This window comes from Pantherophis guttatus, chromosome 1 (genome assembly GCF_059756535.1).
Source record: "Pantherophis guttatus breed Tessera chromosome 1, ASM5975653v1, whole genome shotgun sequence".
In the NCBI taxonomy this organism is placed as follows: domain Eukaryota; kingdom Metazoa; phylum Chordata; class Lepidosauria; order Squamata; family Colubridae; genus Pantherophis; species Pantherophis guttatus.
The window spans coordinates 116,914,202-116,967,916 of record NC_142063.1 but is presented as its reverse complement, the minus strand read 5'-3'; the positions used below and the strand labels follow the sequence as shown (position 1 = coordinate 116,967,916).

At 39.3% G+C, this 53,715-nt stretch overlaps 2 protein-coding genes and 1 long non-coding RNA gene across 4 annotated transcripts; 1 reads left to right on the top strand and 2 right to left on the bottom strand.

The window, feature by feature from the left end:
• Positions 1–7,932: 7,932 nt before the first annotated feature.
• Positions 7,933–30,800, bottom strand: MAX (MYC associated transcriptional regulator X). Of its 2 annotated transcripts, none has more exons than XM_034433852.3 (4): positions 30,516–30,800; positions 18,278–18,385; positions 11,168–11,291; positions 7,933–9,178 (listed from the first exon to the last, which is right to left on the bottom strand). In XM_034433852.3, the coding sequence occupies exons 1-4, from the start codon at positions 30,549–30,551 to the stop codon at positions 8,991–8,993; spliced, it is 456 nt and encodes a 151-aa protein (XP_034289743.1). In that variant the 5' UTR covers positions 30,552–30,800; the 3' UTR covers positions 7,933–8,990. The 2 variants fall into 2 exon arrangements, with proteins under 2 accessions (XP_034289743.1, XP_060543822.1); XM_060687839.2 differs by having other exon boundaries at positions 11,168–11,298; positions 18,279–18,385; positions 30,516–30,762.
• Positions 30,801–34,706: 3,906 nt separating this feature from the next.
• On the top strand, positions 34,707–42,147 carry LOC117675326 (uncharacterized). Its single transcript, XR_004594178.3, has 3 exons — positions 34,707–34,760; positions 36,227–36,409; positions 42,106–42,147. It is a non-coding gene; the product is annotated as an uncharacterized LOC117675326 (long non-coding RNA).
• UNC93B1 (unc-93B1 regulator of TLR signaling) lies at positions 34,776–46,884 on the bottom strand. The gene is made up of 12 exons (XM_034433853.3): positions 46,625–46,884; positions 46,071–46,174; positions 43,700–43,841; positions 41,992–42,145; positions 41,690–41,851; positions 41,218–41,347; positions 40,920–41,013; positions 38,913–39,037; positions 37,695–37,877; positions 37,338–37,611; positions 36,259–36,377; positions 34,776–35,845 (listed from the first exon to the last, which is right to left on the bottom strand). The coding sequence occupies exons 1-12, from the start codon at positions 46,632–46,634 to the stop codon at positions 35,528–35,530; spliced, it is 1,815 nt and encodes a 604-aa protein (XP_034289744.1). The 5' UTR covers positions 46,635–46,884; the 3' UTR covers positions 34,776–35,527.
• Between the last annotated feature and the right edge of the window lie 6,831 nt (positions 46,885–53,715).

Sequence of the window (53,715 nt, the reverse complement as noted above, 5' to 3'; positions counted from 1 at the left end):
TAGAAAACTTTCATATGCTGCTTGATGGCTAGATTAAGAGTTTTGGTTGGTTTGGTAGAATTCTGCTTCTCAAGAAGAGTCCTACACCACAAACAGTTTTGCCTGGCACTTGCATAAATGTAACATGAAGACTGATGTGAAGGAGCTGAAGCAGGAAAAATTGTATTCTGCAACAACCAGTAGAAACCACATAAAACTGTCTTCTGTTTGGGTGTTTGTCAGGTATAGACTGTACACGTCAATTCATGGCGTTCTGTGCAATGGATGTGCATGCTAGAAATTTTAAAAATTCATCTCTACATCTAGAAGGCACTTAGGTGAGGGAAGATTGATCTACATTTGGATGAACTTTTTTTTGGACAGAATCCTATGGTTTCTCTAATGTTGGAAGGGCAATAAATGAGAAGTGAAAAAGGTAGGTGCCTTTGAAAGGCAGGAAACATTGTTGATCTGGAATGGAACAAAATGTGAGGCATCATTTATTTTCCCATTTATTAGGAGCATAAAGTAGAAAACTGCAAACATTTCTGATTTAACAGCATACGACAATGCGGGGGGGGGGGGGAGAGGAGAAAATAGATTTAACAATGTGAAAATGTTGACTTTTTAAATCTCTCAAATTACTATCTCCTATACCTGTAAGAATATGCTTGAATATGCTGCTTGGTGAAATCTCCAAAGGTAAGCAAATTTTGGGCATCAAGAAAGGGCAAGTTTGAAGCAATCAGTAAATATATCCCTCTTCATAACTGGGAAAAGTAATTGATTCTAAACAACTGCATGCTGTCTATCTCTACATGCAGGTTTTCTTTATTTGTATAATCCAGGATGCAGGAATTCAGCTTTTTGGGTACCAACTTAAATTTTGAGTGGTTTACAGTATAATGTATCATCTTGAGTACTGTATACCATCTTGAGTATACCTCCCTCAGTAAATTCTATAAGCTTAAAAGTAGGAGTAAGGAGGTGGGCTTAATAGCACTTATAGTACTCCTATAAGTAGTTTCCATGCAGCCACATAAAATACTTAAGATTTTGGACAGCAAATAGAAGCTCCCATGCAGCCATGAAAAGGCTATTTAACTGATGGTTGTAAAAAAATAGCAGGCAGCATTTTTTTTTACTACTTATGGGAGTAAAGTGCTGCAAGGATGCTAATTCACATAGCGTATACTGTAGTAAGCTATGCTTTGTATTAAAGAACCATTAAACAATGAGCACCAATGAATGGTGTCTTTCATGTAAAATGTCAGAAATGTTAGATTTCAGGAAGTGCTAAAAAAAGTGTGTGCAGGGCAGGGGGAGGAGATGGAACAATTGCCCTCTGATTAGGTTGCCACTGTGTTTTGCAGAGTCCTAGTTACTGTACGGTTAGTGTGATTTTACTGATTGTTCACGTTAGAAAGTTAATATATATTGTGTAGATAGTTTAGAGTGACAAGTGCTTAACAAGCTCCAGCTGGAGTGTTCATTTACTTTTTGAAACCGAGTTCAGAGCTATTAAACTATAGCTCAGACTCATCACTGAAAGACTGCTTGTTAAAAAAAAGGGTGGGGACCTTGTTATATGTGCATAAGGAACTCCATTCCCTTGAGGTATTATCAGGGCTACATGCCAAGAGAAAAACAGATTAATATTGCCAGTATTGCTGCTTAGTTGTATTTTTAATTGAAGTTATGCAAAGGACCACACATAGCCGATTGCAAAATGTTTTTATTAAAGTCACTTGATGTTGCTTACCTAAAACACAATTAACATAAATTTAGGATGAGAAGATTACTATAGATTTACTATAGCTTTGTGGTGATCTGAAAAAGAAAATGCAACTTCCCTGTCAGATATTGCCTGCATATGATGCACCAGAGACTAGAAGGGGTTAAGTCTTTACAGACATCACATGTGACTATATCAGCCAATGAACTCTATTATTGGACTCTTACCTAGAAACCACTTGGACATCTTCCCTTTTCTCTCTCTCTCTCTCTCTCTCTCTCTCTCTCTCTCTCTCTCTCTCTCTCTCTCTCTCTCTCATCTATCTCTCAGCGAGACAACACGTGGACTTCTCTCTCCTCTCAACATCTGAGTCATACAGTTAGGGTAAAAATGTAACAGGACATCCTGTTCATTATCATATGCATGTAAATATTTGTAAATAATAAAAACAACTTTTTGAACCTGAAGCTGTATTGACCAAATAACTTTCTCATAGAACCAAATGAGCACGACCATCAATATATATCTGATATTCCCTGCTGAAATTGATATTCTTAACAAGCATAGAAAGAATGGACCTATTGAAAACACCAGGCTAAGCCATTGTTTCTGTGCAAAGCAATACTGATTTTTAAGGTGTTGGGGTGGGATGGGTAGAAATATTCCTATAATATAAAAGTTAATGCATAGCATCTCTGACACATGTATCTATCTCCGCATGTACTTCCTGTGCAGAATTCTTATAGGAGAAGGCAAATTTCCAGCTGCTGACAATCAGGTTAGGAGAGGAAATGATTGATGAGTCTTTTTGTTTATAAATTGTCCCAACGGATGAGAGATGTTACTGTACTCTCTGGGGCTTCACTGAACTATGCTAACGCTGTAATTCCTGATTGTCTACTTTTCACAAACTTAGCATGGCTTCTACAGCTTTAGAACACAAGGAATGTTAAGCCAGTAGTAGGTAGAGCTGCTAGGAGAAAAAGTTGCACGGAATTGAAAGTCATTCATTATAGTTAATAACTCTATAAGGCTAATTACTCATCTGTAAAAGTGAAAAACAAAACTCAAATGTTACAACTGGACAGATTGTCATATAACTAGATCTTATTAAAAGGCTGCTGCTTCTACTTTCCACACATTGTATAAATATACCAAAATTTGAGCACAATCCTGGAGGTGCCCCTTTTTTCCTGTGCTTGTGAGGTTATAGCCAGGGAATCTGCAAACATAATATTCTAGGAAAACAGAAGGCCGGGGACAGCTACAATCTGTAACATTAAAATTGGGAATCTATGCCATTTCCTGTTACATATGAGGCAGCAATCATTTTGCTTGCTTCAATATTTTGTTAGCATCCTACTGAGATGTTGCTAAGAGGGTATCTGCTTTCATGGCACTAGGACCCATGCCAACCTATGTGGTTCCTACAGGACACATTAGTTGTACACGTCAGGCATGTAAATAAAGCAGTGGCCCAAATAGCTGTCTAAACAACTTCTGAAAATATTCAAACATTTTCATCTAATTTCTTCTGTACAGTACCTATACAGCGATCTGACTGGCTTAGCTGGAAAATGTAGTGACAATTATGATTTCCCTCTAGATAAATCCAGATGCTTTGCTAGATTGCAAACTGGGATTCGCATCTGCTGTCATGCTTGCTCCTTTTTGAACAGAAAATGCCCATCTTTTCATTATTGCAACATGCTTGAACCAGGAATGTACTTTGGATTCTCTGCATGTTCTTTTTTTGTCTAAATAGCAAATTGTTTGAAATGTCAGTTTCCACTAGAACCAAGAATGCCGCAACAACAGCTTTGGGCTCTGGAGGATACTTGTGTAACTTGCTTTGCCCCAAGCGGAATAAAGAAAAGCAATTCATTAATTAAAGCCCAATGATCATAAGAAATCTTGATACCTTCCAGAAGTATAGCTACAGGGGCTGGGGAACACAAATTAAAACTTAACCTTCAATAATATAGCAGGCACCCTATTAGGAAAAATTGAGCTAGAGCAAGGGCCAGACTTCAAACCTTGGCCTTTCTTGTGTCCTCCAATCCTTTTTGCCAAATATGAGAAGCAACTATGAGTTAAAATCATTTTGGTCTCATAAGCGCTAAAATATGGTTAAAGTGTGACCACTTTATTTATAAAAAAAAAACAGTCACCAATAATTCAGTCGCCCAGTCACCAATAATTCAGGAGAAAATTGAAAATTCTATCCCTCGACACATGACTCATTTTATTGTTTATTTTACTTTATTACCACCAGTATCCCAAATATTTTGTATAGTCTCTGGGCAGTAAACATGCATTGTACAGAAATACTACAGTCAGTTGAATTATTTATTCCGTTTTGGGAAGAGACATATTTTAGAGCAATTCAGGAAGAAACATATGTTTTATATTTGCCACCCAGAGCCATTTGTTTGACATGGGCAGTTATAGAAATTAATTAAATAAGTAAATATTAAAAAAAAAACATTTTGGAGCAATACTTGTGAAGACTTGTCATTAAGAACTGCTTTGTTCCCAAAGATAAAGTACATTAATGGATGGTGCAGAATTTAGGACTGGCAAATGCTCTACATAGAACTAAGCAATGGCAACCTAATTCTTGAGCTAATATAACATCATATAATGATCCCATGTTATAATCTTGGAAATATAATTTAAAGCATAAACATCTGGGGAGGGGCGGTAACATATCTGAATGTTTGCCATGTTGTAGATGCTTCAACAAAACGGCTGCCATTATCAGCCAGATTTGTATTAAAATAATTGTTTACCACAAGGCAAATGAGCATGCTGGCTTCCTACCATCCCCTCAAGTTCCTATGCAATCCCATTTTTGTTTGTACAGAATTTTTGGTCCAAGAAATACACTTATACAAACCAGAGCTACAACCACTCAATTTTTTTTATTTTTGAAGATGCTAATGGAGCCCATTTTTTAAATTTATCAGACTGGTGGGAAACCTGAAGTGAAAGAGAAGTGCTACGGCCACTAGTACTTCATTTTGAATGCTCTGAAATATAGCGTAATGTGTGAAAACACAACTTTTCATTCCTAAGTGAGACCCATTTCTTCTTCATATCAGGTAAAAAATCTCAGGTAGGGGCTACTTCGCTAGACGTTTAGCATTGTTACAACCCAAAGCTTGTTGGTATGCTTTATAAGCTCTAACTCTTTCAGTTACTCCAAGGATGCAACATTCAGACAGAATTCAAGGATGTTGGATTCTGTCTGAATGATGAGAAAAAGTTTGAAAAATGGCCTTAGGGACCCCCCCCTCTTAAGAGACCATGTCCCTAATTTAGGGCCACCTTAACTGCTCTTGTGGAAGACTACTTATATCACTGCCCATCTCACTCATAGAGAGGCTCTGGGCAGTATACAAATTAGTCAATATAATAAAACATTAAAAACTGAATAATTTAAGATTAAAACATTCTTTTAAAGTGTAAAAGAAAATTTAAAAAAATTGAGAGTTCCAAGGTGGAAAAACTAGGAGTTTGTAATACAAGGCCAGGGTGTGTGTGTGTTCTCCTGAGGCCAGCCAACCCAATGATACAGTCACAAGGTTACAGTCAGGTTTTGACCCCTTTGCGGAAGGCCGAGAGATTGGGAGCTTTCCTTAACTCTGAGGGGAAGATATTCCTACAAAGCAGGGGCAGCGGCAGAGAAGGCCCTCTTCCTTGGCTGGTTGAAATTCTTTGACTGATGGGGTATGTAGCATGCCTTCCCTGCTTGAACAAGTGGGATAGGCTGATGTGATGGGGTAGGGGTAGGGGTAGCCTAGCCCTATGCCATAGAGGGCATTATAGGTAATAACCAACACCTTGAATTGGACCCGGAGGTAAACTGGCACCCAATCCAGTTCGTGAACCAGAGGTGTTATGCTCTGTTATGTTATGTTGCCCTTCTCTGAGCTCTCAGTGTAGCTCGCGCAGGCACATTTTGCATCAGTTGAAGCTTCTGGATACTTTTCAAGGGTTGCCCCATGTAAAGCGCATTGCAATAATTCTATCAGGAGATGATCAGGGCCAGTGCTGGGATTCAAGCAACTTAACAACCGGTTCTCTGCCCTAATGATTTCTTCCAACAACCAATTTGCCAAACTGCTCAAAAAGTTAACAACCAGTTCTCCCGAAGTGGTGCGAACTGGCTGAATCCCACCACTGATCAGGGTATGAGTGACGGAGAGGAGGGGGCCCCTGTCCAGGAAGGGGTGTAACTGGCACATAACGTGAAGTTGGGAAAAGGCCCTCCTGGCCATGGCTGCCACCTGCTCTTTAAGCAGGAGCTGTGAGTCCAAGACCAAGTTATTCACTGAGTCTGTCTGAGTCTGTGATCCTATCCAAGACCAAAGATGATAAACTCCTGGACACAGAGGGGCCCACCCACAGCCATTCCATTTTACTAGGGTTCAGTTGAAGTCTGTTCCCCATTGGGACCCCCCACAGCCTCCAGGCATCGTGAAAGGATGTCTACTGCATCACTCACTTCACCTGGGACAGAGGTAGATAGATGGGTATATTAGTGATACTTTGTCCTGTAGTGACAGATGATCTTGCAGCAGTTTCATGTAGATGTTAAAGAAGATCAGAGAGAATACCAAGCCCTGTGGTACCCCACAAAGGAAGGGCCATTGATTCAGTAGACTTTTTTATCTTGTTTCTAATAAAAAGTTAAGATTAATGAAGCCATACTATGCTTTCAGGGCTAGCCAAAATGGGATATATTGGCACAAAATAATAAATATAGGATGTTTAGGAGCAATGTGGCTCCTAAAAGTGTAAAACAAAAGTGTAGCAACTGAAATGAAATTAGTTTTCTAAATAACTGTAAAAGCACTACAGGACCTATATACAACCTCAAAAAATCTGAATGTATTAATTCTAAGGATGACATTGTACTGATCTGACCTAATAGTAGCATCACATGAACCTGGCCAGTTTTGCAATATATTTTACACGGATGCACACACACACGTATGCATGTATGTATACATATCCCACCTTCATTATTTTTAGAAATAAACTCAAGACGGTGATCATATCTCTTCCTTCTATTTTCCCCACAACAATTTCCCTTGTGTGGTAGGCTGGGCTGAGACTGGCCCAAAGTCACCCAGCTGGCTTTCATGCCTTAGGCAGGACCAGAACTCAGAGTCTCCTGGTTGCTAGCCTGATGCCTTAACCGCTAGACCAAACTGGCTCTAGACCAGTGGTGGGTTGCTACTGGTTCAGGCGAACCGGTAGCAGCAGTGGCAGGAGGCTCCGCCCACCCGCCCAGACATCATGAAATATGATTTGCGTATGCGCAGAAGTGGTGCACGTGCAAACTGGTAGCAAAGGTAAGTGAAACCCACCACTGTTCTAGACCAAACTCTCTGGAGTCGCAATCTAGCAATCTAGAATTGCAATCTAGCAACATTTATTTGGGGATCAAGTCTTGCAGATCTCACAAGGGCTGATAATATAAATTTGTAAAATTCCAGTCATAAATCTGCAAACTCCTAAAGTTTTTTAAAAATGTTATCAAGTTCTCAGTTATCCTATATCTGATCTAATGCCGAATAATCCAGTGAAATACATGGAGAAAGCAAAATTTCTCTAATCATAAGAAAACCATAGGGAATATGGCTAATGACTTTGTGAGTTACCTGTGGAGAAATGAAATATATGAAGCCTGGATTATCTCTCTCTCTCTCACACACACACTCTCTTTTTGGTAATGGTTGTTTCTTGCAAACTAAGAAATCTTAAGACATGTTGCATCTTCTTAAACCTCCCCCACAAAATAAAAAAAGCTTTGATCCTTATCTATGTGTGTGTCTGCAGGGTGTCTGCAAGAGGACTGGTGAGTCCAGGCAATCTCCAGATAGGCAAAGATGATGAAATTTAGAGTCCAGCCCTTTTTATAAACTATTGGACACCTACTCCTGGTGACACTGAACTGAATTTTTATTTACTGAATTGTACTGTATGTGCATTGACTATATTTGGTGAATATTGTGAACCATTTTGAGAAATAGCCCAGTTAAAAAGTGAGAAAAATATTAAGTAAATGAGAACCAATACCTATTTTCTCCAAAAGATCATTTTGGATTTAGCTTCTGTGTTTTGGAATCTGTAAAGTATCATCCATCTTAATACTGGAGAAAACAAGAGAATTGCAACCATTACATAAAGACACCAGTACCACTCAAAAGGATAAAATATTTTTTATTTATAGTCTTATAGTAAAGGGAAGCCTTAACTTGCAAGACAATTCTTGGGCAGTATGTACAACATACTTCAGTTCCATGGAATAGACTCACACCTGGACAGAGACCAAGCTACATTTGTACACGCTAAATTCAGAAAACGTCACAAACAAGTGTGGAAAGAAGACAAAAAAATATCACACATACCACACACACATGCATGTGCATATCCATGCATATGTGTGTACACACACACACCTACGCGCAAAGAGGCCTTTGCTTGCTTACAGCTTAGGCCTCTTTAATTCACATGGGAAACTGGCCCATTTGCCAGAGAGCAGGTCCACACTTTAAATGCATTTATTAGTACCAAGTAACAAAGCTTGTGTGTATTTACATTAAAAAAGCTGGCTCTGTTTCTGAGAAATTCAAAACAGAAAAGGGAAGAATTTAGCATGGTTTGAATCTGTAGCTTCACATTACCAATGTCCGTAGCAGGAGGAGGAATCTGGCCAGACAGAGATTCCTTTGGAGGAAATAAATACCAATTCGTCATTTGCCAAAATACAAAAAGGAAATGAATCTCTATGCCTCTCTGTGAATCTTGCATCATCCCTTCAGGCAAGAAGGATCATCCATACATGCTTCTGCATGCTTCTTTCCTTTACCAAGATTCTTCTGGGGCTATCTGGATTTATTATTATAAATAGCAATATTTTGATAAAAGCAACAGAGGCTGGTGAAGTTCTAGTGGAAGCATGGAGAGTTCACTATCCCCACACATGCCAGGCAATCTCAGAGACATCAGTTTAATCAACTGGTCTGGGCTTTCCTGGTAACTAGAACCCGGCAGCCGCAGGGCAGAATTGCATTCTGCTCTAAGCTATGGCTGGTGTCATCCATACGGTAATCTACCAAGCCACAGAGTCGGGTTAACTTTAAAAGGGCCAGAAAGGGATAAGGAATAGAGGAAGCTGCAGTCCGAGAGCCTCTACTAAAGAAAAAGGAAAGTCCTTAATCAGCCAGCAAGTGTCTAATGGCAGCGGAAACCAAGTCTTCTTCTAGCTGGCCTCCATACGAAGTTTCTTCCGACTCTGAGGCTCTTCCAGCTCAGACTCCGAACTGGAATCAGAGCCACCATCAAAGGCGGAGATGGTGCTGCCTTTGGGATTGGTGTAGAGGCTGTTGTCTGAAGAGGAATAGTTGGCCTGCAACTGAGCACTTGACCTTGCCTTCTCCAGTGCACGAACTAAAAGGTAAGATCAAGAATATGGAAATGGATGTGAGAAAGGCAAGCGAAGTGTACGAGGTAAACAATATGGAGGCAACCACTTGACCTCTTTATTGCCATTAATTTAAGTACTTAAAGCTGTTTTTCAAAGCAAGCAATTTCCACAAAGCAGCTTACCTCCAATAGGGTTAACAGTGCTAATTTGAGTCTAGTTGAATTCTCAATCAATATCATGGATCCTGGAATATACTGGAGGCTATAGTAGCCTTTTTTTTTTTTAGGTCATAGGGCTCTGCCTCCCCCCACCCCAAATAAAGTCTTATTTCCAGTGAGTTGTTGGCTTCCTCTTAAACTGTTTCTTATGACCCTTCCTTTAGATTTCTCCCTCCACCAACTTCTGAAATCCTATATAACTGAAATCTTTCCTCAGAATGAATTTTAATTATGATTGATTTGAGAAACCACCTCTCATATTTTTGTTGTGTCAATTTAAATTTTATTTCTTATTACTATGAATTATTTTAATAACAATACTTCTTTCTTCCAATCTATAGTGCTGACATTTTCTTCCCTAGCCAATTACAACAATTTGCTCATTCATAAGTTGTTGAAGTTTGGGAACTTCAAACACAAAGCAGCAGCTTGCCACTTTATTTCTAATACTAAATATATATTACTTACTTGAATAAAAAAGTAATAGTATATATATTTGTATTCCATATATAAAATACCACAACTTTTTACGCTAAGTTGATCTTAGTATGTCATACTATTACAATGGTAAATAAAAACATAAATTTTAAAGTCCATTAGATCTATTCTAGTTTCCCTCAAATATTGTTTTTTGCCCTGAAAGAAAAATCATCTTCTCTTGTTACAAACTACTTGAAAAGAAGCTTGTCTCTCTTGCAGAAAGAAGAATTCAGGAGTGGTGTGGAGAATTTTTTGTACATTATTACAATCAATACATTGCTCCCAAAGTTTCATTGTATTGCTTTCATTGTTCATTTGAGTTCAGTTTGGTGTTTGTATTTTTAAGGAAGGTGTGTACACTAAAGTGAGGTGTGTTGAGGGTTTAGGAATCCCTGCTTTAGGTTTTCCAGGAAGCAATGAAACAGAAGCTTTGTGTGTGAATGGGAAATATCAATCCAATTGAGAATATGGAATGCTACATTAATGGATCCATCTTGGGGATATGAAACGGGTTAATTTGGCATAAGCATTGAATAATTAATTTCACATTCTACTGAAGGCCAAGAGTAGTAGAAATTATAGCAATAGAAATAATTGCGCACAATAGTGAGTAATAGTTGATTTACTTTACTCTGCCTATTCTCAAGCTTTAGATAGGTAAACAGCCCCAGTATGCTGGGGAAGTCTCTGCATTTTATATTTTTTTAACAAAATGTTTTTTTTTTGAGGACTGAAACAATCTCAGCCTACTTGAGAATGGTGCTAAAAGCAACAAATACAATCTGTATGGAGACAAAATGGAAGCTGCTTCTGCAGTGGCATGTGAAATGCAGAATGATGCCTGGGGTTTTCTCCCACAATATATCTATATATATATTTCTATATAAGCACTCTACCATCCACTGTTTTTTTTTAAATATCCATTATGCATAGTTATAGTTTTTGTTATATGTTTTTAGACTTGAATTGTAAGTTATTACAAGTGCTTCAAATTAGCCACTTCAGGGCACAGTTAGATTTGAAATACTTATATGTGTGCACTACTGAACTCTTAGGACCTGTCTAGTGGTAAATTATTGGTCTGCTTCAATCTTGTATAAAGGATCCTTCCAGGGAAGGAAGACCAAGTGACTGCATGAAAACTGATACATGCCACCAACACCTAAAACCTTTAAGCTTTTTAAACACCACCACAGTTTTATTCAACACAGGTAATTAGATGTTGATCCATAAACCCTCTATAGAGGGCTTTGTTGTGAGATAGCATAACCTTTAGATCCATGAATATGAAGACCCCAGCTCAGGCATACTGACCTTGTTGTTCCAGCAAGGCATTCTGGCGCCTTAAGTCATCAATATCCTGCTGGTGTGTGTGGTTTTTCCGGCGCATGTACTGGATGTATTCTGTGGCTTTATCTAGGATTTGGGCCCGGGATGCCTGTTGCAATAGTTGTGGAAAAAAAACACCAAATAAAGTCCTAGTTCTGATATATAAAATATAATTCTGACAGATGGCTACATAGATATATTACTATATTTGATAATAAATATATTATTAAAATAATCCAATTTGATTAAATCACAAACTTAGTATTAACATTCTTAATTAGATATCAGGATATCATCTGTTTTCCAACTTCATACTCACTTCCTATTTCTATAGGAACTCTGTTAATAGTTGCTGATTATAGCATTAAGCAACTATTCTAAAGGGAGCTCTATCATGATCATTCCCTGTATTGTCAACTACTCTGTAGGTGAGCCCTCCTGCATTCAAAAGAACTTCTGCAGCAAAGCAGAAAAAACTCTCAACTGTTGTACAGCAGCTTCCTTGCAAGAGATCAAGTTGCCAGTCATAGCTTCATTCAACAAACGGAACTATCCAATAAACCCCGCAGCAATATGTTTGCAAATTGTACATCTCTTCTTGTAAGGCACTCATGATTGTAAAATATCTTACCTATAGTCTTTCAAGCCTACAGTCCTTGACATCTATGCATTCATATATTTCAGTACCTGCATGTTGTACTGAACGTTTACATTTTGGAGTGTGATATGGAAAGTAAAATACTGTCCTGTTGATTGTGAAAAGGACAAATTGGAATAATTTTGCTCCCATTTTCCTTTTTTGTAAATGAATGACAGAATTCTGTTCTGAGTTTCTCATTGTCTTTGAGCACAATATACTTACAAAGTGTTTTGGAACAGCCCACTGAGCGCACAAAACTTTTATTTTCCTCCAAGTGGTCCCTGCAGAGCAAAATGAAGTTCTCTGAACTAAACCATTATGGCGCTATGCCTGGTGCTCGCTGAGCTTGGTTGTTTGTTTGCAAATGCTCTTTGACTAGGTAGCATCATCAGTGCTATCTGATTATGGGGTTTGCTTTCTGTGTATATACTGTAGCGTGTTCTACCAGTATTTGTAGGGGTGTGGTTTTCACCTTGTAGTACACTGATTAGAGTATTGTTTTCCTACTAGATTGTTTATCTGGTGTAATCCTTACTCATCTGGGTGTTGGTTGCTAGAGAGAATGTGTTCTGGTCTTTTGGTTTCCTTCTTAGCTTTTTTTATTATCTCTTTTAAATAGTGTGTAAATGTGGTTTATCTCTATGTATCTATTATGACTGATCTGTCTGAATGCCAAGTTTCAGTGAATTCCTTAGCAGGTTTTTTTGGGTTTAGCATGATTTAGGATGCTCACAAACTGTCAGATGGATTATTTTTTGGTTAATGTTTTTTGGTTTACTTAAAAATATAAGGTCCTCCAAAACACCCTAACTAAATCAAAAGACCCAGTAGTTCAAGAAGAAAAAAAAACCAAGATTCATACATCACATAAAGTATAAGGATTGTAACAGCCACCATGTAGGAGAGTCAGGCAGAAGATTAGCAGAGAGCATCTATGAATACCAATTAGTAGTCTGAAGACACAAAGAAAACACCTTAATATTCCAACATATGGACAGACTCAGTCATAGTTTCAACTGGGAAACTGGGAACATCCAAGACCAAGCTAAATCCAAAAATTCTAAAATTCTAAGTATTATAAACACTGCTTACTTTTATTCATCACAAGAGTATTTATTTAAATAATAAACAAATAATAATAAATAATTGAAAATAATTGGTAATAAATTAAATTAATTATTGGCCCTAATGCTACAGGCTTTCAGAAAGTACTCAAGATTTGGCTTTTTCCTTAGGTCTTTGGATCAGGATGAGCAGAGAATATTTTGGTCACTATATTTTTTTAGTTATTTTGTAATATTGGAACCGAATGGGTGATATAAATGCTCTAAATAAATAAATAAGCACAAAACAGATGCAAATATAACTCTGAATATTGTGACTACATAGACAGTCTTTTAACAGGATATTAGTTCTGATACACTAATGAGATCAATCTATTCCTGATTTCTAAATACATCTATCTAAACCAGTTAAAACTATTTTTCTAGACTGCTAATTCAGCTGAGAATGACTATCAAGAAAAACATTTGTAATTATTTTAGATTAATGTGATTTTAACTAAAAATCTTATTTTATAGAATTAGAACTTATGTTTGATAGTTGTAAACTAAAACCTCACATATTCACAATGCAAATTGCTTCTGCATATTTATTTTACTGGGAGCATTTGCATACCATTGGAGAATTCTAAGACAATGAAGAGGAGCTCACTGTGAGCAATAGACAAGTGCGCATTCATTTCAATGGATCCAAGTAGTGGCCTGGGAGCTGGCTCACTGGGAGTAATTGCATACCACAAGAGGATTCTGGGAGAGTGATCAGCTCACTGTAAATAAAAGATAATGGGGACCATCTCACTGTATCGAACTAGTGGCCTACATGCTAAATCTTACATCTAAATCAGGAAATCTACAAGGGAAATATCTATTTGGATATGCACAATTGTTAAAAGTAATAAAGTCATGGAGAAAGAGGCGCTGTGGTGACCTGCAAAATGTGTGCTGTGTTTGTATTCCTGCCTGAGAACTTCAATTATACGTGCACCAAGTGCAAACTGATCAAATTGCTGGAGGAAAACGTGGAAGGTCTAGAGCAGAGGTGGGGAAGTATGGTCCTTTATGACTTGTGGACTTCCAGAATTCCTGAGCCAGCCATTCTGGCTCAAGAATTCTGGGATTTGAAGTCCACAGATCTAGAGGAACATATATCCATTCTGAGACTCATCCATGAAAATGAGCAGTTTCTGGGAAAAGCAGAAGTCTCTAGAAACTTATCATAGTAAGGAAGAAACAACTACCATAAAAAAATGGAGATGAAGAAAAGGATGGCCACATTTCAAACATCCCACTCTCCCAAAAAAACTATCCTTGTCACTGGAGCTTAACAATCCATTTCATTTTCTCTCCTTGGAAAAAGACACACAGACATCTGGAGAAGGATTTTCATCAAGTGTTCCAGTAACAGGAAGAAAAGTAGCTCAGACTGTTACAGGGAAGAGAAATCTCTGGATGTCCTAAAGAGGAAAGACATGTGGTGGATTGATGACTCCCTTCTCACAGGAACAGAATCAACAAACTGCAGACCAGGTTCAAAGATCAAGGATGTGAGGACATTTATTCAAGTAATGAATTATCCTTTTCTCCTCTTTCATGCTGGGACAAAGGAGCCTGAAAAAAATCAAGGGACTATAAGAAACTAGGCAAGAAGGCAAAAGACTCAGGTGCACAAGTGGTGCTTTCATCCATATTTGCAATGAAAGTCAACATCCAAAGAGGGAATGGAGGATTTCAGAGGTATACTGATGACTCAAGGGATGGTTTCATCAAGAAAACTTTAGATTTCTGGACCATGAGCTACACCACCTACATGATAGGCTCCGGGCAAGAGACAGACTCTATCTCACAAGGACTGGGGGAAATGTGTTTGGAAAACAGCTTGAGTCATCCGAAGGATTTCAACTAAATCTGGAGAAGGAAGGAAGCCAATTTCTAGAAACAGTCCCAAAGCATAAGCCCCAAAATAATGAATTCAACAATGAGGAAGAAGTGGTAAAAAGGAAGGGCACTTCAATATAAAATAGAAAGTGTAGCTAAGGTTTGTTAAGAACAGATCATGTCAATCAACTCTTATTGCCTTCTTTGATAAAGTGACTAAATTAGCAGAGCAAGGAAATGTGATATAGTACACTTAGATTTTAATAAGGCATTCAATAAAGTAGACCGGAGCCTATTTCTTGCTAAGATAAGAACAATGTGGGATAGACAGTACCACTACCAGATGGATGGATCTGCAGTTGACTGACCAACGGCACTCAGTGCGTAGTCTTTAATGGAGCTATACTTATGTGGAGGGAAGAATGCAGTAGGGTTCCTCAAGGTCCTGTCTTGGGCCCAGTGCTCTTCAATATCCTCATAATTAACATAGATGAGGGGATTGAAGAGAAGTTCATCAAATCTGCAGATGCCACAAATCTGGAGAAAATTTCTAACACTTTGGAAGACACATTCAAAATTCAGAAGGATCTTGACCAGCTTTAGAATTGGGCCCAACAAGATGCAGTTCAGTAGCGAGAAAGGTAAGGTCCTATACCTAGACAGGATAAACCAGATACACAGGTACAAGACAGACAGTACTTGATTCAACAATAGTGCCTGTGAGATGGATCTAGGTGTCCTGATGGACCATCACTTAAGTATGAGTCAGCAGTATGCTGCAGCTACCAAAAAACAACACCACAATCCTGGGCTGCATCAATAGAAGAATACTATCAAAATGAAGGGAAGTAGTACTCCCCTATACTACACTGGTGAGGCCTCCTTTGAGAATGGAATTTCTTGAGACTCTTTCAATTTGAGGTCACAGTAAAACTTTTTGCTTAATTCATAATTTAAATTGCTAATGTAATCATTATTTTCAATTGTAACCAATTAGCATAGCAAACTATTAGCATCTTGAGCAAACTTTACTCATAATTATATACACATATCTCTTATGAGTCATTGCACTAAAACAGTGGTTCTCAACCTGTGGTCCACAGACCCCTGGGGGGCAATGTCAACTTAGGGGGTTTATGAAGACTTGAAGAAATGTTATGATTTAAATCTTAAGTTAAGTCTTGGTGGTCTGGGGCCATGGTCTGGGGCCACAAAAGGTATTTAAAGGGAGTTTGTGATGAAGAAACTGTTGAGAATCACTGCATTAGAATATGCAGTCAACCAATAAAACTAGGAATATTATCTTGTTTAATGTGCATGCATGTTATATAAATACACATACAAACACAAATATAAATATATGCTGAGGTTGCCCAACCATGTGTATGTGCATCAAGAATAACAATTCTTTGGTTGCTCAAGTTCCTAATTCAATCTTTCCAGCAAGAAAATGTCCAGCATACAGTAATTATTTATACCCATATGTCCTGTTCTGTATCAGAAAAGGCCAGAATCAGGAGGGATTTTTCCTGTTCAATCTTATGTGAATGGTTTTTCCTGATTCAGCAAAAGGCTGAAGCCTATATATAATGCTACCAACAATTTATGGAACATGATTGTCAAACTCATTCGTTCTTACCAAAATTGCCATAAACCTTTCAGCAGTGTCTTGTAAAATTCCAGTGTTAAGCATATAGCAGCTTGCATTCATCTTGGAGAGGAATAAAAAAGCAGAAAGTCTGCCCACATATTTTAGTTAACAAGTTATGTAGGTATCAGATCTCAGTCTTGAAAACTTTTCCTGTACAGCATGATTAATACATGGGTGTGCCTTGACAATGTCTACGACACAGAGTCATTAGAGGTGACTACACATAAAAATGCTGTCTACCAAGTGAACTATCTTATAATAAGCTTCTGCAGTCAACTCAGAAGGGATTTTAATTTATGATGATTAACAGGATACCTGTTCCTCGTTCTTTCTGGGACAGCTTTTTTAGCCATATCAAAAGTTATTTGCTAACATTATGTCAAACAAAGAGAAAGAAAAATAACTCATGTTTTAAACACTACTCATGTTTGCACCCATTAGGAAGCCAGAAATTTTCAGCAACTACCATTCTCTCCGTGACGTGAAAACAAGTAACTTTTACACTTTTCTCAATAAATCATAGCCAGAAGCCATAGTTTCTTCCTGCCTTCTGACTTCAAAGAGAAACAAGATAAAATTCTTGGATTACAAATCATCCAGAGGAGCTATCCATAGAGAGAAGCCATCCAGATTTCTTAGCTGTGCTTACTGGAAGGAGTTGCCAAATGAAGAACTGAACAACATGTACCAGTCTGGTATTTATCCTAGGTACTTCACAATTCTTTAAAAAAAAAATGTCTCACTATTACATGGAAAGCACTTACTCTCTAAAATCTTGGGATTAAGTCAAATAATGAGTTTACTTAAGTATTAAGAGCCTTGGTAGTACAGTGGTCTAAGGCACCCTGTTATTAAGCTGGTTATTAAGACCAGCTGCCTGCAATTACTGCAGGTTCGAATCTCGCCAAGGCTCAAGGTTGACTCAGCCTTCCATCCTTTCTAAGGTAGGTAAATTGAGGACCCAGTTGTGGGGGCAATAAGCTGACTTTGTATAAATATACAAAAGGATGAAGGCTATTGCTGAGCACATTGTAAGCCGCCCTGAGCCTCCGGAGAAGGGCGGCATATAAATAAAATTTAAAAAAAAATAAAAAAAATTATCCTATCCAAATTGAAGGCTGCTAAGCCACAAATTTAAATGCTAGTTTAATTATTTTAAATACAGTTAAACTGTAGCTTGCATTCAGAGTAAACAATGTAAAGAACACAATACAACAAATTAAACAATAACAATTGTTCATAGACAAGACAAAACTTGAAATGACTGTGCACACTAAACTCCATCAGCGGGGGAAAGGAGAGTTATAGAACTCCCTGGGTTAAGGGGAAAAAAGCTGAGGACTCATTGCAAGGCCCTCTTTTACTTCTTCTTTTTGTTCAGCCATGTTATAAATTCTCTCATTTGCAATTCATTTTTATAGCTTCAAACTTTAAACTAAATAAATCTTTCCTAGGGCAAAAAATGAATAACCTGCAATAACTTTTAACCACGTCATAAAATGTAAAAATATCTTGCTATCCATATGTAGAGAAGTGTACTATCCTATCAGTTCTAGATAGCCGCAGAAAAACACTCCAGCCTTAAAAGAGGAAAACGTTCAGTTACTTGGAAATAGTTGATAATTAAAGTACTTACTACAGTGTGATTCATTTTTATTTTTAAAAGCATAACAAAAAGTAGAAACCAAACTAAAGAAACCAAAGAAGCAAGGACATTTATTCCAGAAGACTATCTGGGACCCTTGCAGAATTGTCTCCTAGCCCTGGTCCTTTCTTGTTTAGTTACTAAAAATAACAGGGTTGGGATGCAACTTCCTTGTGCTCAATGAAGTGCACAGAAAGCATATCACTTCTCTCAATAAACTCACCTTCTCTCCCTGAAGTGAAGGTACAGAATCCCGCAAGCTGTGGAAACTATCCTTGATGTGGTCCCTGCGTTTGCGCTCTAGAGCATTGTGGTGAGCACGTTTGTCAGCCTAGGAAATTAAAAACAAACAACAAATAACAAGTATTACTTTAGGCATAAAAACATGAGGCTTCCCCTGCATCCATGAAATATAAGGAAAAAGGAAGAGCTGTGGAAGTCGAAGTCCTGCAAAGAAACAAATTGGTCAACAAAATTATCATCCAAACAATTCAGGACAACTGCAATCATGAAAAATAAGTTTTATTAATAAAAAAAGGGCTTTTGTCAAACATTTTCTGTCGGTCACATTTATTCAGATAAGTATCTCTTCCCTGGAATAAATTATTTTAATTCCAAGTAGTACTGCCTATTTTCTTGGTATTATTCTACAGAAAAGGCTCACAGTGAAAAATGAACAAAGAGAGGTCTCATTGAAAATTCCCAAAACACAGCAGGAAACCCTGAAAGAATCTTAACTAGTTCAAATATAACCTCTATTCAGAAATCACCATAGGCATATCTATAGATTAAAGCTTCCCAAATAACTATATATATGCTAAAGTTCTAAAGTTGTGATATATACAGTGGCATCAGGAGCTGGAGGATAGTTGCAATGGCTTCTTTCTCTGTTCATATAGGTTACAACTGTAATGCAAAAATGAAAACTTTTGAGTAAGAACTGTTATATAACCTGGTTCATACACAAAAATTTTCATTTACACATTACAAAGCAACTATAACTACTTGATTTTTAGATGCAGTATAATTGTACTCTTAAGATTTTATGTCTAATTTCAAAATTACATTTTTCATAAATATTTTGTTATTATTTTAAGCATATGTTCTATACAAATAGAATAATTTCTTCAACCTGAATTTATCAACAGTAAAGAATATGACCATAACTGCAAAGTTTTAAAGATTGCTAAAAGAATTCCTGGGCAATAAAATTATCAGTTTAACAATTGACACACATTAATCCAGATCTTAGTCATCATGTTCCAAGTAGCTGACCATCACTAACTAAATTCAACACATCACTAGCCATATCTCATCATACCAATTTTCATAGAGCCATCTAAGCAATTACTTGTCTTCCTTTATAAGGATGTTATAAAAATAGTTAATACTTCTAGCAGAGGATGATGTGGAACAAAATGGTTCAATAGATAAGAACTTATTTTAAATTTAATTTTCTTTTAAGATTAGTTCAAAATTAATCATTAATCTCAAATTGAGAGTAATCAGTTTTCAGTTTCTGCAGCAAATACATCTCCATCACTCTGCTTCTGTTCACAACTATTGGTTTTTGTTTTAATCCTCATTGCTGTTTGAATCCAGGTGGTAACATGAAATCAAATTACGATGAGTAGATGGTTTGCTTCCAAGGTAGCCTTGAGCTACAAAGGTCTGGCAATGATCCCACAGTCAACTTTGAGCATAGAAACTATCCACAGATGTAAAAGGACACTCTGGGTGTGTCTGGACCCCAAATCCAAAGTACAAGCAATGTTTCTGTAACTGTTCAGTTCAGCATGACAGGAATTTACAGGCGGAACCAGACTAAGAAGCAACATTTGTTCTCTTCTGAATTATCGTACTTTTCGGAGTTTAAGATGCACTTTTTTTCCGCCTAAAAGAGGGTGGAAATGTTGGTGCATCTTAAACACCAAATACAACAATTTTTGGCCTCTTGAAACTCCGCCCCATACGTCCTGTTTTCGCCAAAAACAAGCCCATTTTTTGCAAAAACGGGGCCTGCAGAGGATTTGGGAGGCCTGGAGAGTGCTCCTGGGGGCTGGGGAGGGCAAATACGCAACGTGTGGGGGGTTTGGGAGGCAAAAAACAGGAGCATTTTTGCTCTCCCCATCCCCCAGGAACACTCTGCAGGCCTCCCAAACCCTCTGCGCATCCTGTTTTTGTGAAAAACGGGACGCACAGAGGGTTTGGGAGGCCTGCAGAGTGCTCCTGGGGGCCAGGAGGGCAAAAACTTGTTTCTTCCAACAACCTCTTCAAAATCTTGGTGTGTCTTCTACTCCGGTGCGTCTTATAGTCTGAAAAAAATGGTGCTTCTCCACAATATGCTTACTCAAAGGCCCAGACTGTGACAGAAAAGACAAAGTACTCCAGCTACTTGAAACTGTTTCTGCTCACAAGCAAAAAAAACAAAGGAAGTAATGATACTCATTACTGGTCCAACAAGTCTTATTTCACCATGTACACTAAGAAAAAAGTAGTTCTCTGTCAATGATTAGGAAAAACTGCTAACACCCACACTAAACTCCAAGATCAAGCTAGAATCTATTATGCAGCAGAAATCATAAAAGGAGAATGGTACAAGCCAATCCCTTGAATAAATTATATCCATGAACAAGAATCAGGATTGAAACTCACAGATTTCCTACAAGTCTGGATTAAGACCATAACAGAAAAAAGTGTACTAGCATTAAAACTGTTGATAACTTGAAACTAAAAATCACTAATTTTCTCATCTGAACACAAATAGAAAATGATATAGATAAATACAATATATAACATTTTAAAGGAATGATTTAATAGCTGGGCCAAATAGCTTTAAAAAACCAAATTAGCTGGGGGGGAAATAGCAAGACAGATTCTTCGTTCCACCTTCCAAACTACACGCTAGAGTTTAAAATTATTTCAGGTGTTAAGTGGATATAATCAAATTCATTATCGTACCATCAATTGGAAATAAATGTAAAATGGTGATTAATCTGCTACCAAGGGAACAAAATTGAGAGCAATGATTACTGACTGCATGTATGTAATGTATTCACAAGTATATGCTGTAATCATAGGAAATCCTTTGCAGACCATAGCAATCACAATTTTGTAACTTCATATATAATAATTGATCCATTGAATATATGTGACTTATCTGGAAAATAGATTACAATAAAGCATTTTAACTGGAACCTTAAAAAGAAAACAAAAAGTTATACTACATAAAACTGCCTCATTACACATGATTCTTGTATTATTTCATCTACAAATCCTGACAATGCTGGCATTTTCAGTAATTATACTGCAAAATGAAATGCACAGACAACTCATTTAGATAGCTTCATTAATCAAAAGGGCATAGTAGGTTATTAGAAGCTCTTATTGTGCCCTTATTCCCAGTTCAAAATACTTCGACCATTAAGTAAACTACTTGTCATTCCTTCCAAAGTTTGTAATTTTGGAGCACATTAAAGAAATTGTACAAACGTATAAAATCAACCCAAAAGAAGATTCTCCCCCACCCCCGAGCAGTCTGATTCCCCATCAAAACAATAAAAGTAATGCCAGTTATAGTGTGCTAAATTGTCCTGTTTCTATAATTACTTTATAAAAACAGAACCCAGCTATAATCGAACATCGTACCTGACTCTGCTGTAATGAATTACTGGCAAGAATTGAGAGCAAGCAAATTGCATTTAAGAAAAGCTGCCAGATCTAATCCAATGAGTTCTGGTTGGCAGAAACCATGCTAGATGCTGATGAATAAGGAGAGCACAAAAACACTGGCTTCCATTCATCAGAGCAAGGTGGCCTAGTGCCATTACTACTTTTATCAGCTATTTTCAAAATAATTTGTCCAAGAACTTAGTTCCTGGCATGAAAAGAGAGTGAGGAAAGAAATCAACATTGTTTTTTTTTGTGTATCAGAAGCTATTTGTTTATAATCACAACTTGTATGTTATACAGGTTTTATGTATGTTCAAATCAGAACAGAAATAAAGGCAGTCTTCAACTTACAACAGTTCATTTAATGACCGTTCAAAGTTACAATGGCACTGAAAAAATAAGTGACTTATGACCATTTTTCAGTTACACCCTTTTCAGCATCCCCATAATCATGTGATCAAAATTCAGAGGCTTGACAATTGATTCATTTTTTTTTTTTGAATATACGTCAATATCAATACATGAACAATGAGGCATCTGGGTATCATTCATTTGAATACAGGTAATAATAATAGCATTAATATTGTTTGTTATTTAAATTATACTTATGTAATTGTAATAATATTCTTATACATATTTGTATTAAGATATAAGCCTTCATTATTTAATTGTTCAACATTTTAGTCCCCCATTCTAATAACAATATCATTAGAACGTACATAATATCACCCTCTTTCAACCTCTAATCTTTGTGTCTAGCTATTACTTTAAATATATTATATAAAAAATGTGCATAATATTCCCATTTCTTGTGTCTGCCTCTATACTAGTCAATTTTGTGTTACAAAATGTTTCCTCTATCCATCATCTCTTGCCCGTTTTAATATTTCAATTCTTACTCGTTGTTTGACTTGCCTCCTAAATTCCCTTGAGTCTTCATCACTGTCTACCTCTTTCCTGATTAGCTTAAATATTTCTTCCATCTCTAGTATCTTTCGCTGCCAAACCTCCAGAGGATCTGCCCAACTCTCCATTTTCTTTTCAAAGATATCTTTCTGTTTATCCAGTATTATTTTTTGGTCTTTTAATATATATTTTCCCTGAATTGCTTCATAAATATTTATTACCTTCTCCCTCTTATCTTGTTTTGCTTGTTTATTTAGTTCTGCCTTTTCCCCTGGTCTCTCCATTATCACCTCTATTTCCTGGGCTTTTTGATCATTATTCATGATTCCTTGTGAAGCACTTTCTAACTTCCCATTTATGTTCATTAAGTCCATTATCTTCCTGTGATTCCTTGTCATAGTATCATGAATGATACTCAAAATATTGCCACCAATTCTTTTTGCAACCCACTTATTTCCCCCTGATGAAACATCTTGCCTTCTTTTTTGATAAATCCAAATATCGCTCAATAATCTGTCAATGTTCTATCACTACCCCAGAGTCTCAATTATTTTTGCCCTCAGAAAGTCAATCTGGAAACCATTTACTCAGTCCTGATGTTGCTCCTCCGGAAGTATTGTAATATGGTTCTTTATGTCCCACTGTTAATCAATTTAGCTCTTTTTAGGTAATCCAGGAAAATTTCAAAATGGCTCCTTAAATCCCCACTATAAGTTCAATCATAACTCCTGATATTTAAAAGTCACTTTGCTTAGATGTCTACAGTATTTTCAATGTTAGAGTCCAGTAATCATGGAATAGATAAATATAAAGCAATAGATAGCACAGCAGTCCTTCAGGTGTTATTTATTTATTTTATTTATTTATTACATGTATTTATATGCCGCCATTCTCCCGAAGGACTCAGGGCGGCGAACGCAAGTTAAGAAACAAATACAATAAAATCATAATTTAATCCAAATAATTAATTAGTAGTAAATAATAAAGCCCGAAATCAGTCTCAGCCTATTTGTTTGAAAAGCCAAGTCTTCAAGTCCCGACGGAAGGAGCGGAGATCAGGAGCCGTCCAGAGCTCAGTAGGTAATTCATTCCAGTAGTATTTCCACTTTCTCCTCTGTCTTATCACTACATCTCAGGGTTGTAGAGATATAATGTATTCCATTCACCAGTAGATGGCACCTTGTGTTTAACTTCAATGTTGCATAGATTCTAACAAGTTCTGTTTGTATTTATTCAAACAAATAATCAAAATTCTGACAAGTAATTCCAACATTTTAAAATGCCTTATTGCCAATAAAAATTAGAGATCCAATCTTTCTATGTTTTTAAAGGTTTTACAATTTCTTCCTAATATCCTTTTGTTTCCTTTCAGGTCTATGATTTTTCTCTCTGTAATTGTTCACCGCTTAAACAAACTCTTCAAAGAGTCCCTTTTTCATAGTTTATTTTCTTTGGGGTAGGTTTTAAATAGAAAAAAAAGTCACCTCATCCAGTTCCAGTCACTGTTCACACACTGCTCCAGCACTGTCTGTTTCTTTGGCCCCAGCTTCACAGCAGCCATAATGGCTGCCATTTCTCTTTGTTGTCGGCTGAGAGGGAATTAGCCCTGGATCAAGCAGGAGAGCCACTGCTCTCCGTGACCTGCAGGGCATCCCTCCACTTTTCATCACCCCTACAGGTGACTTTAGCCCAGGGGTGAAATGCTCCCGGTTCGGACCAGCTCGGGTGAGTAGGTAGCGATGGTGGCGGGCAGTTCGGAGAACCGGTAGCAAAAATCCCTGCCCTGCCCCCCATGCCCAGCTGAGCCGTGCAATCATCAGAGCCTTTTTTTTCTTTTAAATGGCTCTGATCAGCCAAGCTCTGAGGATCCCAGCTGAGCTCCTGCTAATCAGGCAACTCAGCTTGGATCGCCAGAGCCATGTAAAAGAAAAAAACTTTTTTCCTTTTAAATGGCTCTGCCTGCTAATCGGTAGCAAAAATCCCTCCCCCCCCATCAGCTTGCTTACCTTAGCTGCTGGTCGCAATGCCTTGCTGTAATCCCTGCAATCAATTGCATCAGCAAGCAACTGAATCTCCCTGCCTGCAATCAAGCAGGCAGGGAGTTGTGGACTTCAACTTCCAGAATTCCTCAGCCAGCAAAGCAAAGCTGGCTGAGGAATTCTGGGAGTTGAAGTCTACAAGTCTTAAAGTTGCCAAGGTTGGAGACCCTGTTCTATTGGGTAAGTTTTTTTCCCCTTTGGGAGCTTTAAAAAAAATAGTTAATTGGGGTTTTTCATGTCCGACATTGCCGCGACGTCAACCGGAACTTCACAACTGATTCATTCTTAAGACTGCTGTTGTGTCCCAAGGTCATGTGATCACCGTTTGCAACCTTCTGACAAGCAAAGTCAATCGGGAAGCCAGATTTACTTAACAACAAAGTTACTAACTTATCAACTGCAGTGATTCAGTTAACAACTGTGTGCAAGAAAGGTTGTAAAATGGGGCAAAGCTCAGTTAAATTCTCATTTAACAACATAAATTTTGGGCTCAATTGTGTTCATAGGTCGAGGACTACCTATAATGGCATGTGATCCTAACTGTCATATGCTGATTTTAGATGAGGTCAGAAACTAGGTGAATAAATACAATCACGGATGACATTATTTTGTTCAGGTACAAAATAGATGCCATTCAGCTATATTATGATTTGGAAATACTAGGTATTATATACCAAACACAGGAATTGTCCATTTTGGAATACCATTCAGATACTTTTTTTCAACCTGCTGAATAAGTTCTGAAAAAATTAGACTTTTAATTCTGTACCTCCAGATAAGAATGAATATTCTTTCAACTATTTAAAATAACGATGCTCCTAACATTCTTCATAGAGTCTAATTCAAATATTCATTCCCCTAAGTTTAAGACTAGAAGGGATTTTATAGTTTGTTCTCAATATTATACAAAAACTGGCCTGCTTGTTTTTAAAGTATACTTAAGAAATGCCACCCAACTTTTCTTTAGGGCAATATAAATATATTATGTCATGGAATCATACACATGCAACTAAAATGGGTCACTTCAGCCTCAGAACTAGTAATTTACAAATCCTCTGGAAGAGATCCAACAAATAGAATGACCCATTTCTACACCACTTGGATTGGCCTATTATTTGGAGGTTTGAATGTTCTGGGACAGAACATCTCCCATGCTCATATATATATATATATATTTAAGAAATTCTAAAACTTGAAGCAATGCATATTTACATATATAGTCTACTACTCTATACTGTCTATCCAATTATTTTTCTCTTTTCATTATTTTCAAAGCTTAGTAATAAAAACATATGACAGGCTATGTTCTGTAAACAACTCTTGTTATTATTCACATGCCATGGGTTTTCTTTTTTTCCACGACCTATACCTAAAGCATTTTCTAGGGATTATATTAAAATCTGTTCTTTAATTAATGGAAATTCATTCTCAGTGAATGAAATACAGTACACCAAGATTCTCAACTGATAAAATTAAATCTTTCAAGCCAGACCACAGAAGCCACTTAGGTCAATTTCGTTTGTTTTGTCTAGCAAAAACTCTAAGACGCCTGAAATCACCTTAGTGTGGTGCCAGGGATTTAAATCTAGCTCCATTACAACTCAATGGATTTGCCGTAATATTGTAAGGAAGAGAGATGCTCCAGACACTACTAGGATGCATGCAGCACTTTGAACACAATTAAGTATTACATAACACGAATAGCAAACTTTTTCTCTTAGCACAATTTCTCAATCATATGATCTTAAATTCAGTGCACACATCTACAAAATAAACTTCAAAAAAATTAATCTTTAAATAATTCGCAAAATTAATGTAAACAATTATACTTTTCAAAACATTTTTTTACTTTTTGCAATCCAGTGGTGTGTCAACCTAAATTCTGTGCATCACTAAGCTATTGCCTAAGCATTTAGACCACATTGTTTAAAAAGGAAGTAGATGCAGTTTAAATCTCTACTACTGTAAATCTATTATGAAACTAGTAATATATAGCAGAAAGAAAACAGAAAACACATTATTTCTTAGAAGTCAGTGACTCCTTATTAAAGAAACAGAGGCCTTGACTCCTTTGTTAAACTGAGCAAAAACTAAGCTGAATATCTTAAATAATAAATGACAAGCTCCTTTTCATCATAGGTAATAAACCATTCAACAATTAACTCAGATGAATAAAATAAACTGGCATTTGATATAAATATTGACATCTTAACTCATGTGGTATATTATAGAAAAATGTAACCTGAAAGAAATACAAGATGCAATGTTGACTTCCCAAAGAAGTCTGGGCTATGGGTCCAGAGTAAAGGGCTCTACTTGCAGAACGAAATGTAATCCAGGAGATCTTCCTGTTAATGAAAAATGTAGAGGTAAAATATTTTTACCCGACCCAAATTTTTAATTCTTCTCCTGACAAACGTTGTTTTAGGAAATCTGCAACTACCTAGAATAATTTTTCGGGAGGCAAGGAGTTGTTGGCAAATTCAATTGATCAACCTGGACAACTGAAGTTCCTCAAAGAATTAAAGTCAGAGGAGCTCTGGAACCAACTCAATAACTAGAAAGTCACCAGAGATAATAAAATCAATTAAAATTTAATTTTATCACAAAAACCATGCATAATCTATATCAGGGGTATCAAACTCAAGCCCTGTGGGCTGGAACTGGCCCGTGGTGCCTTTGGCAAGCCAAAACAGGGTGTGGGGGCCCCTGCGCGCCCCCGTACCCCATTTTCAGCCTGGATGGCCTCCTGCAGCACTCTGCCGACCAAAATGGTCCCCCGCATCCCGTCTCGGCCGGCAAGGTGCTGCAGGAGGCCATCCAGGCCAAAAGCGGGGTGGGAGGTGGGGTACATTTTGACCAGCAAGGTGATGCAGGAGGTTCTGTCCCATTCTGTCTCTCCCCTGTCGTGGCCGGCTCACAGAGAACTATAATGCTGATCCGGCTGTTGAAGAAATCCAGTTTGACATTCCTGGTCTCATGGTTCGATTGCCAAGGTATGGCTTTTAATGGCTATTAATCAAACAGTATTATTTTCCATCCTGTTCAAAAGTTTTTAAAAACCACATATTTAGTTCTTATAAATTTTGAACACTTATGACACAGTCTTATTCATATTACTCAGAAGTTATTCCTATTATTTAATGGCCTTAACTTCCAGTTTGCTGTGTGCTAGAATGCAGTTGCAGTCTTTAAATGAACATTCTTGCTTAGTTCCGTTGCACGAATTGCATAGCTCTGCAGGGCTTCAGATTTGAAGGAAAAAGGTAATTCTGAACAAACAAGGCTGTTTGTGTAGCACCTGTCACAATTCTTTTCCAGGAACACTAAGTTTCCTCTAAGCACAATCTCCAGAGAAATCCTATTGTGTTTAAGGTGTTGTAGAGAAGGATACACCCCCTCACATTCCAGAGAATCTTTTTTCCTTAAATCTGAGGCCTTGTACAACCCTACTGTATACAGTAACATACATGTCCTTAAATATTATTCAGATGCATAGAAACATGCACCAAATATTTTAAATTATGTTTCATGTACAAAAATGCAACCAGCTGCAAATCAATATTTATTATAACAACCAGTTAGCATGCAATCTCATTCAATAAAAATTTGGATTTCAAAATACAAAATTTGATTAAAGTTAGCTATGTTTAATTAGCTATTTAAGCTTAATGGCAGTCGACTCTTTTGCTTAAAAAAGTCTATGCTTCAGTCATTCTACCTTCATTTTTATCTAACTAGTTAAAAAATAAAATTACATAAATTAATAACCAGTCCATAGGTAAATATATCACTATTTACAAGCATTTAAAACTCAGCAACACAGTGGTGATATTACTGCATCTATGAGCAAAACGAAAGCAACCCGAAAGAACTTTTTCTGTGAATCACATACCATCTTGCACTATAACTACCGCCACTGGCAAGATAAGAAAACTTGTTATGGTATTACTAGGTTACTTTTTTACAAAGAGGGTTGTTGTTATTTCTATTACTATGTTTTGAAGTTTTTTATACCTCAATTGCAATCAACACTAAGTAATTCACAAGTCAAACTGTATGCAGTAAGATGTTGTGTATTACAATGCAGACTTCAAGAAAGAGTACCTTTTGACTCTGCAATTCATTGTTAGAATCAGTGGTACAACCAATTATGTTTTTCTACATGTAGATAATGAATATTTTATAGATATTATCCAACATCTGAAGTTACAAGGAGCTAATTTAAGGAAATTTTCTGTGGTGTACAGCTTTTAAAAAATAATCTTAGCGCATTTTAACTCCAATTTAAGAGAAATCCCATTTTCTCACTCATTAAATTCTGACAGCAGCGAGGAAGAAAGTGTTCTTCCACAGCCTACAGGGGTAATTGGTGAGACACTAAGACATAAAGTCTTTCAAACTAGATGCCACTGTAATTTAGAGAGAATGCTTTGCCACTCTGAAACATATTCAGCTGATATTTAATACCAGTATAAGATATTATAATGCTTAATCATTGCTCCACGTGCCATTTCCCTGCCATAGCACTAACCTGCCAATCTCCCTCCTGTTTCCTAGACTGTCTATAGCAGAGGTCTTCAAACTTGGCCACTTTAAGACTTGTGGACTTCAACTCCCAGAATTCTCCAGCCAGCTATGCTGGAGCTTTGCTGACTGGAGAATTCTGAGAGTTGAAGTCCACAAGTCTTAAAGCAAGTCTGAAGACCTCTGGTCTATAGTATCCTCGGTTCCTCCTTTCAAAATAACCAGCCTGGCTTTCTGCTGATGTTGGTAAGCAGTAAACCTCATCCAGCCTGGCCTGGTGTTAAGGGAATCCCTGCATTTGTTAAGTCAGTAACATGGTTGTTAAGCCAATTTGGATTTCCCATTGACTTTGCTTGTCAGAAGGTCCCAAAAGTCAATCACATGACCTCACGACACAAATATGAACCAGTTGCCAAGCATCTGAATTTTGATCCTATGACCACGGGGGATGCTGTATGTGTGAAAAACGTCCCCGAGTCCATTTTTTTTCCAGTGCCGTCGTAACTTGGAACAGCCACTCAACGAACCACGGTAAGTCGAGGACTACCTGTAGTTATAACCTCCACCTGACCTGTTTTGAATTAGACTCTTGACCTGTTCTGCAAAGCTCCAGTAGGAAACACACCGCTTTTCCACCCTCGGGCTTTTTGCTCCAGCCCAACTCATCCGGCTCAGAAGACAGCTGACAGCGACAGGCCCTGCCCTCCTAATCTTTTTTTCCTCTGCCACCGACCACTAGGCAGAGCTGCCTATAGAAAGTTTTCCTCCAAAACAAAGAGAAACGCCTGGCCTTCCCCCGCTCACCACAGACCTCTCTGTCCCCTACAGCCCCTTCGCATGCCCCACACCCCCGAGCCAGGCTCCGAGGGGGACACACGGCCAGGCTACCTCCCCCTTCCTCTTCCCTTCTGCCAGTTCCTTTTATGCCCCCCTCTCCCACCCAACCACCCACCCCGGTTAGGCTTTGACTGCCGGGCCGCGCTCTCTGCCTTGGGGGTCCGGGAAGGAAGGCGGTGGAGGGGGTTTTTTTGGGGGGGGGGAGAGGAATTAAGCGAATGAAAGGCAGAGAGAGACGTACCGCAGACTGAAACCTCGGCTCCTCTTCCTGCAATATATGAGAGAGAGAGAGAGAGACAGGCGTTACTGTCAGCGCCGCTCAGCCAAGCCGCGCCCGCCGCCGCCTGACAATCTCCGCCTGAGCGACCGAGAGAAGGAAGGGGAAGAAGAGAACCCGGACGTGGTCGGGGAAGGAAGGAAAAGAATGGGGGGGAGGGGGAGAAAGAGGAAAGGATGCGGGGGAACCAGCGAGGCACTCACGTCGCTCTCCACCTCGATGTCATCGTTGTCGCTCATCGTGGTGGCCGGCCGAGCCGTTCGGGGGTCTTCCAGGGAAGTGTTGCGGGCCGAGCCGCGGCTGCCGCAACAACAACAAGCCCCCGCGCGGAGCAGCCTCAGCCTCCTCCTTCTCCGTCGTCGGCGTCTCCGTCGTCTCCTCCTCCTCCAGCATCAACGGCACACGCACCTCGTACTGCACGTGACGGCTGAGTTCCCGCACCGTCCACTCACACTCGCGTCTGCCGCTCGGCTCGCCGAAAGCCTGCTGGGAAATGGAGTCCGCTCCTTGATCCGAATAGCAGCGAGCTCCCGGGTTCTGGGACTCCGATCCCCAGAGGCCTTCACGGGAGCGGCTTGTCCTCTGAGGTCACAGTCTGCGCAGTGTCCGTGCAGTGCATGACGGAGGATGAAGTCCCTGGGAAGGAAGAAGGGCTCGGTTTCCCGACAACCTGAGAAGGGGACACGTGGATCACAGAGGACGGGTAGCAAGATGTGTTTAAGGGTTGTTTTGTTTCGGTCTGTTTTGTGGCTTAAAGAGCGGTTGTTGTTGTTTGGAAGGGAGAAAAACGGTGTGCTTTACAATTGTTTCTACAAACTAAATCGGATTTTTTCTACGCACAAAAAAAAAAAAAAAAAAAACAACCGAGACTTGATGAATAGTAACACTTAGAAACCAGCAGAGGAAGCATTTCCTGTTGCTATTCTGTAACAAGCAGGAAAGTTGCCCCACACACCCAATGAAAACGTTTCAGAAGGAGATTCCAATCTAAAGTTGCTTGACTGAGTTGGAAATGTTTGTCATTTATAGTGCAAACCAGTATCCCTTTTAAACTATTTCTATGTACAATGCTCCATTGCCAATTATATTTGGAAAGTTCCCTAATCCATTGACTGAAGTCAAAGCTTCGTTTATTAGTTAAAAAAATGGGTTTTATTTACATCTGGACCTTCTTGTAATATGACATAGATGCTTTAAAGCCAGTCACTTTCGCTGCCCAACCTACCTTATAGTGCTGTTGTGGAGAAAATAAAGGCATAATAGTACATTTGCTGCCTTTAATTACTTAGGAAGTCAAAGATGGGATAATTTTTTTTAAAGAATAATTACTATCAAGGAGGTATTGTCTTTTTATCTGGCCTTTTTTTTAAAATAAAGCATTCATTTTCATCACTGAGAAAATAAGTATGTTTTCTAACCTAGGGACACTGAAAGTGCAAACATTGTTTTTGAGCATCCCATATAGTATTTACTGTTAACAGTATGGTTAAGCTTTAGAAAACATTGCTATATAACAAGGTAACGTTTCTATGTATCAGGATTTTGTCCTCACATGGCTAGTGTACAGTCTTAATTTCCCAGGTTTCTTTGTGATGTGCCTCTAATTAATATTTCTGCTATGTATAGAGGCTGTGTGTCTTTTAGTTGTGAGTAGATGACTTGTTGGGTCATAATTTCAGAAATATTTTCTTACCAGGTTCCTCAATGCCTTCAACTTTGGTAGAGTTTCTAATGCACTTGAAAAGTTTGTTAAAAACTTCTTTAAAATTCCAGGATATATTCAGAAATCTCTGCCTTGAAAGTAGCCCATGTCAAACTGTATAGCACATCAGGAGTTGACCACAGAAAATGTTTTATGACATTTTTAAAAATTATGTCATATGTTTTATGATAATTTTTATTTTATAAAATTTGCACCAAATTTCAGTTCCATGGGAGTCATGGATCCCAGATTTTGGATGTATTCTGTAAACTAGTCCATCTGAGGTACTTGGCTGAAAAACTGTTGCCCTATGATGTACCATTTCATCCAGTTAAAGATTATGGGCATAAGAGTTTTAGTAAGACTTTTAGATTCTGCTATACAGATACTAGCAATGATTATTAGTGGAATAATGGTTTTGACCAAAAAGAATTGGCATAGATGTGAAGGTAATGGCCTTCTCTGTATGAAGAAGGCATCATTTCCTGTTATGGATAAAATATTTTGTCCATAGAAAAAGAACAGCTCTCTAGCATCATAAGACTACTAGGATTTCACTCATAATTTAGAAATGATGCTATTAGAAAATACGTCCAAAGAATATGCCACACCAATAAAAGTTATTCTGCTTTCTCTAGTGTGGATATAACCTTGCCAGTATAAGTTACTCTATGGTTTTACTGGATGAATATTGGATGTCGGAGAAGCTAAGCCTCTGGCAATGAACTAGTACACCATTACAGACAGATTCCATCATCTTTGATTCAAGCAATTTTGATTCAGCATAGCCTTTATTCAAAACCGGGAGGATTTTTCATCAGGTTCGCCTGATCCGCCAGTTGCGTCCCTTTCTAGATCGGGACTCTCTACACACAGTCACTTATGCCCTTGTCATCTCTCGTCTGGACTATTGTAACACTCCCTACATGGGGCTCCCCTTGAGGAGCACTCAGAGGCTCCAACTGGCGCAGAGTGTGGCCGCGTGGGTGGTTATGGGAGCAACGTGGAGTTTCCATGTAACACCTCTCCTGCGCGAGCTGCACTGGCTCCCGGTGGTCTTCCGAGTGCACTTCAAGGTTCTGGTTATCACCTTTAAAGCGCTCCATGGCTTAGGACCTGGTTATCTACGGGGCCGCCTGCTACCACCAATAGCCTCCCACCAATAGCCCCATAGAGAGGGGCTCCTCCGGGTGTCGACAATGTCGACCGGCAGCCCCTAGGGGGAGAGCCTTCTCTGTGGGGGCACCTACAATCTGGAACAAGCTCCCCCCGGAGATACGGAGGATCCCGGATCTGCGCACCTTCCGTCGCGCGCTTAAGACTTCTTTATTTCATCAAGCTGGCCTGGCCTAAATCTTCTCCCCTTTTTAAATGTAAATTTTAATAAATTTTAATTTGTTTTAAATTATGGGGTATTTTAAATTCAGCCAAATTATTTAATTCGTTTTTAATTTATTTTAAATTTTTGTATTTATGTGTTTTATCTTGTGGCTGTTCACTGCCCTGAGTCCTTCGGGAGAAGGGCAGTATAGAAATTTAATAAAATAAAATAAAATATCATAAAATTTATTATAAAAATTAAAAATGCTAAATATTTTTCCATGTTTTTTGCAATAATTAAGTATTCCTTGGTATCCTGAGTTTCTGGAGTTTTTACATATATATACATATACAGTGTTTGCATGTATTTCATGTTATATTTTGGGGGGGTTGGGGGGAAAGATGATAATGACTTTAGAGACAAGATCCTAGTTCTAAATTATCTTGACTTTGCCTCTACAAGGAATTAAAAGAAGATCTGCTCAGTCATTTTTTTCACTAGGAAAAGGAAACCTCTACAGATAGTCTTGCTTTACAATCATTTGTTCAGTGACTGAAGTTCTAGTGGCGCAGAACAAATGATAATTACCATTGGCTCCCAGTATCATAGCTTTTGCAGTGCCCCCGCCAGGGGTGAAATCCAGCAGGTTCTGACAGGTTCTGGAGAACCGGTAGCGGAAATTTTGAGTAGTTCGGAGAACTGGTAAATACAACCTCTGGCTGGCCCCAGAATGGGGTGGGAATAGGGATTTTGCAGTATCCTTCTCCCAGGAATGGGGAGGGAATGGAGATTTTGCAGTATCCTTCCCCTGCCACGCCCACCAAGCTACACCACACCCACCAAACCACTCCCACAGAACCAGTAGTAAAAAAAATTGGATTTCACCACTGGCCCCCGCAATCACGTGCTCGAAATTTGGGTGCTTGGCAGCCTGCTGCATTTACAACCACTGCATTTGATTCAACTCTCAACTGTTTATTCCCTCCCAATCTCTGGCCTTTTTAACTATCCTGCACTCTGCCACTGCCACCTACCCTGCCATCTCCCACTATCCCAGCTGATTTTTGCTGTCTTCTTCTTGCTGATGAAGTATGCCTAGCCAAGGCAGCTACTGGACCTGTGCAAGGCCTCCCTGATGCCATGCCAGGCATTGCCGAGGCCTCACAAAGGCCTTGCAAATGGCCAGCAACAGCCTCACCAGGAGCAGGAGGAAAATGGTCAAGGTCAGCTGGGGCTGATAGGGATGGGGAGGAGGTAATGGGTGGGGGGAAGTTGAAACCAGATGACCACAGCAGATCAGGAGTAGTGTTTGCCTATGACTAGGCAAACTAGGTAACCAGGACTACCAGAGCTGCTGTTGCTAAGGTGTGCAGTCATGTGACCACCGACGATATCTACGATAGTACTAAATTGCCAGGATTAAATGTAAATATTAAACGGTTTACTTGACACTTCCAGCTTGTTATTTATTTCACTTATGGACACAGTCACCTTAGAAATGGATTTAATATATTTTTGTATATATCATTGTATATCTAAATTATAAGGAAGGCCATTGTATCGCTCTCCCTTTCTTGCTTCCAAAGAGTTACCTCATAAGTACCTGTTAAGTAAGTATCAGTATAGCCCTCCTTCCTTCCCTGCTTCCCAAGGATTTTCTCATAAATAACTTTTGAAAGTACTCACCTTTCAAAATCCATTAAGGCTGTTTCAAGAAAATTTGTACTTGAGTACCTACTAACTCCCACTGTTAGAGAGCGAGGACAAAGCAGGGGGAAGTCCTAAAATCGACTTATTACAAATGACCCATTTTAAATGACCCAGCAAATCTCACTCCGACCAACACTGACAGGGCAAGCCATAAGAATATAAAATGAGAGCAAATCTCACTCCCTGCTACACTGATCATGTTACCTAGTTTGGATAATGAAACATATGCAAGGAAACAACCAAGCTCAGAAGCACTCAAATGACCCATTCTTCAGACTAAAACATGGACCCAGATTTACTAAACTTGAAAACCAATCCAAGGACGTAATTCACACAGTCTTTCCAAGGCCAAGTTAAAACATTACAGGACCAATCCCAAGAAGAAAACATTAGTGATGTAGCGGGAAGTTGAAATCTAAGGCACTTGAGATTCATAGTCTTTGGCACATATTGTTAGGGTCACAGTGAAAGCAAAGCAGGAACTACCCCCTGATATCCCCAACTTCTTCCCCAAAGGCCTCCCCATAGGCATGTTGTCTCCTCCGCCGAGGGCAGTGTGGTGAGCCATCAAGTTCATTGCCTTCTGCCTCCGCCTCCCTCTGCTCGTCCTCTTCCTTTTCCTCCTCTGAATCAGTTGCATCAGAGTTGTCCTCCTCTAGGTAGCGGTAACCTCGCAGTTTGTGGCGAGGCTTGGGAATTTTAGGGAGACGGTGGGGAACACTCTGGGATATCTTACGTTCCATCCATATGTAGGAAAACACGGCAGCAACCAAAGTAATAAGCACGATGGATAATTTAGCCTGGAAGGAAAAGCCTCTGTTAGTTACCAAACAGCAAAATTCAGGTGCTCCTTTACTTTGTCCTGAACCTTGTCTAGGAGGAAGGGAAGATTCAAAGTTGCACAAAATATCTTGCCTTGCTTTAGAGTTTTTCTCTTTTATTGCCAAGTGTGAAGGAATGCAAATATAATCAAGGTAAAGTTGAGTTTCTTTCTAATGCTTTTCTCTTTCTCAGGCAGAGTAATATTTTCTGTCAGTTTCGCCTTAATGGTTTCCTCATTACTTCACTCTTCTTAGGTCAGATTCACACTAGACTGGGGAAATTCTCCTCCTTTCCCACTTTATATCTTATCTGCATTTTACCAAAGAATAAAAGAATGCGCTCTATCCTTTGACCTACAGAATTCTCTTTTGTGCCCGGCTTCCTCACTCACCTTCATAGGCATATCAGACCAGCAATAAACAACAAACATGGCACAGGCTTGCCACCAATGGTAGATGGTGAAGATGAAGTCCTGCCGTTCTTTGTCTTCATAAAGCATCCCCAGAAGTGCTACAGGAAAAGAGTGGTACATCATCAGAATTGTGAGACTGAGTTTTTTCCTTTCTCTCTCTCTCTCTCTTTTTTTTTACTCCCATCAGTAATCCAACCCGAGCTGGCTGGAAAGTTAGAGATGGCGGGGGGAACCTGGCTAACAAGAAAGCACCCCAAGGTGCAAACCACTGATAAAGGATCTATCTTTCTCTGTTAGTGAAGATGTTTGGGTGAGAAAGAGTTCAAAAACTTAATGTGGTCTTCCGGGTGCGATTCAAGGTGTTGGTTACCACCTTTAAAACGCTCCATGGCATTGGACCTGGATACCTTCAAGACCGTCTTCTGCCACCAGTAGCCTCCCACCGGCCAGTTCGCTCCCACAGAGAGGGTCTCCTCAGGGTGCCATCAGCCAAATTATGTTGGCTGGTGACACTCAGGGGGAGGGCCTTCTCTGTGGGAGCCCCAGCCCTGTGGAATGAACTGCCCCCGGAAATACGTAAGATCTCTGATCTCCGTGTGTTTCGCTGTGCCCTCAAAACCATGTTGTTCCGCCAGGCTGGGCTATCAAGGTAAAGATTTTAATTGGTTTTAAATGGGATTTTAAATTTGGGGTTTTATAAATTGGGCCTATTATTTAATAATTTTAATTATTTTTAAACTCTGTCCGTCTTTGTGTTTTGAATTAGGCTGTACACCGCCCTGAGTCCTTCGGGAGAAGGGCGGTATAGAAATAAAATAAATAAATAAATAAATAAATAAAATGTTATGCTAATTTTAAGCAATATTCAACTAATCACCATGTGGTACATCATAATGAGGAATTTGCTTTTATTATTCAGTTTGCCTTGATGTACTTCCTGCTGCATAGAGAGCCCAGCAAGTACCATGGTTAGACATTTGGTTTGGAGCAGAACAGGAGCAAAAATCTGTTTGTTCCAGGAGAGGAACCTGTGACACAGAGCAATATTATTTACTTACTGCTGAGCCCTGTCTTGTTGAGGGCACTGCCAAGGCCCCAGAAAGCAGCCACCAGGTAGATTATGGGTGCTTCAGCTAAGTTTTTGGGTTGAGGCTCCCAGCAGAAGAGGGCAATCAAGATGATGGCATGAATAGAAGCTCCAGTAAGGAGGGGAACTTGACGAGGCAGCCTCAGCATAGTTAGCGCCAGAGTAGAGCCAAGAGCAGATGAGATTCCATAAGCAGTGAGAATATAAGCCATGTGTTCCAGGCCGATAGAACAGACACCATAGTTCTGTGACAGATAAGGAAAGAAACCTTCAGTTTATAGACCTCATTGTGTGCTCAGTCCCTCCTATCTGAGAAGCTTACACATACCAAAGTAAAGCCAGTGCAAAGGAAGAGCACTTCAAAGCCACTGTAGATGAAGAAGAGGAGGAGGCAGCGCAGACGATAATCTCGCATGTGCTTGAAAGGGAGCTGGAAGATGTTGCCCCATCCAATGTTACGCAGGTCAATCTCCTCCGTGGGGCGATAAGCAGAGCCACAAAGAAACAACACCTGTGGAAACAAAAGGCCATTGGGGGATGACAAGGACAGGGAAGAAGTAGGTCTCTTGACTTTCTCCCACTTTCCCCATATCAGTGAAAGCAAATGATTTGGATCAGGGAAACACATTTTAGATCATGTCGCTCGTATTGAATAAATCTGCCTAAATAATAGAGATCACAGAATGAACGCACCCAAAACGGGGCTAGCATTTTCAATGGTAGGCCTATCCTCAGGTTTAATTCCATCCTTTTTTAAGCAAAATAGAGAAATAGATTATTTCTGCTTATCTTTACAACTGTAATACAGGTAATCTTCGATTTACGACCACAGCTGAGCCCAAAATTTCTGTTGCTAAGTGAGAAATTTGTTAAGTGAATTTTGCCCCATTTTAGACCTTTCTTACCACAGTTGTTAAGTGAATCACTGCAGTTAGTAACCTGGTTGTTAAGTGAATCTGGCTTCTGCATTGACTTTGCTTGTCAGAAAGTCGCAAAAGGTGATCACGTGACCTTGGGGCACAGCAATGGTCATAAATATGAACCAGTTGCCAAGTATTTGAATTTTGATCATATGATCATGGGGATGCTGCAAAGGTTGTAAGTGTGAAAAACGGTCATAAGTCACATTTTTCAGTGCCCTTGTAATTTTAATGGTCACTAAATGAACTGTCATAAGTGAAGGACTACCACCTGTATAGATTAATATATTAGGGGACAATTTACAACCTAGCCATTTTTGTCATGGTGCAGCAGCATAGCTGCATGTAGTGTAAGTTTCCATATTTACATATATCCTCCTGCAGGTGTATAATGCCTTGGGGATCAGAAGTTGCTAACCTATACAAAACGTATTTTTGTTCAACCAACACTTTTGATTATTCCAGATGGGAATGAGGCTGTTTTATAGAAGGCAATTTCACTATCTAAAAATAAAAAGTTAGCCAACCACTATTATTGATGCTGTACACCACCTGAAGTCACCATGTGGAAGTTGGGTGGCCATATAAATCTATTAAATAAATAAATAAATATTTGCAGTACATACCATAAGCATGGAGAGGAAGGCTACTCCCATCAGCACACTCTCCACTATGATGAGCTCACTGCTGCGAGGCAATTTCTGGAGAACTGTGGTGTTGAACCCAATGAGGATCCCATGGCTTGCAGTCCCTAGAAAAGAGAGAGATCTTAGATTATGGTAAATAACAAATCTAAAACCAAAATACTTACTAAGAATGTAACTGAGATGCAGAAGAAAGAGATAGAAGAAACCTTGGGCTTACAAGTTGTCCCAAAAATAAAATACTTAGGAATTTGGCTAACCAAAAGGTGCTCATCTCTAAAAGAAGATAATTATACTCCATTAATTAATAAATTAAAACAAGATCTGGATAGATGGAAAAAGATCAAATTATCACTTATTGGCAAAATTGCGGCAATTAAGATGAGCATCCTCCCCAAGATCTTATTTTTATATCAAAATTTACCAGTAATTTTAAAGAAATTTTTTTTTCAGAATTAAATAAGACCATTAGGGAATTTGTTTGGGAGGGAAAAAAATCAAGGATCTCACTTAAAATTCTGCAAGAAAAAAGGAATGTGGGAGGATTTGGACTCCCAAATTGGGAAATGTATTACAGAGCAGCAAAGCTGATATGGATAAAGGATTGGATCACCTTGGAGAATAAGAGAATCTTAGTGTTAGAAGAATATGACCTACAGAAAGGGTGGCATGCATATCTATGGGACAAAGACAATAAAAAGAAAACCTATTTCCACAGGCATAAAATTAGAGACTCCCTAATACAAACGTGGGTGGGAATCAGGCAGAGATACTATTCAAAAGTCCCAAACTGGCTTTCCACGGTAGAGGCAATGATTTACCCCAACAGGTGGGGAATGGAGAAATTGTGCAGATACAAAGACATTGTTGATGGAGGGGGAAATATTAAATCAAATGAAGCCCTGAGAGACCAAGGTATAACCTTAGATTGGTGGACTTATCTGCAAATAAAATCAAGATACCAGAAAGATAAAGAAGAGTATGGCCTAGAATTAGGATATAATGGATTAGACAAAATTTTGATGGGACCAGGGAAAAAAGCGTTGGCCAAGCTGTATAACTATTTATTAGAGGAAGACAGAGATGAGGATATAATTAGAAATCAATTGAGAGCATGGGAGAGAAATATTGGACACAGTTTGAATTTTAATGAATGGGAAGAAGCCTGGAATAAAAATTATAAATTAACTAGAGCAGCCACATATAAGGAAAATCACTACAAAATGCTTCATAGGTGGCATTTGGCACCTGCAAGACTAGCAAAGATGTTCCCCAATGCGCAGCCAAATTGTTGGAAATGTGGCCATGGTCATGGCACCTTCTTTCATACGTGGTGGACATGCCCCGAAGCAAAAAGGTACTGGAGCAAAATTCGGAGATGGTTGAAAGACATACTTAAAGAAGACATTGATCTGAATCCAGAAATATTTCTCCTGGGAATGGTAAAGAAAGGGTACGGAAAGGAAAAGGTCCACCTCCTAATACACATAACTACAGCTGCCAGACTAGCATACGCTCAATACTGGAAAAAGAAAGACCTACCACCAGATGACCTTATAATTAATAAAATATTAGAGTGTGCAGAGATAAGTAAATTAACTCACGAGATAAATGACGATGAAAATTCTGATTATGATACTGTGTGGGGAAGATGGTATGAATGGATAAATGATAGAATTAAGGAAGAAACAAAAGGTGCAGAAATTAATTAGAAATGTATAGTACAAATGACACCAGACACTTATTCATGTATATATGTATAAACACTGCGAATCCGATGTTAAACAGAATTGTTATTATATTTTATTTGTGTATAAAAAATCAATAAAATTGTATTAAAAAAAAAAAGATTATGGTAAATAGAGGCCCCAGCTAGACAAGCAGCGGAGAAGAGTGTAACATAGAGCTATAAGTGATTATGACTTTCCAAGGGAAAAGCCAATTATGTATCAGTCTGGCCAAATTATAATAGCCCTCCTACCTACTCACCACAATTCTTGACGTCATAAAGTGTGTGGTTCAGCTCAAAGAGATAGTTCTTCAAGAAGAAAAACATGGGAAACTGGGCATAGACAAAGCTCAACTGGAAAACAGGAATGGAAGAAGCTGTCAGCTTCATTAGTGGTGGGAGAAAAGGAAATTAAAAGCCACACAAAGGACCTTTCGGAAATGTTGAGCTTAGCAATAGAGCTATAGTTTCCCAGTTGACAAGGGAGGACAGCATAGGGCGCTATCTACCATGTCTTCCTCCCCCAAACCCACTAGGTTGTGTTGGTAGAGTTCTCACAAAGAAGAAGCCATAGAAGACAGCCTCGAAGGTAATGATGTAGGAATTGTAGGCACCACGTGGTGCCCGTTTCTGCTCCTGGACATGTTCCAGCTTGTAGTTCACATATTCATAGTATTTTTGTGCCATCCTGTTGGAATAGAGGTGCAGAAAAAGAGGTTATGGGTTAGCCTGGTAGGACAATGCGTAGTTTCCCATGTAAAGCCTAAGCTAAACTGTATACCACCCCTTCACATGGGAGCAGTCATGAATTGTTTACATGGAGCAGAAGCATCCAAAGAGTTGGTAATTCATTTCCCCCTACCACCATCTATAGAATGTGAAACAGTCTGAATGCCTAGGTCAGTTTGGGAAACAGTACCACCGAGGAGACCTATCAAGCTGGCAGAAAGCTGAATAAATATGATAAAGCCAGCCTTGTAGCTGAGTATTTGTTTCTTCTTCTCAGCCCAATCTTTGCAATCGGTCTCACCTGAGGATGTAGTTGCCCAGAGATGCCCAAAGAGGTACAATGGCAGCCCCAATTGCCACCGCAGATGGTACCAAAGTATAGTAGCGCTCCCAGTAGTTAGTGGAGACAAAAAGTGCGTAGATGCCCACTGCCAAGAACAGCATCCACTTAGTGCCAAAAAATCTGGAAAGATAAAGAGAAGCGCCTGGATTCTGCATGTTGTGAATGTCTGGCTTTAGATCTTTTAATGTTCTAAAACCACAGTTTAAAGAATACGTGAAAAAAAAGAAAAGAAAGAAAATTGATCCAGAGCAGAGCTTTACCTGATAAATATTGGAGTATAGAGAAATGCGGCAAGGGGTGTGATGCTGATGCCCAGCAGCATTTTGCTATCAATATTCTGTAGCCCAAGATTGCTATATTTCACTTCCCGGTAGGTCTCATCATAATGCAAGATGAGCTGCATCTGAAGCAGGCCTGTGGAAGACAACATGGAAACTCAAGGATTAATCCTTTTTGCCCTTGGTCTATCATTCAGCTGCTATAGAAGGCTTCCATCTTCAGCCCTGTGTTCCTCCATTGCAGTAAACCACAAATTATGGTTTACAAATCACAAAGACTGAGTTTTCACAACATCCAATCCCATACCAAGCAAGCCAAGTTATGTTTCTGCATGATGTACGAACTGAACTACACCGTGTGCACAATTATTAGGCAAGTGAGTATTTTGCCCATATCATCCTTTGTATGCATATTTTTCACCTCCAAGCTGTGTAAACTTAAATGCTTAGTGGATATAAGATCGGGTGATGTGTATAGTGTATAATGTACAGTGTACAGTGATGCTCAGAAAAAAACAAAAAATAAACTTTGTTTCTCCAGGATCCTAATGTGCTTCATCCTGTTAAGAAGAAGCTTATCGCAACTGAGACTTAGCTATCGTTCCAGAGTTAACAAACAATAGAATGAAAGCATAACATATCCATCCGAATGTATTCCTGGTATTTCAAAAACCAACTACTTACAGATCCTGCACATCATCGCTGAGTTCTAAGCAATAACGCTACCAAATTGCTCTCTATTTCTGAAAAGTAAATGCCTAAACTAACATCCCTACAATTTATTTGGGCACAAGACGGATTCTCTGCAGATCTCCCTCCTGTTTAACTTAGAAGTATAGCAAACACTGTGAACAGAATCTCATGCAGATTAGATCTAGCAAAATGGTCATGAACTGGGTTCCTTTGTTGAAGTAGTGTCACTTGGTGGGGCCCAAGAAGCAGAACCAAAATGTAGCTGGTCTGTGTCATGGTGCTATCTTACAGAACAGCCTCCCCTTCTCCCTGCAGTACAGAAGGCCCAGACCCTATTGGCCTTCCAAAAGGCAGTGAAGATGTGTTTGACTCCAGGGACAAAATAACAAGTACTCTTACGAAAGATTGGATTTTTTGCTGAAAACAGACAAACTAAACCAGTGATTTCTGGTTACCAATGACTCTGGTTGACTAAAGGTTGACTAATGACTTAATCTGGATTTTTAGATTAACTATGGAAAGAAGGGAATTATATAATTCTACAGGGGGAGAAAGATAAAAATTTATATCTCTGTAAAGAAGTTCAGAAGATACGTCTTTAACTTTTTCTCTTTTCCTTTATCTATACTGTTTTAAACGCATCTCTTTTTCTAATTTATATATTCTTTGTTTTTTTAATTATTTAAAAACTCTCCCAAAAATGAAAAAAAGAAGGCAGTAAAGACTGGCTTTTCTCCAGACGGAGGCCGGGATGTTAATGGAGCTCTGGCATGCTTGCATTTGATCTAAGTGTATTAGATTTTTATTGGGGCTTTGACTCTGTCCTTTTTGTTTCTTTAAGCTGATTGTGATATTTGTGTTGTGCTTTTATTTTTCTTTGCCATTCATGATTCTTCTGGTAGATGGACAGCCTTGTAAATTTGTCTAACAATAAATTAACAAATAAACAAATAATTATATGGCAGAAGGAGAGAATGGTAACTCCTGCAATACCTACCTAGAAAAACCCCATAGGTCAGCATTCCAGCTATGCTGGCTGCCAAAAGGTTCTTGACAACTCCAAGACGCTTACGGCGGAAGTACTTTCGTTCTTCTTCTTCTTCATTGTATTCTGCATGAGCCCCCACAAAGTCCTCCAGCTGAAGACAGAAGCATCATAAGGAGTTGGGAAAAATGCTCTGTGAAGTGGTTAAGATACACGGAGACAGACATATTTCACAAAAGAGTGAAGGTGACCTGCAATCGAAGCTAGGATTACAGCCAAGAAGATCAGTAACACTCTAAGAGTTCTATTCTCCAATGAAAGGCTGTTTTGGGGAAGACATGCAATGAATGCAAGTAGTTTTAAGTGTTGAAGAGCACATACACAAGCATGTATGTACATATGTATGTATAAGTAAAACTTTTAGTATGATTACAATACATGCAGATGGCTTCTCCAGAAACAGATGCCAAAGAAAGGCTACACCCAATCATTTTGCTTCATTGAATTTTATTCACTATCTCATTCAATTTTTAAACAAATGTTGTTTATCATTTCTATGAAATAGAATGCATATGGCATTGCTGCAGAGAAAACTTTACGTTTAAGACAATTAAAAGTCCTTAGGTGGCATTTCACCATCAGATCTAATATATGTACATTTGTTTCCTAACGGTTGCAAATAACTTGTTTTTTTTAAGTTTTTTTATTGTTTAGGTAACATGTTAAGAGGACTATGGATGAGGTAGCTTTATCTCATTTTGTTGCTTTTAAAGTGATACATTCTGGTATTTAAATGTATGCAAGAAATGATCATTCTGTAAAAATGGTGAAAATGGAAAAAAAATTGACAAAATACTGCAGCTTATGCATTATTTATTTTATTATTTATTATTGCAATTTATATGCCGCCTTTCTCCCGAGGGACTCAAGGCGGCTTACAAAATGACAATGCCACAAACAAGTGTTTGTGGCATTGGGAAAATGCCACAAACACTTCCCTGAAAAGGCATTGGTTGCAACTTGTAAGAAACTGTATATTTATGTGGTGGAAATCTGGTTTAAAGCCATACTGCAAAATATTACTTCATATACATACATGCACACATACACACATACACACGGTAAGAGTGGGGAGGCTCCATCTTTCCAGCACTAGTTCTGAAAGAATAAGAATGAAGACGGTAATCACTTGTTACACGTTAGCCCTTCTTCCTTCCAAAAACCTATGTTCTTTAAACTCTGTAAACAATTTACAACAAACGGAATACACAGACAAATGCACACCTCACACAAGACAATTTCCTCAGAATAACCTTTTCCAGTCTGGCAACTGATGGAATCTGAAAGCCCACATCTCCGTGGAGCACCAAGTTGGGCAGTGGTGAAATCCAATTTTTTTTACTACCGGTTCTGTGGGTTTGGTGTGGTATGGCTTGGTGGGCATGGCAGGAGAAGGATACTGCAAAATCCCCATTCCCTCCCCACTCCTGGGGGAAGGATATTGCAAAATCTCCATTCCCACCCCACTCTGAGGCCAGCCAGAGGTGGTATTTGCCAGTTCTCCAAACTACTCAAAATTCCCACTACCGGTTCTCCGAACTGCTCAAACTTTCTGCTACCGGTTCTCCAGAAGCTGTCAGAGCCTGCTGGATTTCACCCCTGAAGTTGGGGAAGGCTACCTTAGGTTTATCAAAAAGCTAAGATACCCTTAAGCCAAGCTGGCTGCATAGTGATTTCATAGACCCATGTGCCACAGGTGGCATGCAGATCCACATCTGTGGGCAAGCAAGCGTTGCCCTAGCTCAGCTCCAGCACGCATGTGCGTGGTGGCCAGCTGATTTTCAGGCCTTCTGAGCCCACGGGAAGTCAGGAAACAGGCCGTTTCTGGCCTTCAATGGGGTGGGGGAGGCTGTTTTTGCCCTCCCCAGGCTCCAAGAAAGCCTCTGGAGCCTGGGGAGGCCGAAAAACAGGCCTACCGGGCCCACCAGTAACCTTTTTGCCATCGCATGCCAAAAGCAGGGGGAGTGGTGGGGGGTCGCGCGCACATGCACGTGGCGCAGGGGGGCATTGAATTATGGGTGTGAGCACGCATGCGCATGATCCCCCCACACTCCTCCTGCTTTTGGCACCTGACGGCAAAAAAGTTAGCCATCACTGTCATAGACAGATCCATCTTGTGAGTGGATTTTCCTCCCAACAATGTGTAAGTGATTTTCCACTGTCTTATTCTGGGATGCTTTTATGACTTCCCCGACTAACCCACAACTAGAGATCATCTCGCTTAGCTTCTGATGCCAGAGTCGCAGCTGGCGAGGTAAAGAGCGAGCCAAATTCATCCAGCTCCTGGACCTGGATGTTATTGAGCAAGGAAGGTATTTCTTACCTGTACTTCTGGCCCATTCCGGACAGGTCCATTCATCACGTCATCAATTTCGCCTCCTTCAGGAGGTCCCCCGCCCCTCCGCGGCTCTTCGTACATGTTGCCGCCTGTAGGAAGGATTCAGAGGAAACGAAAGTCCAACAAGTCCGCACCCCTGTGTCGGAACTGCTTTCTGCGTCCGACAGGGACGGCAAGCCTTGCCCTCGGATCCCGAGAGCGCAGGGTTTCTCCTTTCCACAAAGCACGCTCCCTGCTGTACTTCCTCCCTGCTCCCATACCTTCTGCGTTTCCACAGAGCAGCGGGCAACAAGGGAAGGAAAAGCGCCATTCAGATAAGGGCTAAAACGCGAGGTATCTTCGGGATCAAGGCTGTTCTGAACTGGGGGCACAGCAGGATCGCGCGCACTATACACTCTCTGTACTTTTTAAGGACAAAACCAAAAGCAGAAGCCCCGAAAGAGACGCGATGACTGGGGAGATCCTGGAGTTGCCCTCAATCCCCTTCCATACTCCCCAACCCACAAGGGGCTGGTGGGGGGAGACGGGGACAGACGTACCTTCCTCCATGGCCGCTCCCGCTTTGTGACCAGCTGTCCTGTAAGCGCGACGGTCCTCGCAGACTGAAGCGAGACTATAAAGTTGTCGGTTTTTAAACACGATCCTCCAGAATCAGAAGCGCGGAAGATTCACTTCGCTTTTCCGCCTGGGGTGGGACGGGCTGGGAGCTATGCGTATAGAAACGCTCTCTTAAAGGGATAGGACAGTCTGGGGCTCAGGGGTTGCGCGTTCTGGGGTGCGACAGAATCAGAGCGACTGTGTTTGCTGATCGACTAGATCACAGCTGCCTGAACTGGCAGAGCATGTTAAACTATATAAATCATGATTTACAAACAGCAATAATTGGGCTTGCACAAGAGGTAGTAATCCAAATTATTACTAGAGATAGTAATCCAAACTATACCATATTTTGATTTAGCATTATGGTAATCCCAGCTGAGGTGCGTTTAAATATGTCCCTTCAAGGCAGTCTGGATTTCTGAGGCTGCCTGCAGTAATGCGTATAGTTTCTTTGGCAATGTTTTCATAAGAGGTTTGCCTTTGCCTCCTCCTAGGGCTGAGAGAAAGTGACTAGCCCAGGGTCACTCAGCTCCATTCAGGCCTGAGGAGGGACTAGAATTTACAGTCTGTTTCTAAACTTTTTGATTCATTGAGTAACAGGGCTCTTAGCTCAAGAAATTCCCCTTTGTAATATGGCAGTCAGAAGGTGAAGCAAATAGGAGGGTAACAAATGTAGTGCATAGCTCTATAAGAGAATATTATTATTGGGATTTGAATATGGAATGGCTGCGTAGAGTCCCATCAGTCCACTGGCAGTCAGTAATTGTAACTGGAAATGTTCCATCTGTAAGTACAAAAAGCATATCAATTGACCATTTCAGAATCTGCTCTGAATCTATTATACTCTCCCTCTCTTTCCTCAAAGGTAGTTCAGCATCTTATAAATAGTTAACACTGAATAATTGAGTTGGAGGTCTTCTAGTCCAATCTCCTGCTCCAGCAGGAGACTCTATACAAGTGTTGGCGAACCTTTTCGGCACCGAGTGCTGAAACAGAATGCGCACATACATGCGGGAGCACCGGAAATCGGAAGAGCAGCTTCCTGGTGCGCATGAGCGCACCGGGAAGCTGGGCTTCTGGTTTCTGGCACATGCATGCACATCGGCCACCTATTCTTCTGGTTTCTGGTGCGCATGTGTGCAAGAAGATGCGCACCGGAACCCAGAGAGTAACATGCGACATCTGGCATGCCTGGAGAGATGGATCTGCGTGCCACTTCCGGCATGCATGCCATAGGTTCGCCATCACGGCCCTATACCATTTTGGACAAATAGTCGTCCAATCTCTTCTTAAAAACCTCCAGTGATAGAGCATCCATAATATTGGAGGCAAGCTATTCCACTAATTAATTGTTCTAACTGTCAGGAAATTTATTCCTGGTTCTAGTTTGGAACTCTCTTTAATAATCTTATATCCATTACTTCTTGTTCTGCCCTCAGATACTTTGGAGAATAGGTCAACCCCCTCTTCTCTGTAACAGCCCCTCAAATATTGGAACACTGCTGTCATGTCACCCACAGTCCTTCTCTTAGTTAGACCAGACATACCTGATTCTTGCAATCCTTCATCATATAGATTTGCTTATACCTAGCTTTTCCTATACCTTGCTTCTTTTTTTATGTTTAGAATTCAGCCTGCAATCCATCCATTGTAGTAATTTGCAACTGAAGTCATAGCTATTGCGAAAAATACCTATGGCATATTCCTGGTTGCATGTAATTGGTTGCATCTTTTACTGATGCAGCTGGATAGGGAAAAAAATATGAGTATTGATAGGTTTGTGGTGATCTCTACATGCTCTGTATGTTTTAAGGTCAACAGAAACGAAGATACCAGGTCAAGTTTTAAAATTTTCTGTGAGGGATGAGGTGCATGTGTGTTGGAAATGCTGGTAGAGTGAATACCAATCTGTATGATATACAGATGTACCAATGATTCTTAAATAGAAACAGTTCAACTATGATTCCCAAATATTATATACTTTAATATTTTTTTCTCCTGTAGAAGATTCAACATAATAAAACCTATACATTTCCATGGGCATCCCACAGATATTTGAAGAAACTGGGTTTGTGAGGAGTGAATAATGACACCTAGATATTTTTGGAATGTAGCATGTTGCAGCCTCAAGACCACCTGTGTGAAGGATTAAGTAAATACAGATTGATGGTATGCATTTCATACTTTCTAAGTTTCATTTCTGCAGCTTGACATCAATACTAACTTCTGCTTTTAAACACTGTCATCTTGAAACTTTCGTTTTTCAGTTCTATATACTTTACAGAAATTTAGAAAATGTGTGCCAAATAGAATAATTAAAAGAGAGGTAGAAATAGTAACAAGGAAACCAAAATTGTAATTCTCTCTAGATTGGATACCAGATATGATAATGTAGTGCGGATATAATTTGCAATATGTAAAAATATTTTTGATTGATAAACTCAATCAGATCAGTTTGGATTCAGCGTTGCCTTTCAGATCCTTATTTTAGACGCATTTCAGATGGTAGCTTTTGAAGCTGTGAATGAATTTTATGGAGAGGTGAAGGCATTGCATGGTTAATTCCACTCCTTAATACAGGTAATCCTGGACTTCAACCAGTTGCTTAGCAACCATTTGAAATTACAAAGGACCCAAAGAAGTAGTTATGACCAGGATTCAAAGTTTCAGCGGCTGGACTTGTCCTGCAGTTACTTGATTACCTTTGGGATGCTCATCTACTAGCCCACATTTAGAGCCATTTACAGTGTTCTGCGGTCTTGTAATCACAATTTTACGCCCTTTTTTTGTCAGAAACTGGCATTTATTTCAGGTTTCTGGCAAAATCTGCCCATTGTGGACAAATGGTTTGCTGAACAACTAACAACCATTCCTCCTCTTAAATTTCTTGCAGCTGTTAGCAATAACTACTATAGCATTAACCTGGATTATATTATATTTTAGGGATGCTATTTTGAATCACTTCTGGTCTATCCTTTCAAATCATGTCCAAAAGCTGTTTTGGGGGGATTAATATTTAATACTTGATGGCTTATAGTGATCATCACATTCTGTTGCCTGTCCTGTTTAATATTTACATCTGGGGGACAATGTCCAGCACTTTGGAATTGGAATTTTGAAACCATGCCAGCTATTGCTCTTTGTAATCCAATTCCCAAGAAAATGAAAATCATCCTTTTGATCATTTCCTATGTTCAGTAATGGGCTGGTTGAGAATGAACAAGTGGAACTTAAATCAATACAAGACAGAGGTCTATTGATTATTAGGAAAACAGACTTGGTGGCTCAGTTTTTTCCTACCAGTATATGGAGTTTATTCTTTTTGGAAGAGAGGTTAACAATTTGGATCTCATTTGTCTCTGGGTATCTTGGTAACACTAATGGCAAAGAATATGTTTGGACAACTACAGTAATCTATTGCAGGGGTGTCCAACCTTGGCAACTTTAAGACTTGTGGACTTCAACTCCCAGAATTCCTCCGCCAGCTTTGCTGACTGAGGAATTTTGGGAGCTGAAGTCCACAAGTCTTAAAGTTGCCAAGGTTGGAGACCTCTTATCTATGGCATCAGTTAAGAGTCTTCCTGAGCCAATCAGAAGTTCCCCACATCCTGGTCGTGCTTTGAGTGACTGTTCTAAAGATAGGAAGCAGGGGCTCAAACTGAAGAGGTAGCTTCAGGGTAGAATTTCCATGAGAATTTTGTTTGGTGATATCACCAAAAGGAAGTTTTTCCATTAATGATTGGGTGATATATTATGATTGGAAGCAGTGCCCAGCAGTAAAACAGCTCAAAAGGACAAACTTGCATAAGGGGGTGTGGTAGTACTGTTCCCACAGAAATATAAGGCTTGTTCATTTTTTGCTTTAGTTTTTTAAGAAAGGGAAAGGGGGCGGTTATTTTTGTATGAAACAGAGGTTTGTGGGATGAGGCACTTGTTTCTGGTTCAGAAACTGAACACTGATTAGCTAATTACTTGATATAATTAATTATTAGCCACAAAGAATAAGTGGTGATTGGCTGCTGATTCTCCGTGAATTCCATAGACTCGCGAATATGACAATCTACCTGTTCTGATAGTATTGTGATAACTAAATCAATATGGAAATAGTGAAAATAGCCCAGTCAATCTCAGGTTCTATTTTGATGTGAAATGAGAAAGGCTGGCTGACTAAAGGCAATTTGAGAGAAAGTCTTCACAGATTACACAATTCAGTTGAACATCAGAAAAAATCTGGTAGAATCTCTTCTGACAAACACATTTTATTAAGAGGCATAAGTGTTCATGAGTTGCAAGATCACTGAACTAGAATTTCAGTTGGGATGTGTGGGGGAGGAGACAGGTTGGTTATGCAGACACAGGTTACACGTGAATACATTATCAATTAACAACAATACTGTGTTAAAATCCATTGTATTTGTGAGATAATCTGAAATCATTTGAAGTATGGTTTTTCATTTTACAGAGGAAGGGAGCGAGGGAGAGGAAGAGAGAGAGGGGGGGGGGTTAATATTGTACTACTAACTAGAGCATACAAAACATTTGCTAGACCAATTCTCGAATACAGCTCATCTGTCTGGAACCCGCACTGCATATCAGACATAAATACAATTGAGAGAGTCGAGAGATATTTTACCAGAAGAGTCCTCCATTCCTCTACCCATAATAAAATACCTTATGCCACCAGACTTCAAATTTTGAGCTTAGACAACTTCGAACTATGCTGACTTCGGTCTGACCTAAGGGTAATACATAAAATTATCTGCCACAATGTCCTACCTGTCAATGACTACTTCAGCTTCAACCACAACAATACATGAGCAAATAATAGATACAAACTCAAGGTAAACTGCTCCAAACTCGATTGCAGAAAATATGACTTGAGTAACAGAGTGCTCAATGCCTGGAATGCACTACCTGACTCTGTGGTTTCTTCCCCAAACCCCCAAAACTTTAACTTTAAACTGTCTACTGTTGACCTCACCCCATTCCTAAGAGGTCTGTAAGGAGTGTGCATAAGTTCACCAGCGTGCCTACCGTCCCTGTCCTAATATTTCTTTTTACGCTTACTCTTTTCATGTATTCAAATTATGTTTATACTTTTACCTGTTATCTTATATATGCTTGACAAATAAAATAAAGAGAGAGAGAGAAAGAGAGAGAAACAATTATTCATTCAGTAGTAGCCTTAAAGTCTTATTTTTCAAAATAGTCACTTTTTGATCATTTCCTGACCAAACCTGTAATAGAGTGTTCTGGAAGTTGAAATGATTTGATATTATTTTATCTTTCTTTTGAGTCGTGACGTCAAACTTGTATCCATCAATTCTTTTATGTATTTTTCCCCCTTTGTCCTATATAGAATCCATTTGGGGCATTGCTAGCAGATGATGGCATATATCACATTAGAAGGAGAGCATGTATATGTGCCTATAATTGTGTGTGTGTGAAGTTTGAAGTTTATTAGATTTCTATACCGCCCTTCTCCCAAAGGACTCAGGGCGGTGTACAGCCATATTAAAACACATAGATTTATAAAATTTAAAACCAATTAAAATTGAATATATAAAATTTGGCCCGCGAATTAAAACACACATACACCCATAATAAAATTCATACTAGGCCAGTCCGGTTTGCTGGAACAAAAGAGTCTTAAGGGTGCGGCGAAAAGTACGCAGGTCGGGGCTAAGACAAAGCTCTAGGGGCAGCTCATTTCAGAGGGCAAGTGCCCCCACAGAGAAGGCTCTCCCCCTGGGGGTCGCCAGTCGGCATTGTTTGGCTGATGGCACCCTGAGGAGCCCCTCTCTGTGGGAGCGTATTGGCCGGTGGGTGGTTGTTGATGGCAGAAGGTGGTCTCAAATATACCCCGGTCCTAAGCCATGGAGCGCTTTTAAGGTGGTAACCAACACCTTGAATCGCACCCGGAAGACCACCGGGAGCCGGTGCAGCTCGCGCAGGAGGGGTGTTACGTGGGGCAGATGGTAGTGCTGTTAGTGTGGCAAAGTAAACATCAGGGCTTGAGCCTCAGTCAAGCCATTCCGTGCAGTTGATGAACTGCGTGGCAGCTCATGAAAGATTATGGCTTTTAATAAAATTACTCACTCCTATGTTTCTGCTGCTACAAATTAACATGGCTCTCCTCCCACAATGCCTACAATTCAGGTGAGTAGCTATATGAAATGCCACCACTAGATGGGATAGGTAAGCTGCAGAATTCTTAATCTATACAAATTCTTTTAAAGAAAATAATAATAATTTAGCAATAATTTAGTAAACTTGCATGCCGCTTGACTCTCAAAAACTCTGGGTGGCACACAACAATTAACAAAGAAATTATGATCAAGGTATCTCCCCTGCCAGGTAAGTATTCAACCTACCTGATCAGATTGTTATTGTGGGATAATTTTGGATGGAATGCTATGTATGCTGTTTACAGGCATTGCTTAATGCAAAACATGGGGACTTTTTCAGATAATATTTTTTTTCTTCCATTTAATCATGTCCAGTTCTCAGAGACTGCCTGAACAAGTCCCTGCATTTTCTTGGCAAGGTTTTTAAAAAATGATTTGCCATTGCCTCCTTCCTATGGCTGAGAGAAAGTGACTACCCCAAAGCTTATATTTCAAGAAGGAATATTTATATTTCCTGTATTTTGAACTGAATTTTACTTCTGATTGCCTCAAAATTTACCTGGATCTCTTCAAAACTGGGTAGGTTTTTTTTTAAATTAGCACTTTCCTCACCCTATCTTCTATTATGTATCCTATATTTTTTCACCATTTCTTTTATACGATTTTAGTCCACCAAAATATCCATTAAGGGAAAAAGGCAGCATAAATTGCCTGATTCATTATTTTAATATGGCTCTACTGCCACACAATTGGGATTTCCTTGAATTTAACTGCTTGACACATTTCAGATTTTTATTTTGAACCCCATAAAAATAACCAGGTTTATAGAGAATAACAGCTATAAAGTAACATTTTTCCCTACAGAAACCAGGTTACTGTTTTTGCCAAAATGTTCCTAAATA

What these genes read in the sequence shown, in the direction of transcription:
- MAX (XM_060687839.2), bottom strand. Translation starts at nt 30,551, where the DNA reads ATGAGCGACAACGATGACATCGAGGTGGAGAGCGAC. An exon ending in ACATCGAGGTGGAGAGCGAC is followed by an intron (nt 18,386 to 30,515) that starts GTGAGTGCCTCG and finishes TTAATTTCCTAG; the next exon opens with GCTGACAAACGTGCTCACCA. An exon ending in CCTTCACTTCAGGGAGAGAA is followed by an intron (nt 11,299 to 18,278) that starts GGTGAGTTTATT and finishes TCCACAACTATT; the next exon opens with GCAACAGGCATCCCGGGCCC.
- UNC93B1 (XM_034433853.3), bottom strand. An exon ending in TCTTCTATGGCTTCTTCTTT is followed by an intron (nt 41,014 to 41,217) that starts GTGAGAACTCTA and finishes CCTGTTTTCCAG; the next exon opens with TTGAGCTTTGTCTATGCCCA. An exon ending in GGTCTGATATGCCTATGAAG is followed by an intron (nt 35,846 to 36,258) that starts GTGAGTGAGGAA and finishes TTTTCCTTCCAG; the next exon opens with GCTAAATTATCCATCGTGCT.